Raw genomic sequence first — 72,089 nt, forward strand, 5'->3', positions numbered from 1 at the left:
ACTAATAATTTAGTAATAATCTTATTGATGACTCCTCATATGTAATAAATCGTCCTTTCTTTGGCTTTTTATTATTTCACTATGATGTGGATCTATTTCAATTTAGTTGAAGTTCGTTAAGTGCCTTTGATTTCAAAATATATATATATATATATATATATATATATATATATATATATAGTTTTTAGCCATTATTTTTCATATAATCTTTCTTTCTCTGTTTTTCTTATCTTTGGAACTCCCATTATGTATATGTTGTACACTTGATGGTATCTCACAGATTTCTGAGGGTTTACTCATTTTTGTTTATTTTTTTTCTTCCAATTCCTCAAACTGAAGTCTCAATTGAACTATTTTCAATTTCACTAATTTTCCGCTCTGCAATTTCAAATCTACTATTGTGATTTTCTCATGAATATTTAATTTCAGTTATTTTACTTTTTCAACTCTACATTTTCTATTTAATTATTTTAAGTAATTTTTAACTTTTTATATTTATTCTTTATTTGGTATTTTCAAAAGAAGAAAGTGTAATCGATTCCATTAATCACAGTCATCATTAATTAGGTAGACATTTAGTGCAGGATTTCTCAAAGACTGCAATCAGAGAAGTATACTGGTGCATATACAGACAACTCAATTGTGATCAGTAGACAGGATCAAAAGTCTATGTATCAAAGAAGTCTGGCAGCTAACTTCTTACAAGCCATGTCACAATTGGGGATTTTTTTATTTCTTCCTTGCCCGTATCCTTCTTGTCAGTATGTTATCAATGAACAAGTTTATCTGATAGCTGCTACATTCTGCAAAAATTTGGGTTCATATAGGTAAATATTTCTTCTCAGAGAATGGACAAGTTTATCTGATAGCCACTATATTCTGAGAAAATTTGGTCTTGTATAGGTAAATATCTCTTCTCAGAGAATTCCCTTCCATATATTGGTTTGGGTGAACATGTGTCAATTGAACTTGAATGAGCTTTGGAAGACATAAGTGAAGCAACAATCATATTAGATACGTACTGTCACCAGAACCTGTTGTAGACCATTAACTTTTTGATGAAATGCTAGCTCTCACGCTCTTATTTGCAATAGTATCTGGGCCTATAGCTCCTACAAACTCCCCAATCTTCCTCATTCTCTCCAACTCCTGGACCATGTGCATATTTAGTTCATGATGAAAGCGTCCAGCTTCTCTTGAAGGTCACCTGTATTACCAGTGCTGGTAGCTTAGAAGCAGGGGGAGACCAATGCAGGGTCCAGCTTTTTCTTACAGGTTTCACCCTTTCTTTGTTTTCCTCACTACATGTTCATGTTTCCTTTCCAATTGCCTTACTTTCTGAATTCAGATCTAGCCAGATGAAAAAGGAAATTATATTGTTTAATTGGCACAATCACATAAAGTCAAATTCCTTTCAAATTCCATATTCTATACCTTTCTTAATTTTTGATCTTTATATAGATAGAATTCTTCATTCTAATAGATCTACCTTACTTTTATTTTTTTTTTTTTTTTTTTGGTGCTGCCTTAAGGTTACAGTATGATCCTTAACGTTATACTAAGGTTACACTGGCAGAAATTTGTTAACTTCTTTTCCATATGGTTACTCAATTCCTCTCTATTTTTGTTATTCACCACCACCAATAAACTACCTTAAGAAAACGGAAAGCTATCCTTAAAAAATGTAGCAAGAGAGACCTTTCGAGCAGTAGACCCAATAAACAATAAGAATTTAAAAAATCTATAGTTTAGAGTTTCCGAGTGCATAAATTATAATAAAATTCTGTAACACTATCATGTACAAAATACTTTAGGATAAATTACTATTTATTTTCCTCACAACAGCTCTTTGAGGAAAGAAATGATGTGCTGAAGGCTTGCACCAGCTTCTAAGAGCCTATTGTGTGTTTCTCTGTCCAATTCTCCTTTCAAAAGTGTCATTTATATCACAAAATTGACAGCACTACAAATCAAGGTCTTCCAACCAAGAGCTGGATTTCAGGCATTTACCAACATGTCACATCAGATACTGTTCATTCCTATATTACAAATCTCAAAATTGAAAGATATAGTACTCATTTTTTTTTCTCCTCAGTATAAAACCATGTGTTAAAAGAAATACTACAGTAGTATGTTTTTTTTCACCACAGTTTTGTTTTTTTCCATTAGGATGCATATTTGATAAAAAGAATAAAAAGATAAAGAGCATGGTTTTGTGAATACTACTTTTGAAGTAAGTCTCTCAAAAAAAAAAAACTAGTTTAGGGAGCTAGTGTGGATCATAGAAAAATAAACTGGAGAAGTGAGTGCAAGAGTGTTTTACATAAATTGACCTTCAAGTTTTTCAAACAACAAAATCAATCAGAAGTTTTTCTTGTGAGACTCAAGTTATCACCTTTACTAGTTTGATTAGTTAGCATCTTGTAATTTGCCAACCACTACTTACATGCTTCTTATATACTTATGTTTTTTATTTCATTGAAATAAATCATATTTATGAACACAAATTTGAATTTCTACATTACTGAATAATCAGAAAAATGACATGGAAAGTGATAAAATTCCTCAAAACAATAAATTTCTTCTGACTGAGAGTCCATTAGAATAAGGTGTTATTTCTGTTAAATTTATCAGTGAAATGCTCTCCTCTTTCTCATTAAAAAAATATCATTTTTAAAGTTTTAATCAACATTATTTTTCATTGAATTTACATTTAAATTTATATTTGATGGAAGAGCTCTAAATATATTTTGTAACAAAATTCAAGGAAGAATACTAAAATATTTATTAGCTTATACCTCACATTGGTTAAAAACACTGCATCAAGTAACATAGTTTGAGTTTTAGAATTATTTTACTTTTTAAAAATAGCTCCCTACACCTGTATATAAGATAAAAAGATAAGGCAACATGCAAGAGAAGCACATATAAGAAAGAATATGTGTAATAACTCTAAAAGGAAATAGTCTAAAGAAATAGTAACCATTAATTAGCAAAACAATTATCTTCTGCACTAAGCAAATACAACTTAAGTAACTTGAAACTGATTTTCTGTAAATTACCTTTTGTTTCTTGTGTTTGTTTCTATAAGAAAACAGTGTTAGCTTCACGTAGTTATGCTTTTTAGGACATAAACTTGTTTCAGCCCAAAGTGAGCAAATGAAATAAGTAAAAGATATATTTGAAGCTGGAATATTTGATTTGTGTGTAAATAGTATTCACAAGAAGTCAGATTAGCAATTTTGCTCTTTTTCTCTTGAGGTTACTTCCAAAGAGCATAGATAAAGTCCCAAAAGAAAGGTCAATTAGCCACAAACACTTTAACATTACCCAATTTACAATAGACACAGTTTTTTAGAAAGCTCCTAGAACAAGCAGGAGCAAAATGGACTTTCATGGTAAAATGTATTTTTCCAAGTTTACTTCATAGAGGCATGTCTCAATAAACTAGAGTAGAAGCATGAAGCAGGAATTGTCGGCATTATGTGCACAGCATCTAGAAAAATGAAATTAAGTGAAACTAAATAATTGAGTCAGAAAAAAACTCCCTGAACTTAGCACAAAATCTTCTATAGAAAAGATTTACAGATTATATGTGATTATATGTGATCTTCTAATGTGCAACAATAGGGCTTATGAAATTCTACATTATATATGAATATTCTAAAAGTGACATCACTTTTGAATTAGTTTTCAGATAGAAAACAATGAGTTCAATATCTGGTCACAATCTCTTGGTAGTAGAAAATTTAATACTCTTTTGAAATTAAAAAAAAAAAGAATTCCTCAGTCTGATGTTGATTTACATTAACTCCTAATCATATTTACATACTGATAGGAAGACATTATTAGATATGGGGAAAATACAGTAGAAGAATATTAATAGATTAATACCATTGGAAATGTGATGAACTCACTTGATTCTTTGCAGTGCTTGTTCTTTAGATATTAAGATGACAGAGGAAGCCACTGTTGTTGAATGCCTGATATTCCTCCGAGTCCTGGGCTCTCAGATTTCAGAAGCTAATTGTTTCTTTATGCAATGCAGGATACTTTGAGCAACAAAGAAATGGATTCAGGATGATTTGACCTAGAAGCAGCTCTAGCACTGGTTAATAAATAAATTTCTAGGACCAAGATAATTAATGAAATGACTAAAGTTTTGCTCAATTTGTAAAATAAGGGAAAACTGAAAGATACAATATAGTACCCCCTCATCCATGTGGCATATGTTCCATGAACCCCAGTGGATTCCACAAACTACTATGCCATAAACATACTGTATTTTTCCTATACAGGCACACCTATCATAGAGCTTAATTATAAATTAGGCAGAGTAAGAAATGAACAATAACATAATAAAGTGGAACTATTATAAAAATATACTGTAATTTTTAAAAAGGTAAATACTGTCTAAGTATCTTATTGCACACTCACCCTTCTCTTTCTTGTGATGGTGTGAGGTGGTAAAATGCTTACATGATCACATAAAGTGACATGGATGACATAGGCAGCATTAAACTACTATTGACCTTCTGACTATATGTCAGAAGAAGGATCATTTGCTTCCAGACCATGGTTGACGGCGGGTAACAGAAACCATAAAAAGTGAAACCATAGATAAAGGGGGATTCCTGTATTGAATAGCCACCCCAGTGGAATATTTTGGTCTCTTGAAGTGATCTAAACCCCTTCGTAGATACAAGTCCAGTGACTGGCTGAATTCTGTTGAATAAGGTCCAAAATACATGTAAGTAATTTTAATATATAGTCCTTCAAATCTTCTGGATAGATATCTGTAGCTATTTGATGGGTTATGTTATACAAGGGAAAAGGGAACTTGCGTCTGTTTCAAAGACTTTTAGATATAGGTATGAGCTAATACCAATGCCAAGAACAGGAACTGCTTTGTGGTTTTCTGGTTCAAATTGGAGTTTATGAAAGCAGGGAGATAGATGGACTATTGGTCAAAGTTTCTCTTGTAGAAGTCAGCTCCAGCTTTACATTTGATTTGGTAAGTAGAGTGTATTTTATAGTGCTAGTTTTTAATACATCTCTTTATCTTTGATTTGTATCAGTTCTACTAAGAAATGCTAGTGTGATTTTTCTTTGTATTTAATTTGGTTCATAGTAATTCTTTTTTCCCCTTAACTATGTATTTTTCCATAACCACAACATATGTTTATACTTATATTATTACTAATATTTATTTATTACATATATTTGTATTTGTTACATATATTTATATTTATATTTATATTTATATTTATATTGTGGTTTCACTTTGTCTTTCCGTATCATTAGTAATGTTGAGCATCTTTTCCTGTGCTTATTGGCCATTTGTATATCTTTTTGGAGAAATTCATTCAAGTTATTTTCCTGTTATTAAATGAGGTTGTTTGCTTTTTTTGTTGTTGTTGCTGTTATTGTAGGAGTTAGTATATATTCAGAGTATAAATTCCTTATCTGATGTATAATTTATAAACATTATTCCCATTTTTTTCCTTTCAGTTGATTCTGTACTTTTATGTACTAAATTTTTAAATATTTATGAAGTTTATTTTTCTTTTGTTGCCTGTACTTTTAGTATAATAGGTAAAAAATAACCGCCAGATCAAGTCATGACTTTCTCATATAGAGAAAGAAAGGAAAAACTCCTAAGAATTTGATTTGACTTAGAACTCATGTTTTAGTTTTTTATTAATTTTGAGTCAACGTTTATGTATGGTATAAAAGCCCAACATCATTCTTTCACATGTGGATATCCAGTTTTCCCAGCACCATTTGTTGAAGAAAGTCCTCTCTCCTTTGAATATGCTTGGCACTCTTGTTGAAATCTATTTGCCATAAATGTGAGGCTTTATTTCTGGGCTCTCTATTCTACCCATTGGTCTATTGATTACATTTATGACAGTATCATACTACTTTAAATATTGTAGTTTTATATTAAGTTTTGAAGCCATGAAATATGAGTCCTCCAACTTTTTTGAGATTATTTTTGATATCTAGGGCCTTTTGCAATCCCACATAAACTTGCAATTCCACATAAATTTTACAATATGTATTTTAATTTCTACAAAAATGTTATTGATATTTTGGTGAGATTTCATGAATCGAGATTTTTTGGGGTAGTATTGTCATTTTAACAGTATTAAGTCTTATAATCCCTAAGCATTTCACTACAAAAATTTAATAAAATAGAAAACAAGGTAAGTAATGGTGGAAATGAAAGACCCAAAAAAGTATAAGACATGCAGAAGACTACTGCAAATCAGTAGAAATAAGTTTTTCTTTATTAGTAATTACTGTAATGTAGATTAATTTAACACTACAAACAAAAGACAGAGACTGTCATAATGGATCAAAAATGATCCAAATATATACTATTTATGAGAGACTCATACTAGATCCAACCACACATATAGTTTGAAAGTGACAGATAAAGGATATCCTATGCAAATAGTAAGTAAAGGCAACTGGCATGGCTATCTAAATATCATACAAAATAAATTTAAAGTTAAAATATATTATAAACTGATAAAGGGCTTAATTTGTGAAGAATATTACCAATTATAAATATATATATCCAGGAAAAGAGCCCTAAAATGGATGATGCAAGCTTTGACCAACTTAAAGGGAGAAATGAACACTTGTAATTATTAGTGACTTCAATATCCCCCCTCGATAATAGGCAGGAAATAAAAAGAGTACAAACAGATTAAATATCAATAAGATCAACACTGTAAAACAACTGGACCTTATATACATAATATACTATATATATATCTATATATATATATATATATAGAATGAGCCACCTAATAACAGCTGAATACACATTCTTTTCAACTACACATAGAACTTCTTGTAAAATAAACTATATATAAGCCACAAAACGAGTCTAAACAATAGTTATACAATCAAAATTTCTTCTCCAACAATGAAATAAAACTAGAAATCAATAATAGCATTAAAATGGATAAGTACACACATGGAAATTAAACAGCACTCTCTTAAGAAATCACAGATGTAATAGATGTGATTATATGTAATATGTAATAGATGTTATTATTATATAATATAATATTATATTACATATTATATAATATAGTATGTAATATAATATTATTACATATTATAATATACAATACATCTATTACATCTGTGATTTTATATTTTTATTATTTTATCTTTTTATATGTAATTTTATATTTTATATTATTTTATATATAATTATTATATGTAATAATTATATATAATATATATGTGTACGTATATGTTATTATATGTAATATGTAATAGATGTAATAGAAAATATTTGGTTCAAAATAAAGAAATCAAAGTGTAAAACTTTTTGAAAATAGCATAGGTAATTTTGGGTGTGGCAAAAAATGATCTATGAGAAAAAAAAAAAAGTTGGACTTTCCTGAACTATAACCTTTTGCTCTATCAAAGTCACAAACAGAATGAAAATGCCAGCCTTGGACTGGTGGAAAACATTTGCAAAATACGTATCTGATAAACGACTAGTATCCAAAATATGGAAATACTCTTTTTTGTTGTTTATTCTTAATTTAAATCTAATTAAATGACATAGAATCTATTATTAGCTTCATAAGTAGAGGTCAGTGATTCATCAGTTTTATTAATTAATTAATACCAAGTGCTCATTACATCACATCTCTCCTTCATGTCCATCACCCAGTTATCCTATCCCTCCACTCTTCCATTCCAGCAACTGTTTGCTATGATTAAGAGTCTCTTATGGATTGTCTCCCTTTCTGATTTCATCTTGTTTTATTTTTCCCTCCCTTTTTCTATGATACTCTGTTTTGTTTCTTAAACTACACGTATGTGGGATAATATGAAAACTCATGTGAGATCTCACAATATGAGATTATAATTGCCTTTCTCTGATTGACTTACTACTTCACTTTGTATAATTCTCTCTAGTTCCATCCAGATTGTTGCAAATGACAAGATATCATTTTTTCGATGGCTGAGTATTATTCCATTGTGTATGTAAACCACATCTTTTTTAACCATTCATCTATTGGTGGGCATCTGGGATTTTTCTATAGTTTGGCTATTATGGATATTGCTTCCATAAATATTGGGGTGCAGGTTCCCCTTTGGATCACTACCTTTGTATCTCTGGGGTAAATCCTTAGTTATGCTATTGGTGGGTCATAAGGTAGCTTTATTTTCAACTTTATGAGGAACCTCCCTAACCAAAACATGTAAATCATGTTAAAACTCAACAATAAGAAAACAAACAGCCCAAATAACAAATGGGCAAAAGAACGGAACAGACACTACACCAAAGAAGATGTAAAGATGGTAAATAAACATGAAAAAATATTCAACATCATAAGAAATTAAGGAATTACAAATTAAAGCAACAATGAGTTATCATTATACACCTATTAGATTGTTTAAAACCTAGACAAAGATGCAGAGCAACAGGAGCTCATTCATTTTAGTGGGGATGGAAATAATAGTCACTTTGAAAGACAGTTTACTGGTTTGGTGCAAAACTAAATATAGTCTTAAACATACGACCTTGAAATTAACCTTCTAGCTATTTAGCCAATTTAGTTGAATTAAATTATTCAGTACAGTATTGTAAGGCTGGATAGATGACATTATAAATTTGCCAATACAAACAGAACAGTACTACACAAAGAAGAAAAATTATTTTAATTAATAATGATGTATCAGTAACTGTTCATTAATTGTAAAAATATGTTAATAGTGAAACTCTTTGTGTGTGATGTGTGTGGTGTGCATGTGTGTGTGTGTGTAGGGTACATGATAATCTTTGTATTTCTTGGTTTATTTTTATGTAAATCTAAAATTTTCTAGAATATAAAGTCTACTAATTCTTTACTTTTTAAAAATATTTTATTTATTTATTTGACAGAGAGAGGTCACAAGTAGGCAGAGAGGCAGACAGAGAGAGGGGGGAAGCAGGCTCCCTGCTGAGCAGAGACCCCCGATGTGGGGCTCGATCCCAGGATCCTGGGATCATGACCTGCGCTGAAGGCAGAAGCTTTAACCCACTGAGCCGCCCAGGTCCCCCATCTACTAATTCTTTAAAAAGACTAAAACAAAAAAGAAGTGTTCTGTATATCAACTTCTTTCTATAAACTCTTGATCAAATTTTTTTCAAACTTCACATATTTAGTCAGTATGAATAAAGGAGAATAACATGCCTGATATATATGAATGGTCCAGTTGTACTAATAAATCCTAAAAAATACAACTCTGATCCAGATAATGAAACATAATTTGAAGTGTATTTTTAGCATTTTTCTTTATGACAAAGAATATTTTAAACAAAATGATCATTTGTGAAAATAATCAAGTTTGATAAGAAAATTGGGACATGTAAGAGTCACCAGATCAGAAAGAAAGAAAATGTACACTAATTGAAAAACAAAACTAAACAAAAAATCTGTTAGCTGGAGCAAAGTAAAGGAGGGTGAGTGACATGAGACAGTTGGGAATATAAATAAGGATCAATTAATACAAGGCATAATAAAACATAAAAGCCTGAGATGTGTACCCTTAAAATCTATCTATTTGTGGAAGACCCAAGCCTTGATACCTCAGGATATAACTGTATTTGAAGAAAAGGACTTTAAAAGCTCAGTACATTAAAATGAGGCCATTGTGTCAGGTTCTAATTCAATATGACTGGTGTCCTTATAAGATAAGAAAGAGACATACCACGGGCACCTGCACATTGAGGGGCAATTGTGTCAAGAGGCAACAAGGGAGCAGCTATCTGCAAGTCAAAGAAAGAGGCTTCAGAGGAAACCAAGTCAGCTGGCACCTTGATCTTGGACCAAATAGATTTCTGTTGTTTAAGTCACTGAGTCTATGGAATTTTGTTACGGCAGAACTAGCAAACTAACACAATTTGCTAGGAAGTAGTGTGAGTATTTGTTTGTTTCAAAGTGAGATGGAAAAGTTTTTATGTAGGAGTATGAGATGATATAATTCACTTAAAAGGTTTGTTGGGTGTCCAAGTGTAGAGATTAGAGAACGGTATTATAAGAATATAGAAATCAATAAGAAACTAATGAAATTAGTAGATTAAGCAATGAAGAAGTCTGAATTTATAATTTATCAGGAACATGGATTCAAAATATATTTTAATAATAGATCCTCAGAAGTATCTACATATCACAGATAAAGTGGAAGAAATTCAAGTAGATATAAGTTTATATTGGTAATGGACAGCCTATGCTCCAGGTATTGATTAAAAATATACCAGTTCTAAATGTATTTTTTATTTCCAAAATAGTTCTAAGAAACTTCAAAAGTCAGTTAAATTTATATACCTACCTTTTGAATAGCAAAGGAGTAATATGGGTATTTGATGTTGTTTTTTATTATTTGCTTTATTGTGTTACTGTTTTGTGTTAGGTTTATGAAGGCCACAATTTTTATCTCTATATGAAATTCAGAATCACTAACTCTGTAGGAAAAATAAGAAAGATTCCTCCAAATTTAGAGATATTTTTTCATTCTTCAGAAAGAATGTCTCAACCAGCCACCTACACTTCCATCCTAGGTATTTGATTATTAAAGCTGGGGGAAGTTATTTACCAGTGCTAATGACATATAACAACTAATGACATGTATCACAATTTATGAAATTTATGAAAGATTTATTTAATTGTTTTTGACAGAGGAAGTGTTAGCCATGGTAATTGTACCTAAATTCAAAATCCACAGATGAAAGGAGAGTAGGGTTGTATAAAGAGATCAATAATTAAGAGTTGGAATCATGGTAGGTATTTAGAGTATATCAAAAATACAAAACTATTAGGCTAGAATCAAGATACATGCATATATGTATGTATACACACATACATATTTAAAAACCAAGAATTTCCTCTTCTCTATACCAACTCTACATTTTTGTGTATTATTATTTTATAATATTGAATGTTTATAAATTCATGTAATGAAATACTTCAAAGAATGATGGAATATTTTGAAGTGTACAGAATAACAAAGTCAATAATTACTTTATTTTAGAATAGATATATATGGCCTCAGCAATCAGACAACAACAACAAAAAAGTTTAATGAATAAGTTAAACTCTCACTCTTCATAGATGACATGATATCCTATGTGGCAAACCCAAAAGATTATACCCCAAAATTGCTAGAACTCATATAGGAAGTCAGCAAAGTGACAGGATATAAAATCAATGCACAGCAATCAGTTGCATTTCTATACACGAAAAAGGAGACAGAAGAAAGAGAAATTAAGGAGTCAATCCCATTTACAATTACATCCAAAACCACAGGTTTAGGAATAAACCTAACCAAAGAGGCAAAGAATCTTTACTAATAAAACTGTAGAACACTCATGAAAGAAATTAGGAAGACACAAAGAAATGGAAAAACATTCATTCCATGCTCATGGATTGGAAGAACAAATATTATTAAAATGTCTATGTTACCTAGAGCAATCTATACATTCAATACAATTCTTATCAAAATACCACCAACTTTTTTCACAGAGCTGGAAGAAATAATCCTAAAATTTGTATGGAACCAGAAAAGACCCTGAATAGCCAGAAGAATGTTGAAAAAGAAAACCAAGGCTGGTGGCATCACAATGTAGTTCTTCAAGTTTTATTACAAAGCTATAATTATCAAGAGACAAAATGATACTGTCACAAAAATAGACACATTAAAAAAAAAGGTGGGCGAGTTGGGGGTGACTCAGTCCATTAAACATCTGCCTTTGGCTCAGGTCATGATCTCAGGGTCCTGGGATTGAGCCCCATGTTGGCCTCCCTGCTCAGTGGGGAGTCTGCTTCTCCCTCTCCCTCTGCCACCTCCCCCCTGCTCATGGTCTTTCTTTCTCTCTCTCAAATAAATAAATAAAATCTTAAAAAAAAAAAAAAGCAGACTCATAGGTCAATGGAACAGAATAGAGAACCCAGAAATGCACCCTCAACCCTACTGTCAATTAATCTTTAACAAAGCATGAAAGAAAAAAAGACAGGCTCTTCAGCAAATGGTGTTGAGAAAATTGGACAGTCACATATAGAAAAGATGAAACTTGATTAGTTCCTTACATCATACACAAAAAAAGACTCAAAATGAATGAAATACCTCCCTGTGAGACAGAAATCCATCAAAATCCTATAGGAAAACAACACAGTTAGCAACCTCAGTGACCTCGGCCATAACAACATCTTGCTAGACACATCTCCAAAGGCAAGGGAAACAAAGGCAAACATGAACTATTGAGACTTCATCAAGATAAAAAGCTTTCGTACAGTAAAGGAACAGTCAACAAAACTAAAAGAAGACCGACAGAATATGAGAAAATATATGCAAATGTCTTATCAGATAAAGGGCTAGTATCCAAAATCTATAAAGAACTTATCAAACTCAACACCCAAAGAGCAAATAATCTAATCAAGAAATGGGCAGAGTTCTCCAAAGACACAAAAATGGCCAATAGACCATGAAAAATGCTCAACTTCACTCAGCATCAAGGCAATACAGATCAAAACCATAATGAGATACCACCTCACACCAGTTAGAATGACTAAAATTAATGAGTCAGGAAATGACAGATTTTGCTGAAGATGTGGAGATAGGGGAACCCTCCTATACTGTTGGTGGGAATGCAACCTGGTGTAGCCACTCTGGAAAACAGCATGGAAGTTCCTAAACAAGTTGAAACTAGGGCCACTGTACCACCCAGCAATTAACCTATGAGGGATTTACCACAAAGATACAAATGTAGTGATCCAAAGGAACACCTGCACCCCCATATTTATAATAGCAATGTCCACAATACCCAAACTATGGAAAGAGCCCAGATGCCCATCAACAGATGAATGCATAAAGAAGATATGGTTTATATACACAAAAGAATACTTCTCAGCCACCAAAATAAGTGAAATCTTGCCATTTGCAATGACATGGATGAAACTAGAGGGTATTATGCTAAGGAAAATAAGTCAATCAGAGAAAGATAATTATCATATGATCTCACTCATTTGTGGAATTTAAGAAACAAAACAGTATCATAGAGGAAGGGAGGGAAAAATAAAACAAAATGAAATCAGAAAGGGAGATAAACCATAAGAGACTCTTAATCATAGGAAAAAAAAACAAGGGTTGTGGGGATTCATAGTGCCTGGCTAGTGAAGATTCCATAAGCGCATGCCTCCCTGGATGAAACTAGTTGAAAAGGAAAGAAGGAGTGTCCAGAAAACTGGGCCTCCTTTAGAGTTTCTGGGCTGAAAACAGCCGGATCCTTATTGTGGCTCAATCTACTCATTGAGAGACTAAATGCTTGACTTGGGAGGAACATTTATCTTTGGAGGTCATGGTCTCCATGCACTCTCTGCATGCTTGTCAGGAGCACATCTTGTTCTATTCACAGGGTACTACTCCCTATGACACTGTCTTGATTATTACAGCTTCATGTTCCTTCTTGCTTTTCTTATTCCCTAGTTGTATTGATAACATTTGCAATAAAGATGGAGGCAGAATCTGCCTCTAGAGCCTTTGGTCCCCAGGCCTCTCCTTTCTCTTTCTAATGTGTCTGGAGTAATCATCTCATTCACTGCCTCAGGTTTTGCTGGCCAAAACCGACAGAGGGTTGCTGGAGGGTAGGGGATTGAGGGATGGGATAACTGGGTGATAGACATTAAGGAGGGTACATGATGTAATGAGTACTGGATAATATATAAGACCGATGAATCACTGAACTCCACTTTGAACTCCACACTATATGTTAATTAACTAAATTTTATTTTTTTTTAAAAAGGAAAACAAATAAAGTTAAAAAAAGAATAGATTTATATACACGGCAGTAAAGATGTTCAGAGAATCATGTCAACAAATATAAAATGTAAAATATGTGAGAGCATTAATAATAAGAAAAGAAATAATTACCTAAATAATCATAAGAATGGTAATAGGTAAAACAAAATAAAGATCCATTTTGCTAAAAATAACAGTGGTTTGTCTTTTTGATCCTCAAGCTTTCTCGTCTTTCCTTAGATTTGCTCACAGTAGATGTGGTGGAAACTCGATGTAAGACAAAAGATGAGGGGTGCCTGGGTGGCACATTCATTAAGCCTCTGCCTTCGTCTCAGGTCATGATCCCAGGGTCCTGGTATAGGACCCTGAAATGAGCTCCCTGCTCAGTGGTGAGCCCACTCTCCCTGCCTGTGTTCCCTCTTTTGCTGAGTCTCTCTCTGTCAAGTAAATAAATAAAATCTTAAAAAAAAAAAAAAAGCCAGAAGATGAGTAGAGGGTACAGGACACATTGCTTGGGAGGATCAATTGTAGTAAGATGCTGATATCTTCTGGAGTATGGATACCTAATTTCACTTTTATTCTTGTGGGTACTTTTTGTGTTTTAGCAGTCCTTGATTGTAAATATCTGACGTCACCTTCTCCAACACTGAAAATTGACTCTTCAGTTCATTGCTTATGAAGTCCTCATCAAATTTGGTTTCTTTGGATGCAATTCAAAAGATTCTTTCTTTTAGTGTCATTTGCTATGTTAAAAGCCTTGGCAAGGATGCCCAGACATCAGTTCTGCACCACAGGATACATCTGATACTTCTACGCTCTATAAGCAGAAGAACAGGATGCCCCTGCCTCTTCCTCAGGCCAACTATCTGATACTGAATTTTCCTAAATCAGTGCCAGGCACTTGTCCCTACCTTACAATCTCCAGAAAACATTTGACACATTTTTGTAAAATACCCTGTCACCTTTTTTTTTTCACTTGATATAGGAATGGAACAAAGGAAAAACCAAACACTAACCTATTCTCATTATACTGTCTCTACAAACATGTTCATCTCAGAAAAATTTAATATATGTAGGTGAAAGATCATGATGCCAAAGGATGTAGTTTCTTGATATTTAAGCCAACCTCATGGCATTTCCAAAGCACTCATTTTAAAAATGTAGAGTACATGATATGTACTACTGTCACTATCAACTTTGAGGCATCAAAATTCCCATTTTAATCATATATCAATATTTTCCTGACCTCAAAGACTAAACTGCTCATCATAGAAAGAGAAGATACAGAGAGAGTGAAGGATTTATTTATATGAGCAATATGATGACACTTGGACTTCAAGCATTATTATTTATGACTCTTGATAATTCATGGAAAGAAAAAGAGGAAGAAAGGCCATTAACATCAGTTTGCTACTTCTTAACCTCCAACACAAAGCCAACACAGTAGAATACAGAACCGAAGAATGGAGAGAAAATGGTAGAGCTCTAAATTTAGCCATGCCTGAATGGCACCTTTCACCTCTGGAACTCATAACACATATAAGTGCATAAACTTCCTTTTTTATTTAAGCCATCATAGATATGTGTCTTGTAGACACATGGAATAAAAAGCTCCTATGATCCAGATAATGTACTAAACTTCAGAGCAGTTAGAAGACCTTTCTTAGTGAAAAGAGAAAAAATCTCACATAAGAATGTGAGACTTAAAGGGATGAAATTGACTTCCTTCCAGCCCTGTCACATCCAAAAGCAGTATTTTATTGTTAGTGACATAATACGCTTCTATATGTACAAGGGGTAAGGTTACATTTATATCCTAAATACCTAATGATACCGGTTCTAAAGAGTACTGTCTAATTACTGTAAAGTCATCTCAAATCAGAAATCTAAAAAGTAATTAAAACTGTCTGATGGCAATTATCTGTTCTAGGTTTTGTTTGGGCTTGAGAACTGGTAAAATTGAACCAAAAGGGCAAAAACAAACAAACAAAAAAATAAAAACTATATTTACAATGAACATTTAGAAAGATTTAATATTTTTGTATTTTAATAAAAACCAGAACAATTATTTTAATGGAAATTTTGAAAAGAAAATATTCCTAGACTCTAAAAGAAAATCTATCAAAATTAATATACATATAAGAGGGGATGATGAGAATGATAGTACCACCTGGCTAATAATTCTAATAGTCAAAAAAAGTGAAAAAGGTGCAAAAACTTTCCCCAAAGAGTGCAAAATAGAGAAAGTTTTTGGGTATTAAGATAAAGAAACAATATTTATATTTATTTAATGACAGAGTTTGGTAGTTTAACAATTGAATTATATTTGTCAATTATGTGGGGTCATTAATATAATGTAATTTTAAATATTTGATATTCAAAATTACTTAAACAGCTTTGTCTTTCATCACAATTGTATATTTTCTTGCTCTAGAACTTAATAAATAAAGGAAAAGGAATATAGCAAAACTTTTTATATACTTTTAAGGAAATCTTAGACTCACAAATGTTATGCATTGCTCTTTTAGAAATTTCTACTGACTAAACATCTTCCTCCCAAACACCATTAAGGATAGACACTGTCACTCAGCAGTAACTAAACAATCATTTCGTGCCAATCCTCATAAATTTACATGAAATTTTATTAGAAAATAGCTATGCATAGGAGAGTTCTATGTGGTTTTGTTGTTGTTTTGCAGGTGTTGGGGTATTTTTTTTTTTAAAGATTTCTTACTTATTTACTTATTTGACACATAGAGAGAGAGAGAGAGAGAGACAGATCACAAACAGGGAAAGAGGGAGCAGCAGAGAGAGAGAGGAAGAAGCAGTCTCCCGCTGAACAGGAACCCCAGAATGTAACTCCAACCCAGGACCCCTGGTTCATGACCTGAACTGAAGGCAAGTGCTTAACTGACTGAGCCACCCAGGCACCATGTGTTGGGGTATTATAAGGAAAATTTTATTGCCTTATACGTAAGCTTTGAGAAAATCATTCTATCGGATAATAATAGCTTTTCTTTAGTTTTCTAAATGGGAAACTACTTTTTCTCAGTAAATTCAAGTACAGTTTCTTGAAAATAATCAAAATAGTATAGGGAGGAAGAGAGACAGAGACAGAGAAACAAAGAGAGAGACACAGATAGAGAAGCCAAATGGAGTCAAACACATATTTCTTACACCAAATCTTTCTTTTGTTTCATCCCACACTTATTAGTATTTCTAAACACCTTGTCTCAACATATCATTGGTGTATATTCAAAGGATGAATTATTTGTAGTATTTCTGTTCTATAATTTTTCAGTGTTGGTGAGATAAATCACACACGCATGAATCAATTAAGATTCATGCATATGAATCACTATATGAATAAATTCCAAACTGAAGTCTTCTTTTGAAGGTAATTAGATAATTTATCATTATATTGACACAGGGACTCAGTAATGCCTATTATATAACTGAGTCCATAGACTTAACGAATTTTTTTTAATATGAGGCCTTTAATGTAAAATATTGTATAACTGAAAATTGGGCTGCTTAATGTCATTTTAATTACAAATAGATACAAATTGCTATTATATGCGAAAATGTAGAAAAAATCTAACAAAAATGTCTTGTTTGCTCCATTGCCTGGCATTAAAAGGAAATACCTATATAAAGCAAACAGCATGAGTATTAGACATTCTACTCTATCATCTATGTCATTAAAAGTATTTTTTTTATTTTCTTAACTAAATTACTTTTGTCCCCCTATTGCCGCCACTTTAATACTAATACTGTTCTGCTATTCTCCACAGAAAATTTAATTCATTTGTCATGTATGTATCATTTTAATTTAGCATTTATCATTCTATCATCGTGTTTAAAGGTCTATGCTTTCAATAATAAATATGTTCAGGGTACTTCTGTGCTATAAACCCACCCTAACTGTATCTACTTGTGAAGTAATTTTTTCTGGAAAGTGGTTAGCCAAAGAAAATCAGCTTTTAATAAGTAAAATAAGTATGAAAATAAAACACAGTGACAAGGCTGTTAAATTGATTATTTTTAATGTTTAAGTAAAAATTTTTATTTATTTATTTATTTATTTACTGCTACATGTTCCCAAGTCAGAACTTGATTCATTTTTTAAAGTATTTGCCCACCTCAGCTTTAATAGCTTTCTATGTTATATAGACCTTCCATGTTTGGCCTCCTGCCTATTTCTTCACTTTAGCCAAAATTGTTTTCTTTTTTTCTTTCTACCCTAAAGACTTGTTATACACAGGTCCCATTTACTCAAGTTCTGCTCATTGCATCTCACAGCCTAAGTAAACTTCCTCATGAAAACTCTGCCTGGCAGCCTTTCTGTACCACCACTCCCTGATGCCACAGTTACCATAAAAGCAAGAGCATGATGGCTCTGCTCATGGTTCTGTCACTGTGACCTCAAATGTTCCAGGTACTCACATGTGTGCTGACTTATCTGAGAGGACAGTCATGGTTGGTTGTAGCTCAGGCCATAAGCTGTTTCTAATCTCCCAAGAGGCACCTGATTAGAACACCTCCACTACACCTATCTCTCTAAAATTTCCCCAGTCTCTGCAAATATTGTCAACATCCATCCTGATAATGAAGTCAAAGTTTTGGGAATTACATTTGGCTCCTCACATTTTTTCACTCTTCTTTCCTGTCTAGTTTTTTAGCAAATAATACCAATTTTATTTACAAAGTGTATCTAAAATCCAAAACATCATATCTCTTATAATTTCAAGAGACTTCTAAATGGTCTCTGAACTTCCTATAGATAATTCACCCTAAAACATATGGTTATTTTCTTTTATTCTTTTCAAAATAGTGTTTGATTAGGTAGTTATACCTACTTGGATTAAAATTGAAATGTTTCATAATTAAATTAGGCAAAAATTGTCCCAGGACTAATCTGTTTCCTCACCACCTTGGGAGACTACCAAGAGCAGCAAACATCAGCAGTTTTCTTTGTAATTGAGATATTTTGAACATATACAAGCAAAAAATACGTATATATTGCCATAGTATATGTAATGTTTAGCACCATTTTTTTTTAAATTTAATACTACATAGCAAAGAAAGTTTCATGTCAGAATTAATAAACTGTTTAATATGTTCTATTTCAGCAGAATATCCCATTAAATGGATATAAAACAATTTATTAAATGAGGTCCTGATTAATGAGAATTTAAATTCTTTCAATCTATGATATTACAAGTCACGTTTCAGTCTTGTATATATCAATTTCTACAGGTGATGATATTTAGAGAAGGGACCCTAAAAGTCTGATACAGAACTGGAGGATATATATTTTTTAATTTCAGTAGATGTTGCTAAATCCAGAAAGTTGTGGCAATTTACAATTTCATTAGCGATGTACGTTTGGTTGCATCTTTGACTTCTAAGTACTGGAGGAATAACATAGATGCTTGTAAGTAAAGGACAGTTGTCCATAGGCATGTTTATGCTACCTTCTACGTTTATTTAATACTACAGTGGTCTTTTTCAAGCCAACAATTTCAGAATCAGCCAGGGCTGATGCCTTCCCCAAAGAATAGAAAATTGATGAGTTGCCCATAAATTATATGTCTCTTGGCTCAAAAACATAACGTGCCAAGTCTAGTCATTTCTCACTAGTTTTAACTAAGAAGTTCTGAGACTATGAAGTAGAGAGTGTTGGAAGCAGCACTTAAAAGGTTTTGATATGGAATGAGACAGGAAAGACTGTGATAGGATACATGCAAGCTGAAATTGTGATGGAAGAGAACATTATAAGAAGAAGGAGGTGTAGATAGAAAAGTAAAACTGAGCATATACAGAAGAAAGAAGTTGTGCTATGATGTAGGCCACGCATGCTGGATCACAGACAGTCTCGGATCAGAGCAGCTTTGGAAATCCAGACCCTGTGTGTATATTTGTTTTTGTTTTCGTTTTTGTTGTTGTTGTTTGTTTTTTCTTAATACCTTGTTTTAGAATTAAAATAAAGAATTTCATAATATATCTGTCCATTACCTTATTTCACTGACAAAATAAAAGAAAAAACAAAATCTAGACTTTAGTGGCTTGTCAAGATATGGATATAAGATAAGATAAGATATAGCTATTCTATTTACAGTCAGCTATACAGCAACATGAATTTTTAAATTATTATTATTTAATAAATTGCCATATTGTGATCATGTTTGCTTTTCTGTCTATTCCTTTCTATTTTATTTTTTCTTATAAAATTTTTTGATGTTTTAATTCTGGTCTCTATTTCCTTAGCAGTTTTTTTCCTGAGATCTATAACCATGAACTCTCAACTTTATTTCCTATGCAACTCTGTCCATCAACCTTCTGCTTTTGTTGAATTTGTAGTTTGGAACTTCATTAGTTTTATTTGTAAAGGGTTTGAGTTTTTAGTATTTCCTCCCCTTTGTTTTCACTGATCTCTGGGAAGAAAAGCAGGATGCATTCCTCCATCACTATTTTCAACACCACCTTATTCTCACCTTAGGTCCTATGATTTTGTTTTTTCCTATTCCTAAAGCACACATCTCCCAGCTACTTCTCAAACACGCAGATCTATCAAATGCCACTTTTCTGGGAGATGATTTCCTGTAACACTTTTCCTTGTCTCAGAATGCCTGCTTACTCTCTAAACCATCATGTCTATTCATTTCATTCCTAGTACTTTTCAGTTCAATGTATTTCCTTGTTTCTAGATTTTCTAGTAATAGAAGAATAGAATGGAATCTCCAACAAAAAATTAAAAAACATCAATGTGCATATTAACTTGATAATAATGTTTGATATTGGGATTCAAGGAAGATTCCACTTCATCATCTTTTGGAGAACCCAACTTCAGGCATAGACAAAAGCATCTGGGGGAATAAATGGGAGGTTATGTGTGTGTGTCTGTATGTGTGTATGTATAAAATTTTTACCTTAGGGCTTATTAACATGAATTAATATCAACTATATCTTTGGAAGTGAAGTAGAGAACCTAGTAAATGCAAGATATCAGCAACAGAATAATAGGTTGGGAAGAAAAAGAGTGGAAGAAAATAACATTTATCTGACTACATTAGTGGATACTGTTAAGGGTTGAATTGTGTCCTCTCAAAATGATATGCTGAAATTCTAGTCTCCAGTGCCTTAGAATCTGACCTAAATGGAAATAGAGTCTTCACAGATGTAGTCAAATTAAGATGAGGTCATTAGATTGGCCCTAATTCAGTATGGCTGAAGTCCTTATAAACATGAGAAATTTGGACACAGTCTAGAACATCCACAGAGGGAAGATTATGTGAAGAGACTTCAAGATAATGTCATGCAAAGACTGGATTTATGCTGCCACAAACCAAAGAAGTCTGAGACTACCAGAAACTAAGCACAGGTAAGGAATGATTCCTCTATGGGTTTCCGAGGGAAAAAGGGTCTTACTTCTAGCCAAGCTGTAAGACAATAAATTTCTAAGCCACCTAATTTGTATTGCTTTGTTATGCTGGCTCTAGGAAATGAATACTAGTGCCAAGAAAAATTGAATAAAAAATTAATTCATGTAATTCCAAATACACATCACCAGATCATACCAAATATTAAGTAACTACTTGGAACTTTCAAAAAAAAAAAAAATCACCAGCAATCAGAACTAAAATTGCTTTCTCAGAAACAGATATACTCTAAAACAGAATTGCCTTCATTAATATGTAGTGAAATATTTTTCATAATTCTTTTATGTAATTAGAAGATATATACAACTGTATATATAATTAACTGTATATATAATTGTATATATATAATATATATATATATACAATCGTATATATATATATTAATATATACTACTGTATATATTAATCCCCACCCCCACTTCCATCTAATGCTCAGCATTACCAAAAGACTTAAGACATGCAGTGTTTTTTTTACATTTCACCCTGGTTTTGTTACCATCAAGATTATTTATGTTTCTGAATTCAGAATGACTATGCATCTAGAGCATTACTTTTCATGAAGTAAAACTAAATATTCACATTTGCTATTTTATTTCCAGAATTTTAACAATAACAAGATATCAACCACAAAAAAAAAATAATTTTGGAAGAATAAAATGAGCACTTAATTTTGTCAATTTGATAATCATTAGAAATAAGTGAGGATAGTTTACACTAACTGCCAATCTGGTTGTTAAATATAGCATATCCTAGATAAAACTAATGAAAAAGATTTCTAAATACCATTGTTCTTTAAATTTAATCTAAAAAGTGGAGATTCTCTGATGAAGTACTTGACAATAGAATAGGAGAATAACTCTTTCAACTTTACCTCTTATCAAAACATCCCCAAGGGGCGCCTGGGTGGCTCAGTGGGTTAGGCCTCTGCCTTCGGCTCAGGTAGTGATCTCAGCGTCCTGGGATCGAGCCCTGCATCGGGCTTTCTGCTCGGCAGGGAGCCTGCTTCCTCCTCTCTCTCTCTCTCTGCCTGCCTCTCTGCCTATTTGTGATCTCTGTCAAATAAGCGAAATCTTAAAAAAAAAAAAAAAAAAACTCTGTTTCCCTGACAAATCAACTTTGAAAAAAAAAAAAAAAAATCCCCAAAAGGAAATCAGTATTTTGAAAGTAATATTAGGTATTTATAAGCAATAATGTTGAATCTTTAAATAAAATCTTCTTTGTAAGTTGCTGATAGCATTATTGATTCATAGGAAAGTCAAAATTATACATAGCAATTAAGTAGTTTAAAAACAAAACAAATATTTCTTAAAAAATATAAGCCATACACAAAGACAAAATTAAATGGATAAAAGACCTCAATGTGAGGCAGGAATCTATCAAAATACTAGAGGAGAACATAGGCAGTAACCTCTTTGACATCGGCCACAGCAACTTCTTTCAAGACATGTCTCCAAAGGCAAAGGAAACAAAAGTGAAAATGAACTTTTGGAACTTCATCAAGACCAAAAGCTTCTGCACAGCAAAGGAAACAGTCAACAAAACAAAGAGGCAACCCACAGAATGGGGGGAGATATTTGCAAATGACACTAAAGACAAAGGACTGATATCCAAGATCTATAAAGAACTCAAACTCAACACACATAAAACAGATAATCATGTCAAAAAATGGGCAGAAGACATGAACAAACACTTCTCCAAAGAAGACATACAAATGGCTAATAGACACATGAAAAAATTTTCATCATCATTAGCCATCAGGGAGATTCAAATCAAAACCACACTGAGATACCACCTTACACCAGTTAGAATGGCCAAAATCAACAAGACAGTAAACAAGTGTTAGAGAGGATGTGGAAAAAGGGGAACCCTCTTACACTGTTGGTGGGAATGCAAGTTGGTGCAGCCACTTTGGAAAACAATGTGGAATTCCTTAAGAAATTATTAGAGATACCCTATGACCCTGAAATTGCACTACTGGTATTTACCCCAAGATACTGATGTAGTGGAAAGAAGAGCCATCTGTACCCCATTTTCATAGCAGCAATGGCCACATTTGCCATACTGTGGAAAGAACTAAGATGCCCTTCAACGGATGAATGGATAAAGAAGATATGGTCCATATATGCAATGGAGTACTATGTCTCCATCAGAAAGGATGAATACCCAACTTTGCATCAACATGGATGGGACTCGAGGAGATAATGTTGAGTGAAATAAATCTTGCAGAGAGAGTCAATTATCATATGGTTTCACTTACTTTTGGAGCATAAGGAATAACACGGAAGACATTGGAAGATGGGGAGGAGAAGTGAGTTGGGAGAAATTGGAGGGGAAGACAAACCATGAGAGACTGTGGAGTCTGAGAAACAAACTGAAAGTTTTGGAGGGGAGGGAGGTGGGGGGGTTGGGTGAGTCCAGTGGTGGGTATTAAGGAGGGCATGTATTGCATGGAGCACTGAGTGTGGGGCATACACAATAAATTTTGGATCACTGAAAAAAATTAAATTAAATTAAATTAAATTAAAAAATTATAAGCTTCTTATTTAGATTTATTAGCTTTATAAAATAATCATATTCCAAGTTTTCCTTTTTAAAAGTTTCCATGAGGGGCACCTGGGTGGCTCAGTGTGTTAAGCCTCTGCCTTTGGCTCAGATCATGTTCTCAGGGTCCTGGGATCAAGTCCCGCATCAGGCTCTCTGCTCAGCGGGGAGCCTTCCTCCCCTCTCTCTCTCTCTGCCTGCCTCTTTGCCTACTTGTGATCTCTGTCTGTCAAATAAATAAATAAAATCTTTAAAAAATAAATTAATTCTAAAAAAACAAAAGTTTCCATGAAAATGTTCATCACAGTGATTTAACCTATCAGTCCAAACATTCCTAGAACAATAGGAATAAGTTTATGCTCTAAGAAAAAACATAATTTGTATATTTCATCTAAGTCTTAATACTGGGTGGCAATTGAAGATCCAATGCCAATGCATTTTGACACCAAACCCAATTAGATTGAATTTTACTTTAATTTAAAATATACTTCCTTTCTTTTCCATTATTCATTCTTCCTATATTTACCACCTTATATACCTATGGCACAAATTTCAGTCCTTAAATATTACTGTGACAACTTTGGTTTTTAGAGAGCAAACATGGAGATTGACCAAAGAAAGCCTGAATTACATGACATACAGTTGTTCTTTATTTACTAAACGTCTTGGAACATGGTTGTGAAAAAATAAACAGGAGTTTGTTTGTTTGTTTGTTTGTTTTCAAGAAGTATATGTATAAACAAAACAGATGAACATAGGGTGGAAAAACAGAGGCAAACTAGTAAACAGACTCTTAACTACAGAGAACAAACTGAGGGTTACTGGAGGGGAGGTGAGCAGGGGAATGGGTTAAATGGGTGATGGATATTAAGGAGGACGGTTGTTGCCACGAGCACTGGGTGCTATATGTAAGTGTTGAATCACTAAATTCTACACCTGAAATGAATGATACACCTATGTTAATGAACTGGGATTTAAATAAAAAGTTGAGAAAGATAAAAAACAATGAAACAAAAAAATCTTATGTTTTATTGCAATAAAGACAAAATACAGAAGTAGGAAAAAAACAAATCTATTCAACTTCATTGATAATAGCAAAAATACAAGACTCTGCTTTGGTAATTGATGTCATTACAATAATCTTTTGTTATTTATCAAATGTGTTTGCCAATCTATTTGTCTATCCATCCATCAACCCATCTATCAACTCATGTCTATATTCATATAGAATACTATTATGATTTTGAAAGAGTATTAGTTTAGCATAGATGGTCTTTGTTTAACACGGACTTTCTCTTTCAATCAAAAGTCAATTAGTTTCTCTTGTTGGGTCCAATGGCATAATCTCACTCTTAAAATTCAAATACATGGATATGGCAAATTTAGTTTAAAATCAACTGTATACAGATCTTAATATGTGAGATCATTTTATTTCTTACTAATTTTGTTCAAAATTTCACAAACAAAATGATCTGAATTTGAAGAGACATTTTCATAATAAATTTCTGTTAATTCTTTTGCATTTTCCTTATTACTCAGTGACTTTTCCTCATAAATGTTTATATTTTCTTAAAATGTGGGTTTCCTCCCATCCAGACTCCTAATAGTGACTATTTATTCAAGAATTGGAAATGGTTATCATGATCTATATTAATAAGTATATGCCATATAGATGGATAAGAAAATTTTGCTGATATTATTACAAGATTATTAGTCAACAAATGTGAGTTGATAAAGAAATTAATGCTGTGATAAAAAAGCTTTTCGGAAAAAAATATGAAAAATTGCAATTAAAGAGCAGTGGAAAAATTCAGACACAAGCAACAGAAAGAGACAAATACACAAATTAAAGTGTATCTGTAACTTAATTTTTTGAAATATGTATTTTATATCTTATTCATATATTAATGTATCAGTTTCTAAATAAATTCTATACATTTAGAAAAATGACATGGTCAGACATGAATATACTTTATAACTCATGATAAATAGACCTAATTTTTATTTCTATGTCAAATAAAGCAACAAAGTTAAGTGCAATTTTGAATTCCTTAAAGTGTAAATAATTGCACGAGGGATATATCAAAATTGAGTGGTATAAATACATTTACAAATATTATATTCACTACTTGATGAACAGTGGTAAGTCAATAAAATGTAATGAACATCAACAAAATAATGAAATGCAATGATTGGAGTAAAGCAAGTAAAGCAAATGCCATCGCATTCTGTTACATTAATAGAAAAACATGGCTAGTACTCCAGTAACAATTCAAATATTTAAATAAAAAAATTAACACTAATTAGTGTCCTTTCATTTCAGCTTGAAAAACTCTTAACCACTTTTTGTAAAGCAGGTCTACAGGTGAAGTCCTTCAGCTTTTTTTTAATCTGGGAATATCTTCATCTCACTTTCTGAAAAACAACCCGGCTGAATAAATATTCTTAGACGTTTTTGTGTTTTTGTTTTTGCTTTTTTTCTTTCTGTACTTTGAATATATTGTCCCATTCTCTCCAGGCCTGTAAGATTTCTGCTGAGAAATATGCTGATAGCTTTGGGCAGGGGCTGTAGGGAGGGGGTCTCTTGTGAGTGATAAGCTTCTTTTTTTCTTGCTGCTTTTCAGATTCTCTCTCTCTGCATTTGATTTTTGACAGTTTTATTATAACGTGCTTGGAGGAAATCTTTTTACGTAGAATTTGTTTGGAGGCCAATGAGCTTTATAAATTTGGATGGGCAAATCTCTCCTAAGATTTGGGGAGTTCTCAGCCATTATTCTTTAAATAAGCTTTCTTCCCCACCTCATTCTGTTTTCCTTCTGGGACGCCAATAATATGTAGATTGTTTCTCTTGATAGTAGTCCATAGTTCATGTAGGCTTTCTGCATTATTTTCATTCTTTTTCCCTTGCTATTCTCTGGATAATTTCAAAGCTGTCTTTTCTCATGGATCCTTGTTCCTGCTTGACCAATCTGATCCTGATGCTTTCTACTGCATTTTATTTTCTCCCCACTCATCAAATTCTTTAGCTTCAGAATTTCTTTTGGGTTCTTTTTATACGATTTCTATCTCTTTGTTAAACACCTCATTTTGTGTATGTATTGTTTTCTTGATTTTGCTGCACCATCTTTCTGTGTTTTCTTATAGCTCATTGAGCTTCCTCAAAACAGCTATTTTGAATTCTTTATCAGATAAAGTGAAAATCAGCATGTCTTTAGGAGTCAGTTAATAGAGGATATTGTAATCTTTTGGTGGCATCATTTTTCCTTGATTTTCATGTTCCCTGAAGTCTTGTGTAGTTGTCTTCCCCGTTGAAGTAGGAGTCACCGCCTCCAGTCTACTCACTGACTTTGGGAGAGAATTACCTTCCATCAGTTTTGCTAGAGATTCTGTGGTTTTCTCAGACCTTCTATGGCTATACCTGTTCCATTCTTCTTGCTAGTTCTCTCCTGTGGCAGAATTCTTAAGATTGTGTTTTTCCTCTTGTTCCTTCAAAGTTATCAGTCCTAGGGCTGTCTCTCTCTTTACCTTTTCTAAGGATAGTGCTAAATGATCAAGTTTGCAGTCTCTCCTTGGTCAGCAGATTTGGGCTAGTTTCCTGTGTGTTCTGATTAGCCATCTGGCAAAGCTCTCTCTCACTGCCACTGGAATGCACACAGTGCACAGGGTAATGGCGGATACATACGTGTGACAAGCAGAATGCTGCTGGTACCTATGGGCCAATCAAGGGGATCCACAGGTGAGAAATTCTGGCAGTGGGCTGGCCTACTGATGAGCTTGATTCAGTTAGAATTGGTTAGAATTAGCATTCTTTTGATAACTTCCTAGCCCTGGCTTCTCTTCTCCCAGCTGCTAACTGCCTCCCAATCCTATAGCTCTTGACTCAGTACTCTGGAAGGGGTGAGAGAAATAGGCCTCTGGCTACATCTCACACAGCTTGAGAATCTGGGCACTCACTCGTGTGCTTTCATTTTTCTCCATGCAAGAAATCAAGACCAAAAAGGGCTTTCCTGGCACTGAGCTGTGCCATTGTGAAACATGGGTAATGGAATGGGAGTTTTCCTATTACATTCTCCAATGTGTCCAATGTTAGATTTTTTGCTCTGAAGATGTGGCTGGACCTTTTCTGACAAAATCCTGAACTTCCACAAAAGCTTTTTCATCTCTGGGTGATTTCCTAAATCAGTGTTTTCCAGTGGCTCCTAGGCAATGGTTGAGAGGGGCGGAAGCCAGTTTACAGTCCATGTCATGGTCCACAGCTGGGACCACAATCTATATGCTTATTATCTGATGCACAAGTGGATGGCACTCCTCCTGGATCCCTTGCAGTTTGTTGCAGGATCCGACAGCTTCCATATAGGCAATTTTTTCCATGATAAGATGCTAAACTGTGTTCAATACTGAGGTAGGGATGCCTTATTTGGGTAACTTGCTACTGTCACTGCCAATGACAACTTTTTTGAAAGTTATATTGCTATTTTTTGTATGTGTATTTTAGTTGAAAATGCCTAATAAGTATAGAAAAGCAAATATGAATATATTAATGTCTAAGGCTCTTCCCAGAAAAATAAGCATACTGATCTGTTTTTATTTCATAACTTGTATAAAGACAATAAAAATTTTCTGATAAATTTTAGAAGATTATTCACTTTCTCTCCCTTTAATATCAATTATTTGACTTAGACTACTTTAAATGCTTTATTTCCTCTTTCTTACCCAATAGAAGCCATTAGTCTATAAAAATTTATTTTGAAATGATTTTCTAAAGTCTATATAACAAACAATTTTATATGAGGATACAAAATGACAATATCTGATTTTCCTTTTTTAATCAAGTGCTTAGGAAGAAAATAAGGAATATTTTAAGTAAACTAAAATGGAATTTGTTTTTTACCATGTCTCATAAATGCCAAACAATGAAATGATTTAGTTTTAAAAGTTATTATGTCCCAATTGATCTTCCAGACAATGGACTTATTATCTAATTATGAAGATAAGCACATTTATCAAAAGTTAGAACCATCTGTCTCAATTCTGTTTAATTTCATTAAATATTCATCATTTAGACAGTTAGCTTATGACATAAGCCTCTACCAACGAGTAATTCTATACTGATTATCACTTGAGAATGTGCACAGGCAGACATCAGTCAAATCTTGTTAGTCTACTTTGAAATTAAAATTCTACTAGTAATAGGCTGCTGACTAGCCAGTCATCACTAATAAATGTGTGGAAATCTCTGGCATTCCCCTAAAGAAACCTAAATCTATCAGTGTGTTTCTGTCAGCAAGTCATATAAACTTAGAATTCATAAATTCTTCTTGAATTGAGACTCATGTACATAATATATTCAAATATATTTAGGCCTATGTATATATATTCAAAATTCTTATTTTTAGATAGGGAGAAATGAAGAAAGAATAATTATAATTTAAAGAATCTTTGACTAAAATATTTGTAACATTCATAAGATTTCATATTTATGGGGAATTTAACAATAATTTTCATTAGTGACTTGGATCAGAATATCAGGTTAGATACTGAATACAATTTCCTTTCCTTATATGTGTAATGTTTATTAAGATAAATGAGTAAGAATATGGGAAATTATTTACTTAAAATATTTTTAAAGTATTTAAGGGCCTCTTGTGTATCTGGAGAGAAGATGAAAAATACCTGATGTTCTATTACAGGAATACTAAAAGTCATTAGAAAAATATCTTAAGTTATCTCATAAATAGGATGTCACCAAGATGACAAATAGGTTGTTCCTGACATGGCTCCCCCTCACAGGAAAAACAATTAACAATTATTTAAGAATGACACTTCCCTTTCTCACACACACCTCAGAAACCAAGACAGATGCACTGCAAAGGTGCTACTACAGCACTGCAAAGCTGCCAGTCCACATTGGACACGTTGCCCTCTCCCAGGCCAGGGCAGCACCATGTGGAGAAGTCTACCTTAAGCCTCAAGATCTTCTGGTGGGAAAAGAAAACCTTGGGGGATATTCAGTCTTCCCTAGCATTGGAGCCACACTGTGGGCAGCCCTTATTCTAATCTTACACTATGGGGATTGCAGGGGAATCTATAGGGCTCAACCACTAGAAATTAAACTGTGATGGAAAAGCAGTGAGGGGCTTGCAACAACAAGAACACAGGTCTTGTCGGACCAAGTTCATACCTGTGGAACCAACTAGTAATTCCAACCAAAGATTTTGCTCAATCTGTAGGACCAAGTCAGGGACACACTCTGGCCAGGGCACCCAGTGGAGTACAGATCTGCATGATGCAGATTATCAAATAAGGAGTTGTTCCGACTGTGAAACCCAGTTTGCCTGTGCTAAGGCAACAAGCTGAATCACAACACCACCCACTGTGGAATGATTTTCACACCCATCTGATCTGAAGAACTGAAGACAACTTCTGGAAACTGCCATACAGCCTCACATGACCTGAAACACAGGTGAACACAGCTGATCACTCACAGAGCAAAGTCCTTATAGAGAGTGGATCATTCCCACACTACACACAGGCAGGGCGATTAATTCATAGACCAGACAGAAGAAAGCTCCCCACCAGTGCCTCCAGGAGATCCTATTTAGGAAAATGATAGTAGCCTGGAATGGCTGCGCCCCTTCCACAAAGCTAAAAAGCTACAACATACCTCTCTACTATAGAGAGTGCTTCTAACCTTAGGCCAGAAGGGCTGGCAAAAACTCCTGGAAGCTATAGGCTCAGGAGCACTGAAGCCAAGAGACAGGCAAGCAGAAGTGATGGTTGGTGGGGAGCTGTCTTCTCCCTTTGCTTCTGCCTCTCTTCCCACTTTTGCTCTCTCCTTCTCTCTCTCTCAAGTAAATACATGAAAATTTTTTAAAAAAACTGAATTGTATCAATCTCGTGATAAAATTTAAACAGATAAGGAGTTGCTTCTTATAGATGAGCAGAGAAAGTGTTTTCTTGAGATAGAATCTATTCTTGGTGAAGATGCTGTGAAGAATGTTGAAATGACAACAAGGAATTTAGAATATTATGTAAACTTAGTAGATAAAGCAGCAGCAGAGTTCATGAGAATTGACTTTAATTTTGAAAGAAGTTCTACTATGAGTAAAATGTTACCAAACAGCAGCATTGCATGTTACAGAGAAGTTGTTTGTGAAGGCAAGAATTGATGTAACAAATTTTATTGTCTGATTTTAAGTAATTGCTACAGCATACAAACCTTCAGCAAACACTACCCTGATCAGTCAGTAGCTATCAACACTGACACAAGACCCTCCACCAGCAAAACGATTATAACTTGATAAAAGTTCAGAGGTTGTTAATATATTTTTTAGCAATAAAGTATTTTTATTTTTTAAAGATTTATTTATTTATTTTTGAGCGAGCAAATGTGAGTGGAAGTAGAGACGGGTATGGGGGGAGAGAATCCTCAAGTAGATTCCCCACAGAACATGGAGCCCAACATGGAGCTTGATCCCAGGACCCCAAGAACATGACATGACCAAAATCAAGAGCTGCTGGCTTAACCAACTTTATTGTTTCAGCAATAAAGTACTTTTTAAGAGATTTTATTTATTTATTTGAGAGAATGAGAGAGAACATGAGCAGAAGCAGGGGCAGAGTGAAAGGGAGAAGCAAATTGTCTACCAACCAGAGAGCCTGATGTGGGGCTCTATCCCAAGACTCCAGGATCATGACCTGGGCTAAAAGCAGACATTTAACTTACTAAGCCATCCATGTGCTCCAGCAATAAAGTGTTTTTGATTAAGGTATGTACACTGTTTTTTCAGGCATAATGCTGTGTTACACTTAATCGACCACAATACTATATAAACATAACTTTTATATCCCCTAAGAAACCAAAAAACCCATTTGACTTACTTTATTGTGATACTTGATTTCAGTCTGGAACTGAATCTGCTGTATATCCAAGATATGCCTATAGTCAAAGGGAACAGAAACACTAACTTGGAAAGATATCTGTACACTGTGTTTATAGCAGCATTATTTATAATAGCCAAAACATGGAAACAAAACAACTTAAGGGTCCATCAGTAGGTTGATGAATAAAGATGATGCGGGGTGTGTGTGTGTGTGTGTCTGTGTGTATAATGGAATATTATTCAGCCATAAAAGTGAGGAAATTCTGTCATTTGTGACAACAATGAAGGCCTTATGCTAAATGAAATAAGTAAGAAAGAGAAGGACAAATATTGTATGATTTCACTTATATGTGAAATCTTAAAACACATACACATACACAAACTTATAGCAAAAGAAATCAGACTTGTGGTTACCAGAGGCAGAGGGTGGGGGGAAGGTAAATTGAAGGAAGGTGGTCAAAAGATACAAACTCCTAGTTACAAGATAAATAAGTACTAGAATGTAATAATCAATATAATGGCTATAGCTAACACTCCCGTGTGATATACAAGAAAGTTGTTAAGTGAGTAAACCCTAAGATCTTTCATCACAAGGAAAATTTCTTTCCTTTTTTTTTCTTTTTATTGTATCTATATTGAAAAATGGATGTTTGTTGAAACTACTGTGGTAATCATTTCACAATATATGTAAATCAAACCAAACTGCTGTATGCTTTGAACTTATATAATAATACATGTCAATTATTTCTCAGTAAAATTGGAAAAAAGGAAAGATACCTAAACAACTAACATAAATCTAAGAAAAAAAAATGTATCTTATGTCTGGCACAAATTTTTGCATATCATTATGACCACAAGTAACAGAAATAATAGGATCAAAAATTGTCAGAAGGAAAAAATTATTCCCTCCAATCAAATCAAATGTAATGGTTATATTTAATTATATTCATATATTATACAATATTTATAAATGAGAAGTAAAACGTGATAAAATATTTTTACATACAACCTATTTTAATTCAACAACAACCTATATTAAATGACTAAGAGAAATTGTGTCTCTAGTCAAAGGTAAGTTTTACATACTATATGGGAATCCAATTTTCTCAACTTACATCTCTCTGAGAAGTTTACTGTCAAAATAATTGCAATCTCATCCGAGAGGTTTGGTAGGAAGCCAAAGCCAGTGACAGTGGGGGAAATTTGGACCAGGCAGCCAGGCACCTAAAATAACTAGAGTTAACCCATTGAATATGTAACAAGCAGTGTGTTATTTGGAACCCAAAGGGGTGTGATATACTTAGAATTGATATTAGCCAATTTCAGTATTAAAAAAGAAACAGTATATTAGCTGGGACAGCATTATAAGCAAAAATGAACTGTGAGTAAAGTCAGATAGAACAGTCACTCCTCTCAATCCTTCTTTTTAGAATAGGTTTTCAGCCAGCAGCTGATTTATTATTATATACAAGGTTAAATTTCTCCAATAGAAAAATATAGGTGAAAATACTCTTATTGGAATTCTGACTATATAGACGGTAGTTTCAAACCCATAATGATACTATAAGCCTTATTAAGATAACAAAAAAAATACAAATTGTACTTTGAAAATTGTTAATCATTTCACATGGTATATACATAGCAAGGCTAACTTCAAACACCATTAAATCACCGTTTAAGTATAAGAGCAATTAGAAACTACGTTCACATCACATGGCGGCTCAAGACTGTGATTCTCAAGACTGATAAGAAGAAAGATCTGGGCTGCTGTTTCATGTTAAAGTCTTTGGAATAGAATGAGGAAATGTGTTATCTGAGACCAAAGGTCCTACATTTTTAGTATGTGTCAGAATATTTGGAAAGTTGTAATAAATGCATACTTCTGCATCTTTCCCAAAAGAATTTAAGCAAACATTCTGAAATAGGCGGTAAGTGGTTCACACTCTGAGATTTACTGTTGTAGGTAAAGTTCAAAATGACTGTTTTAAGGTACTTCCTCACAGAATTTTGACTTCCTAGTCAGATTACATGCAAAATTACAAAGGCGGCAACATGATTTAGAGAGTACTAAAGGCAGCAATGAGCATGCTTGGTCTTAAGGTTTTACATCCTGAATTAAACAGACACAGGGAAAAAGTTTTCTACTTTTTCTGTTGTTTGAACCACCTGAGTCATTAAATCAGAAGAACTATTTATCCTAACTCATAGATATATTAGGCTATCCAAAGAATCAAAATAACTTCAAGAAGAAAGGAAAATACAATTAAATCAAAGTTCAGAAAAACATACACAGACATACAAACCAGTAAGTAATCTACCCTCAGAAATGCTTAATTATTTGAAAATTGTGCATTCTTTATTTATCCTTAACTGTAGAAGGCAAGAAAATGTACATACATTCCAGGATAATATTACCCACAGTACAGCCCTAATGTGATTAATTAAGAAGTTGAAACTTCAGAAATTGTTGAATGAATGATCTTATCCCAATTCTTGGGTATGTGAGATCTCTCCCACATCAAACTGAATCTATAAATCTCCTTAACAGAGAGGCTATAACACCACTGATTGTAGAAAATTTGAATTGCCATTTCAAAGCAAAAAAAAAAAAAAATCTTATTTTTGAGACATTATAGTTATATGAAAGATTATGTATTGTCTTTAAAGGTGCTTTAAACAATCTAAATTATAAGGTCGTAGATGCCGGAACAACTTCCTAGCTTCTCCTACGTGATCAGATCAGTCTGTTTGGAGCCTCCCTCAGCACTACATCTCCATTAGCAATTCGGTAAGCTACAAAGAGCTTTTACTAATTTAATATCTGTGCACATAAAGATATTTTATATTTAATTATTTCACAATTTATCTTAAACTTATATACATTTAATGTATAATTTTACTCCATTTTAAGGAGAAATTACACTCCTTTAATACTGATCCAAATTATTCAGTGTTACTTTAGATACTCTCCTACCATCTCAAATGAAATTTAAAGTGGGCAATAGCAAACATTCTAAGGATAACCTCAAATTCTCACTTAAAAAATAAAAATGACAATTTTCAGCATACTTACTTTTTTTATTTGAACCCATAATAAAGATTTTAATTCTTTTTCTGCTATTGCACACAAGAGAACTACAACATATGAGAAGAAAAAGATTTTCAGTTGTTAAACTGGAAGTGTTATCTCTAGGAATTGAATACATCAACCCATTCATTGTCTTTGGCTTATATTGGTTTTGCAGAAGTTGCAGTCAGTTTTACTGTTTCTCTTTTGAAAAATAATGCCTCTCTTTTCTCCTCAAACTGTTGCAAGATGTTTTATTTTAGTCTTTGGTTTTCCGTAGTTTTTCTATTATCAGCACATGGTATACACTGCTCTGGGAATTGCAAGTCTTCTTAAAGATGTAGATTAACTTATTTTTCAATAATGAAAAATTCTCAGCCATTATTTATTCAAATAATACTTCTGTCTTATTAAAGCTCATCTTCTGAGACTTAAAATGCACGTATGTAAACCTTTGCCATAGACGTACTTCACCACCATGCTTCCCTCTGTTTTTTATAATTTCTTTTTTCTGTGTTTTATTCTTAATTCTTTTTCTGATTTTTTTCTCCAGTTGATTCTTCTCTCTTTAGGTGTTTGAAACTAATGCTAAACATAGCCATTGAGGTTTTTTTTTTTTTTTTTTCAGCATTCCTAACATTTTTCATGAGTCCTTTATCCTTTATTTCATGAGTCCTTTGTTTCCTGTTTTCCATTAAAGCTCTCATTAGCTTCTCTAATAAAATTATCAATCTTTTATTTCAATTCCTTATCATAATACACATAGCCATTTGAAAGTATATGACTGATGAATCTAGTTAGTTGGTTCACTATATTTTTTTCTATTTTCTGTACTTTCTTCTTAATATTGGTTATATTATTCTGTCTTTTTTTATATCTAGCTGATTTTGACAGGTTCCTATGAACTCCAAGTTAAAAATTATAGGTAGACTTCCAGTTTCTGCTCTAATATGTAAAGAACTTGGAACTCATTACTTTCATCATTACCAAAAGAATATGTGAGCAAAATAAAAATTAACAATTTTTCTTGCTCCTAATCTCAGAGAACTGAGATTGCAGGACAAGCCACCAGTATGAAATCTGGATAGGTAGGCAAACTGAAATACTCACTGCCAAGGTCCTATCTAGAACAGAAAGTCTACCAGCTAAAGTAATAAATTAGTGGGGATACTTAACTGGTAATTCTGACTAACTGCTAAGGCTGATTGTGGACTACATTGAGAGTGAGAAACTACTGAGACCTGCCATCTTAGAGGGACTCACATTTTCATGGATTTAATCTTCAAAAACTCCACAAATTTCTCACTGTAAATAGCCAGAAATGATTTCTCAGTGACTCTGGCAAAGGATGGGTAAAAGTGCCCAGTTTTCATTAAAATAGCTTATATTCCAAGGTGAAATACTTAGCTAGAGCCTTGTCACTTGTAAGCTAAGAACATTTCACTGAGTCCAGCATTCTCTAGCCTTACTTTCTCATCTAAGTGGGTGGAAAAATATGTGTGAAGATAATAGCCCAGAGGCAAGCCTGAAATACTGAGATTAAATTATAAGATATAGAACATTTCCCTTCCCACACATCTTACACCTGTTGGTGTGGTTATCAACAAGGCACCACTGTAAATAACAGTGGGTTATTACTGAAAAAGCAGGAAGAAACAATATTTGATAAAAAAGGTTCTTATGGAATCCCAAAGACAACAGAGGGGATGAAAATCAGGGACACTAGAGAGTTTGAAGTTTCTGACACACACAGTTACAATAATCAATAAATATCACCAACTCCTAGAAAGATTTACATAAAATACTATTTTAAGACCTATTAACCTCAGTTCTTATTACCTGATACATTATCTATGGCCTTCAAAGTTATAAAACAAAATTACGAAAAAAAAATTACAGAGGACGTTACATCAGAAAAAGAATTCTGAAAAGACAAAGCAAGCATCAGAATCATACTCCTAATAAGACACAGATCATCAGACAGGAAATATAAAGTATTTATGATTAATATGTTGAAAGTTCTAAGTTAAAAAAGAATAGCATGTAAGAACAGACGAAATTGCAAGTAGAGGGATAGAAACTCTGAAGTAGAAGGATGGAAACTCTAAGATAAAAATCAAAAGAAAAAAATTCAAAAATGTCTTTAATGGGGACATCTGGGTAGCTCAGTTGGGTAAGAGTCTGCCTTCAGCACAGATCATGATCCTGGGTCCTGGGATCAAGCCCCACATCAGGCATCCTGCTCAGTGGGGAGCCTGCATTTCCCTCTGCCTGCTGCTCCTCCTGCTTGTGCTCTCTTTCTGTCAAATGAATAAATAAAATATTTTCTAAAAAATGTCTTTGATGGGCTAACCAGAAGACTACTTACAGCTAAAGAAATTATAAATGAGTTTAAATATGTGTCAACAAGAGATGTAGCATACAAATAATTACAATAACAGAAGGAGATAAAAAAGAAAAACAGAGAAAGACAAATATTTGACATAAGAGTTGCTGAAAAATTTTCCAAAATTAATGATAGACACTGAACAACAGATCTAGGAACGTCCAAAATCACCAAGCAGGAAAAATATCAAAATGCCTACATGTAGACATATTATATTCAAACTAAATACCAAACATAGAAAATCTTGAAATAACACTAACAGTTGTAATGGGAAAGGAAAACATCTTAACTTGAATGAGAATTACAGTAGATTTTTCATCTGAAACTGTACAATCGAGAAGAGAGTCAATGAAATATTTAAAGTGTTGAAGGGGGGGATACCAATCTAGAATTCTATGCTCAGCAATATTATCCTCCAAATGTAAAGGAGAAATAAATATATTTTTCAGGAAAAAAAAAAAAAGAAAAAAGAAAAACCTGAGGGAAATCATTGTCAGAAATCCCTCCCTATAAGAAATGATAAAAGGAGTTCTTCAGCAAGGAGGAAATGAGAGAGGTCAGAAACTTAGCTCTACATAAAAAAAAGGAAGAGCATCAGAGAAGAAAAATATCAAATAAAGATAGATAAAATAAATCTTACATTTTTCTTATTCTTGGTATAAAGTTAAGTCTTTAAAGTAATAGTATTGAAAAGCTGTTGATGGATCATAAAATATGAATAAATGAAATGAATAACAATAATAATATAGTAACATAAAAATTATAAAATACTCAGTTAAAATGTACCTAACACTAAAAATGCTAAGGTATATTTGACAGAGTATGAAAGGATATAAAGTAAATTATAGACAATTCTCAATTAAAATCAAAGAAGTAAAAAAAATGTAATGAAGATATAAAATTAAGAACAATGCAATGAATTAAGTATAGTTACAAACATGGTGGATGTTAATGTAACTATTTTGATAATCAATTTGATATGAATGCTCCATATATACCATTTGTAAGATACACATTGTCAGAATGGATAAAATAATACCTAAGTATAAATTATCTATTAAAAAAACTTAAAATATTGGGGCACCTGGATGGCTCAGTGGGTTAAGCCTCTGCCTTCAGCTCAGGTCATGATCTCAGGGTTCTGGAACAGAGGCCCACATTGGGCTCTCTGCTCAGCAGGGAGCCTGCTTCCCCCTCTCTGTCTGCCTGCTGCTCTGCCTATTGTGATCCCTCTCATTCTGTCAAATAAATAAATAAAATCTTTTAAAAAAAACTTAAAATATAAAGACTAAATGGTTCAAAAGTAAAGATATGGATAGAGATACACAATACTAATCATAACAATAATAAACAAAACAACTAGAGTAGTCTATTAAATTCATAAAAAATGGGATTCAGAACAAGCAAAATTATCTTGGATATAGAGGGATACTGCATGATAATGAATGGATCAATTCTCCAAGGAGACATAAAAATCCTACATGCACATAACAAGGGAGTTCTGAGGCAGAACTAGGTAGAAATGAAATGGTGGTTAAGTATTCTAGTATAGCTACAGAAATTAACATTCCTCTTTCAGTGACTGATAAATCAAACAAAAAGAAAATTAAGAACGATAGAGTTGTTTTAAGGAACATCATCAATAAACTTGATCTAATTGACACTTACAGAAAATGGAATATCCTATCCAGCAACAGGAAAATACATACACATACTTTCCAAGTCCCTATAAAAATTCTCTAAGATAGGCCACCTTTTGGGCTATAAGACACTCCCTAACATACGTTAAACAATAGAAATTGTACAAAACATCCTTCCAGACCATAATGGAATTAGACTAGATTACATACAACAAATAGTTAAAAAAAAAAAGAAAGAAAGAAGAAAAAAAAATAAAAGGAAAAAGAAGAAAAAACAAAACAAACAACAAACAAAAAAAAGCCACCTAAAAATAGAAAGCAACACATTTCTAAATAACCTATAGTTCAAAAAAGAAAGATCAAGAGAAATTTTTTTTTAAAAAAATCTGAATTAATTGAACAAAAAAAGCAGAGACCCCTGGGGGGCTCAGTCAGTTAAGCATATGTCTCCTTTCGGCTCAGGTCATGATCCCAGGGTCCTGGGATCAAGTCTGTAACAGGATCCTTGCTCACCAGGAAGCCTCCTTCTCCCTCTGTCTACTCTGCCTGACACTCTCCCTGCTTGTGCCCTCTCTCTGACAAATAAATAGATAAATTTAAAAAAAAAAAAAAAGAAAGAAAGAAAATGAAATGTAATGAATCCAAAAGTGTGGGATGCAGCCAAATCAGTGCTTAGAGGGAAATTTATAGAGTAAAATGAATGTATTAGAAACTAAGAATGAGCGGGGCACCTGGGTGGCTCAGTGGGTTAAAGCCTCTGCCTTCGGCTCAGGTCATGATCCCAGGGTCCTGGGATCAAACCCCTGCATCATGTGCTCTCTGCTCAGCGGGGAGCCTGCTTCCCCCTCTGTCTCTCTGCCTGCCTCTCTGCCTAGTTGTGATCTCTCTCTGTCAAATAAATAAATAAAATCTTAAAAAAAAAAAAAGAAACTAAGAATGATCTAAAAAGGATCACCTGAAGAAAACAGAGAAAAAAGAATATTATAAGTATAAAGCAAACAGAAGAAAATAAAGAAAATTTAGAATAGAAATCAAAGAAATTGAATACAGGAAAACAATAAAGTCAAAAAACCAAAATTGGATTATTCAGAAAGGTCAAAAAAATGATAAACCTCTTGCCAGGTTAACCAATTAAAAGAAGAGAAGACACAAATCACTAACATCAGCAATGAAAGAGGAGTCATCATTCCTAAGCCCATGAACATTAAAAGGATAATAAAGGAATACTGTGAAAAGCTCTATGACCATAAATTTGATAATAGATGAAACAGTCTCATATCTTCAAAGGCATAAACTACAAAATTGAATCCAAGGAGAAATAAATTATCTGAAAAAGCCTGTATCTGTTAAAGAATTTGAATTTATAATTAACCACCCTTCAAAAAAGAGTTTAAAAGGTCCAAATGGTCTCACTACTGAATTCTACCAAAAATATTGAATGAAGAAATTTTATTGTTTTCCACAATCTCTTTCAGAAAATAAAGGATAAGGAAACAGTTTTAAACTCATTCTTTAAGGCAAGCATTACCCTAATACCAATAATATACAAAGATAATATAAGTAAGGAAACCTATAGATGAATATTTCTCATAATCAGAGGTGGAAAAATGTCAACAAAATATTAACAAATTGAACAATGTATAAAAATAGCTATTCACAATAAAAAAGTGGAGTTTATTGCAGGTAAACAAGACTGATATAACATTCTAAAATCAATCACACTGCATAAGCAAGGAAAGGTAGAAAATAATATGATCATATCAATTGATGTAGAAAATAATTTGGTAAAATACAACATGCATTCATGACAAAAATTATCAGAAACTAAAAATAGTTTGGAATATCCTCAACTTGTTAAAGAACATCTATTAAAAAAAATGATGAAAAAACTAGATGATTTCTCTCCAAGACTAGGTAAAATGTTGACTCAGAACTCCAAACCAACATTAAGAAAAGTAAATATAAATTATTCAGATTGGAAAGGAGGAATAAATTTGTCACTGAAGATGATATTATTATATTTGTAGAAAGCCTTAAAGGGCCAACAATAGAACTCCCTGAATTATTAGATGAGTATAGCTAGGTCTCAGGATATAAAATGTATATGTGTAAATTGTTATATATATAATTATATGTAATAGTTATATACACTATATACATATAAATTATACATATGTAAATTGTTTGCCTATACACCATCAATAAACAATAGTAATTTAAAAATAAAAGATAAAAAAATATCACGTACAGGGGCACCTGGGTGGCTCAGTGGGTTAAAGCCTCTGCCTTCAGCTCAAGTCATGATCCCAGGATCCTGGGATCTAGCCCCGCATCGGGCTTTTTGTTCAGCAGGTAGCCCACTTCCTCCTCTCTCTCTCTCTCTGCCTGCCTCTCTGCCTAATTGTGATCTCTGTCTATCAAATAAATAAATAAAATCTTTTAAAAAAGACGTGTACTTAACACCAAAAATAAAATTTGTAAATAATATTCTAGCAAAATATGTATAGGATCTATATGAGGAAAACTACAAAATCCTGAGGAAATAAATTACAGAAAATATAAGTGAATGGAGAGCTATTTTGTGGTCATGGACAAAAAAGACTCAGTATTTCGAAGATGTCAATTCTTCCCAATTTGTTCAATAGATCCAATGCATGTAAAATAACAGACATGAAGATCAATGGAAAACAATAGAGAGCGTAGAAAGAGACCTAAACAAATATACTCAACTGATCTTTGAAAAATGAGGGAAGATAACTCAATTAAGGAGGAATAGACTTTTTAAAAAACAGTGGTGGAAAATGTGGGTGTCAGTATGCATACACAAAAGAGAAACAAAATAAAACCCTAGAGACAGGCCTTACACCATACAAAAAAAAAAATAATAATAATTCAAAATGGACCATGGACCACATGTAAAACCCTAAATTATAAATTTTCTAGAGGAAAACTTACAAAAATCTAGTTCACCTCTGGTGTTGCCTTGAGTTATTATATACAACATCAAAAGCATCATTGAAACTTGTTTTAACCATATACAAACCTCAATTAAAGCATCAGAATGAAAATTAAAAAAAAAAAGCATCATTGATAAAAGAAAGAAAAAATGAAATGGGCTTGATTTAAATTAAATACTTTTGTTACACAAAAATACTGCTGGAAAATGGAAACCCAATTCACAGACTGGGAGGAAATATTTACAAAACACTTATCGAATAAAGGACTTAAATTCAAAATATACAGAAGACCCTTAAAGCTTAACAACAGGAAAACACACAGCCTAATTTAAAAAATTGGCAAAAGATCTGAACAGATGTCTCACAAAAGAGGATATAGAAATGGAAATAAACATGAAATAATGTTCCACATAATCTATCATTAAAGGATTGCAAATTAAAATAACAATGAATATCACTATACATGTAGTAGAATAGCTAGAACTAACAAAAAAATATCTGACAGTAACAACTTCTGGTAAAGATACACAGCATCAGAAACAATCATTCATTTTTGATTAGAATGTAAAATGGTATAGCCACTTTGGAACAGTACTAGCTCCTAGTAAAGGTAAACATAGTTATAGCTTATCATCAAGCAATCATGATCTAAAATGTCGATTTCACTGATTTGAAAACCTACGTCCACACAGAAACCTGCATGTGAATTTTTATAACATATATATTCATATGGCCCCAAAATAGATGCGGCCAAAAATGTCCTCCAACGGCTGAATGAATGAATAAACTGTGATATATACAGACAATGTAATAGTATTTGGCAATACAACAAAATGAGTCATCAAGCACCAAAATGTCGTGAAAGACACAAATGTATATGCTTAGTGAAAGAACGCAGTCTGAAAAGGCAGCATTCTCTATGAATCAGCTATATGACATTCAAGGAAAGTTGAAACTATAGTGATGATAAAAAGATTAGTTGCTTGAAGTTTGGAGGAGTTGGGGGAGGGTTTACTGGATGAAGCACAGGGAATTTGGGGGAGAAGCAAAACAATTCTGTATGATAAATACTTATGGATACATGATAATATTTCTTTTGTCAAAACCCATGGAACAAAGAAAAACATGCATATGTATTAAACTGTTGTGTACACACATCCATAAGTACTTCTGTATATAGCTGCACATGCACACACACACATTAAGCTAAACATGAGATCACATATTTTGAGACGTCTCAAACTCTATTACCAGATAGATCATTCTAGAATCCTCCCCTTGCTTATCTGTAATTCCACATTCCAACATTGAGAAACCGAACTCTAATCATCTGCCACTCATTAGCTTCATTGTTCATGTGTGTGTGTGTGTGTGTGTGTGTGTGTGTGTGTGTATATATATATATATATATATATATGCAGCAGTATCAGAGTCCTGGCATTATTACCCCCATGGGAAACAACTTTATAAACTAAGGAATGTGCTCATCCAGTTTCTTTTGCCTTACTCTTACATTACTAACATAGTAATATCAATGTTACAACTTTCCCTCTCAACTTCTTCATGGAGATTGTTTCATACACATATAATATAATTCAATTGTTTTGTCATAAACTATGTTTGTACACATGAAGATTCTTTCTAAAATAAATAAGTCTTTATGAAAATGAAGATATTGGTTGAATAAGGGAATTCTTACCTTCTGTTGTCACCTTTGAATAGAAGTTTTAATCATTTAAAATATATAAGTGTAATGAAAGTTTCTGGAAAGATACTCTAGTAGAATTCCTTTGTAGGTCATTGGTTTTATAATAAATGCATAATTTGAGCCTGACGTAAAAATGCAAATTAATTTATTTTTATTAAAAACAGTGATGGAAATATCTTAGGTTCACTTGACCACACAATTTTTAAACAAATTTAGTGATCTAATGTTATAAATAAAAACAAATCAAATTTTATTCTGTAATTAAAACTTACTCCAGTGAAGATGCAATTCTTCATAAAAATGAGAAAACTATCTCATTTCCCCATTTTTTCTGAGAGCAACATTTAAAACATTTTAAAACAGGATCATCTTCAGAATAAGCTTTCACAGTTTCATAAATTATAAGCTTAAAGAATATACTTCTGTACAAAATTCAGTAATTTCATGTAAATTAATTAAATTTAAATTTTCATTTAAAGTATCAATTCCAATGCATTTGATTTAAACACATTGTTCACAGTTTTTTTCCTACAAATTAAAGATTCTAAAGTGAATGCATTAAAGGACTAAAACTCATATTACTTAAACATTTTTACATCAGAATCTAATGATTTGAAGAGATGATAATATAATAATGCTCAATTATTTTTCCTTCATGGTGAGCCTCATGATATATAATCAACTTTTTTTGTGTACCCTAAAAAAAAAATAATATCCTCTAGTTCCCTCAATAATTCTATTAATCTCTAAGATGAAAACACAGAATCAGAGATTTAATATATATATTAAAATACATATTTAATGTATATAATAAATATTATATATTTATACATATGTGCAGTTACTAAAATTTCTGACACACTAAGATCCTTATTCAGATTTTCCTTGTCATAGCTTTTCATGGATGCTAAAAATACATTATTTCTGGAATTTATTAATTAAGTTTATGATTTAATTTTTCTAAAGAAAAACTCTACCTTTCTTAAGGAAAGGAAGGAAGGGGTGAGGAGGAAGGAAGGAAGGAAAGGATGAAGGCAGGAGGGAAGAAAGGAAGGAGAGAAGGAAGGAAGGAAGAAAAGAAAGAAGGAGAAAGGGAAGGAGGGAGGGAGGCAAGAAGGGAAGAAGGAAAGGAGAAGGAAATCCTATCACCATGGCTTGTCCTTTGGGATGTTCTCATTTACCATTTACTCCTTAGATATAATTGAAGCAGAACTGTATGGTATAAATTACTGGAGACATATATAACTTTTGCATACTGTTTCCTGTTAATAAAAATTTGGTAATCTAACAGTTATTTTTGGCTTTTTCTACAGAAACTCGTGTTTTCTTTGGAAACAGATTTTTCTCAGCAACTCTGTAGGCTTATAGAAACTTTGCTTCCAGTCTGTTCCATGTATCAGTGACTACTCTCCATGTTCTTTTATATGAATCATTTTTGCATTTACCTTATGCCTTTTCCTACTACTTCTGACACCTTTGTGTGGTCCTCCCACACTGACCCTGATCCTGACCACATGACATTCTTTGGCCAATGAGGCATTAGCAAGTGTATTAAGGAGGCTTGGCAAATGCATATATACCCACTGGATTTGATTTTTTGGCATGTATGTTTTTAGAATACAGTTTTGATGAAGAAAGGAGACTCGGACTAGACTTTTCAATGATGAGAGGCCATATGGATAAAGATCCTGGGTGGGGGGAAGGGAGGAAGAGGCCTTTTTGGATATTCTAGTTTCAGCCAGCTTTATGCAGCAATATGAGTGATTTCTCTTTCCCTTGAAGAAAAGAATAGCTCAGATAATCCCAGACAACCCAGAGAATCATAAGTAATAATAAATCATTGTTATTTTAAGCTTCTAAGTTTTGGAGTGGCTTGTAACACAGGAAATAAATGCTGTACTTCTCTTCCTTTGTCATATTAAAGACCTTAGCTTGAGGACCTCTGAAATAATGTGGTTGGAAAAAGGTGAGTGAAAGACGTCATCCTAATCTCCCATTTTTTGGATCCTGGTGAGTTGGACTTTCCAAATCTTTGAGTCCTTTGATCTCTAGATTCTATCCTCTTTCATCTCTCTTTGCAAATTGCTGCATTATGGTTTTTGCTTGTGTGTAAAAGTTTGCTAAATACCATCCTTGTGTGTCTTGCGTCTCCCTTGGAGTTGGAGTGGTTGAATTACCTTTCTAGTTCCTGTAAGTAAGTTTTTCCACTTGCAATTTCTGCTTCTTTTTTTTTTCCTGCTCTTAAATAACTATGCCAGTAGAACATATTTTATATTATTGATGGACAGTTTCCATTCCAACATGTTCATCTGCTCTAACTAAAAGACCCAAAATACACTAACTCAATAAAATGGAATTTTACTTTTCTGATATAGAATGTGTCTGTTCTGTGTTAGCATTCAGAAAGATAGTATCCCCTTGTTTTCTCCTTTTTCATGGTTTGTTTTATTTGTTTATTGTTTTATGGTCAGCTCATAAAGCAATATCATTATCTGCATTATTGAAGCTAGGTCACATTCACAACTGTACCACAACTTAAGGACAGAAGAAGGAGGCCTCGCAGAAGTCATTGCTTATCCCTAAGTATCTGCTCCTGGAAGTTCTACATACCATTTTTGTTTGTCTTCCACTGGAGATAACATGGCCACTTGGATTTATTAAAAACTCTCTCCTTAATCAAACTTTAGTCAGGTTCCTCGAATCTCTTTCTCAGTCTAAGCCTTGCTCTTGGCCTCTGTCTAGTCTTCAAGACAGTCTTAGCAAAAATCTTGCTAAGTCAGTTTAGTGAGGAAACACGGCCCCCATATCTAATCAACTTTGAGATCCAATCAGGTTTTTCATCCCCTCTTTTTTTTTTTTTTTAAATCCCCCACTTTTGATATCAAAGTTCTTGGCCTGTCTTTACCAAGAATCCTGTTAGGTCAGTTTAGAAATAATCTTCCTTCCTTTGATGTCTTCTCAGTAACTTTCCCTCTACTGACCCTCTCATCCTGTCTCTTGGTTATAAATCCCCACTTGTCCTCATATTTGGAGTGGAGTTTGATCTTTCTTCCCTACTGTAATGTTCTTACTGCAGTAGACTTGAATAATGTCTTCCTTAACTATTTCAATAAATTTCGGAATAATTTTTCTTTAACAGTTTCACATAACTGAAGGGGAGATTCTAAAATATAATAACCATGTGACTGGTACTTCTAGTTATATGAGTGAAGGGAAGAAATAATTTTGGTGGAGAAACGGATGTCTCTGCTACATGACGAATAGATGCAATAAAAATTCATACTGGCCCAAATGTCACAATATTAGCATAAGTGTCAAAATGAAATAGGAATATTTCTACCCTACTGCAAGTATTTACTTCTCATTTTGGAGAAATTATAAGCAAATCACTTTGTTTAAAAGCAGTTTACTAGATTCCATGGAATCTATTTACAAGTTTTGCTTTATAAAATAATTATTATATAAAACTTATACTAAGTTATATACAATGTAAAAAAGACATGGGGAAAATAAAGTGATACCCTTTTGAAGTACAAATATGTATTAAATAAGTAATTAAGTTGGTCACAGACCTACTGGTTTTCCACAATTATATATAATATATATATATATATATAGAGAGAGAGAGAGTTTATATATATATACATAGCGAGAGACAAAGAGTTTATATATAGAGTTTATATATATATATAAAGAGAACTTATATATATTTATAGAGAGAGAGTTTATAGATATATATAGAGAGAGTGTATATATATATATATATACACACACACATAAAGAGAGAGATTATATATAGAGAGAGGGAGAGAGAAGGAAAGAGAGAGAGGTAAACATTTTAGAATTGGTAAATATTTAAGTAACTTTAAAGGATAAATGGAGATGAGAACTTTAATATGAAGAAAACTGCATATTGCTGTTAAAGCAATATTACAAGTTTAATTCATATTCAAATATTTTATCTTTAATAACTTCAAAACTAAGAGAAACTGACTTGAACAGATGTTATCTTAGTATGATTCCATTTTTTAAAGAACACCATGTTGAGCTACCACCAGCTTAAAACTGAAGGAGAAGAATAAAGAGTGAGGTTTATTAAGTCCCAGAAGATGCTCAAAGCTGATTTATCATGTGGCTTGCCTTGGCACCTCAAATAAGATGGTTAAAATAAATGTTTCATGCTAGTGAAAAACACCAAAAAGCAAACAATATAGTATTCCTTTGCCTGAATACAAAGGAGTCTCTTTCTGAATTCAGTTCTACAGCAAAATAGGGGAAAACCATATACATTATAAAATAAAACCAAAAACTTTTATTTACAATTTCTGTGACAATTATGACTTTGTGTGTTATATTAATTAAAAATGTATTTTATACTTTAAAGGATTTTTTTTTTTAATCTGAAGTCATTCAGAGTCCTTGTTTTGCTATGGACTCCCCACCTGACATCCCTGTAATGGTAATGCAACCACTGAAAATATATGCATTTTACATTGGCTGAAAGCACAGACCTTGAAGTCGGATCACCTTGTTTGCATTTCAGCTCTCTCATTTATTAGGTGTGTGACCTTGGACAAGTTACTTAATATTGCTCTTCCTTAGTTTCTTCATCTGTAAGTGGGGATCATAGTAGCATTTACCTCATAGATTTTTGTCATAAAGATATACCTTTGAAATCTATTATCTATCTATCTATCTATCATCTATCTATCATTTATGTAGAACAGTGTCTGGTATGTAGTAATACCTGTTAGCTAGTTTTATTTATTTAGCACATATATTTTGGAATTCTCTTCTTTGTCAGGGCATTAGGATGGGTAGTGAGTGTACCACAGTGTACAAACATAAAGCCACTTCACTCATGGAGCTTTGGGGCTAGTGGAGAAGCTTAACACCACACAAATAATTGAAAGGATGATGCTGTGGAATGCTATGGTCCTATATTGTTGGGGGTGGAGGTGGACATAGGGTGGAGAGGGTGAATAAGATCGTCTTGTGTTAAGTCCAGAGAAAGCCTCTTTGATAACGGACTTCATAATTTGAAAGCTAATCCATTTCACTTATTCTCTTAGGAGTAAAATATAAGTAAAGAGAGATCACATTTTATAAAGAGCAAAAGAATATGCCCCTTAACAGCTGAAATAAAAAAGTAGGGATGTATGAGCTCAGAATGACGCTGGGTGAGAGGCATGCCAGACCGTTTAGCCTACAAAAAAGATCGTGTTTTATTTCATGTTGTCATTCCCATTGCATCATTTTGTAGAAGGAGGGCAGATCAAATTCGTAGATCTGTGGCACCATGGGGGAGCATGTTTTAACAGTGTCCCAATGTGTAACAAATTTGTGATGTGACCTTGGGTAAACCATCAACTTCTTTAAATATTTGCATTTAGAGCACACAAATGAGAAAGTTAGTTAAAAAACTCCTTTTAGGTTAACTCCAAAGAAACAGATAACAGTAGTTACCTCTGACTGGGTAGGAAAAGAGAAGTTTGATATTTTCTCCCCTATCTGCCTTTCAGAAACTTTTGCTATTTGTAACATGTACATGTATTACCTACTCAAGATAAATAGGCATGTAATTTTAAAATATTCACAAACTAATTTCTACTATGTGTAAAATTTGAACCACTTTTACCTATCCCTAAGAAACAGCCATTTTTTTAACAAGCAAATTTTATTGCTTTTGGGAAAATACTCAATTTCCCTTCAAGCAGGCTTTCTCATTTCTCTTTGTCCCTTTCTCCCTTTTTCTAATCTCAACATTCTTCCAGGCCTAGATAACATCCGAGTTGTAGAAATACTACTATATTGATAAACAAACAATTTTATAACTTTATATGTTTTTATTTTCATGGTTTATAAGTATTTCCTTGTCAAGATTTGTGAATATTTTTGTGTATGCTTGTGTGTTTTTTTAACTAGAAGCATCGTTAACATTTCTAAAGGAACTAGCAAAACAGATTTAAGATTTACTATTTTATCAGATAATGTCATAGGTAGTATTTTAGAATTCAGAGTAAATATATTACTGTCTCCTATCTGTTCTCAAATTTCTTAAACATTACAGGTGTTATATTTACCTCTTAACTCACTGTCATGTAGAAAAAAATTATATACCTTTAATTTTTTCTTGGGAATATCTCACTAAAAAGATTTTTTACATATTAATCTGAAAGTTAATAATTATCTTCATGAAACTTCCCATTATCATTAAAATTTACATTAATAAAAAAGAGTATTACAAAATTTGATTTAATCTCTTTAATAATATGAAATAATATATTCATTGTAAAAGGTAAGCATTAATCTTAAACATTTATCACACATTGTTAATATCAAAATAGATTTATGAATACTAAGTGACATTTACTACTGAAAGTGAGATTAAAATCACCTATTCAAAATCAAAACCCTATTTTTAATGAATCCGGTTGCCAGACCATATTGTTAAGTTTGAAGTATGTTATTAATTCATCTCTTTAATATATCGGCAGATATAGAAACTTTCTGAAATTTAATTTCCAATTATAAATTATGAATATACCTACTGAAAAACAAGAACCCAAATAAGAAATGGCTTGTATTTGAATAGACCTCCTGTGTTGGACCTCTCTTCATCACTGATGTGATTCAGGACACCAGCAATAGTGCTGGTCAAATGGAATCAGCTTCATCCCAAGGTGAGAAGAAGGAACAAGAAACTCTACTGCTATTGGCTTTCAGAGTCGGAACCATTACTATTGCTGCTTTCTCTACAGCATTACTGTATAGAGACTAAAGAAATTTAGTTGAGGGGTGCCTGGGTGCTCAGGTCATGATCCTAGGGTCTTGAGATAGAGCCCCACATTGAGCTCCCTGCTCAGTGAAGAGGCTGCTTCTCCCTCTCCCTCTGCCTGCAGCTCTTCCTGCTTCCTCTCTCTCTATCTCTCTGTGTCAAATAAATAAATAAAATCTTTAAAAAAAAGAAATTTAGTTGAAATAGTTTTATCAATATCCTAATAAATTGATATATATGATACAAAATTATGCACATTGAGCTTTCTGTCTTCAATTTGGAGTTGTGACTTGAGACAAATTCAACTTATCCCTTTTAGTCTGTTCCCTCCTCTGCAAAATGAATGCAGTAACCACAAACCCAAGGAGTTATTCGATGAAGTGAAGGTGAAAGAGCTTTGTATACTCCATAGTAATTACAAAAATGCATGTTACCATCCCAAACCAAAATGCTCTCTGAGATAGTCCGAGCTTGGTGTTAGATCTCTTTTGTATTTATCCTTCTCTAAACAAAATCTATTTTTTAAAAAATGGTCCTTCCGTGTAGCTGAACTTAATCTTGGATTTTCACTTCTGTTCTTCCCTACTCAGTACTGCCAATCATTAACACTTTCCCTCGGCCTGTATACATCTGGGCCTGTATGTACAGTGGTATCAGGGCAGGAGGGCCTACAAGGCAGGAGGAGGGGCAACAAAGGGAATCCCAAGAGCGTGTTGGTTCAAAAGGGACAAAGGGAGTTTACCTTGCCACAGTTGTGTTAAAAACAAAACAAAACAAACAAAACAAAACAAAACAAAATAGAGATACAGACAGAGATAGATAAAGACAGAAAGGGAGACAGACAGAGAGAGAGAATAAAATCATGCCCTGAGGCTTCTTCAGGAAAAAGTCTCAAGGAATGCTGGGCACTGATAGTCTCCTGAGATGAATTTGAGACACCTCATAGCTGCCTGGAGGAACTGCCCTGAAGACAATGGAACTGTGGCTTCTGGCTGCTGCAGCCTTGGACTTTGGCAGAAATTAGTCTTGGGGTACTGCTCCAGAATCTCCTCCCTGTCCCCAGCCTTTGGTTGCCTGAATGGCTAGAGATTTGCAGCATATACATGCACAATTCACTTTTTAGGCTAGCCTTTGGCATTCCTGCCCTGCACAGACTTTGGGTCAGAACCTGTTTCCCACACCTGGCTGGAATCTGGGGTGTGGCACTACTGTAATGGTAACCCTGAGTGTGAGATAGGGCATTGATCAGGATGGGGATTTGTTTGCTAAGTAATGTGAGGCAGACTGCTTACAGTGGAGTGGGAACAAGGGCTTGTAGGTGTTTCTTCTCCCAGAACATCCTGCTGGTGGTAGAACACCTGAGATCCTGAGATATCAGACTTCCTCCCTGGGGGAGGGGGAAAGGGGGTGGAATCCAGATTAAGTCTTATCATGGATTGAATTGTGTCCCTCACAAAAATTTATGTTGAAGTTGCACCCTAAATCCTAGTACCTTTGGAAACAAGGTCATTGCAGATGTAATCAGCTAAGATGCAATCACGCTAGAGTAGGGTAGTCTACAAATCCACTATGACTTGTGTTCTTTGAAGAGAGCATAATGTGAAGAGACAGAGATACAGGGAGAAGACAGTCACTTTTGTGAAGATGGATTCAGAGATTGGAGACATGCTGCCACAAGACAAGGAAATCTTGCAAGGAAGCATCCAGAGGCTTCTGAGGAAGCATGGCTGTGCCAACAACTGATTTCATAGTCCTAGCCTGCAGAACTGTAACAGAAAAAATGTCTGTTGTTTTGAGTGACCCAGTTTGTGATACTTTATACAGGTACTCCTTTCTATTTCACATTACAGTGTTTTTCCCCCTCTTAGCACTGATCATACATTCTTTTCATCTTTTTGCCAGTCTTTCACATTAATCTGTGACATTTCTCAGGGGAAGTTCCATGCTTATTCTGTGAGTATTTTAACTCCTTTCTACCATAGTACCTCACATTTTATTAAGTAAATTTTTTAAATTTATTTTTTGTGTAATTTTTTTCAACTAAATGAATAAATTTGAAATTTAAGTAACTTACATATCAAGTTTGTATCTCATGAAAGGTAATTTTTGAAATATAATTAGGAAAAATTAATACATGATGCCCTGCTTTATATTACTATTTTTTAAAATAAGCATTTACAAAAATCTATTTAATTATTATTTAACTGAAAAAAGTTTCTTATATTTTATAAAAGATTAGACTATTCGAATCACAAATCCATTTTTCCTCTTATCCTATTGAAATACAATATACATACCATAAAATTAGCTCTTTTTGCATGTACGACTTAGTGTTTGGGTTTTTTTTTTTTTTTTAGTATAATCTCAGAGCTTTGCAACTATCCTCACTGTCTAATTTTAGAACATTTACACCACTTCCAAAAGAAATCTTACACCCATTAGCAGCCATTCTTCTTTTCCTATCTCTCAGTTCCTGGCTACCACTTCTGTACTTTAAAAAAATTTATCTATTCTGTATATTTCATACAAATAAAATTTTGTGTGTCCTTTTGTGTCTGGTTTCTTTCACTTAGCATAAGGTTTTCAATTACTATTTTCAATTACATATTGTAGCATATATTGGTACTTTATTCCTTTTTATTGATAATATTACATTGAATGCATATCCACTGTCTGTTGACCTATGCACTTGTTAATAGCTCTTTGAATTATAGCTACTTTTAGCTTTATTAATAATGCTACTCTGGACATCCGTGCATAAGGAGATATATATATATATTTTTTTTCCAATTTTCTTGAGTACATTCCTAGAAAAGAATTTGATGGTTATTAGGTAACTTATGTTTAGGTAACCTATGTTTAACCTTTTGAGGAGCTGTCAAACTATTTTCCAAAGCAGTTATATCATTTTACTTTTCTGCCAGTAATGTATGAGAGTTCAAAATTCTCTACATCCTAGTGAGCACTTGTTATTGTACACTTGCCTATATCTAACTCATAAAGTGTTATATCATTGTGGTTTTAATTTGAATTTCCCTAATGACTAATGATGTTGAACATTTTTCTTCTGCTTATTGACCACTTTTACATCTCTTTTAGAAACAATATTCAAATTCTTTTTCATTGTTTTAATTGAATCATACATTTACATTGTTTAGTTGCAAGAGTTCTTTATATACTTTGAATATATTCTGATGGCCCCTTATCAGATACGAATTTTGCAAATTTTTTTCTCATATTGTGGTTGCATCTTCATTTGATTGATGAACTGAATATTTGTGTTCTCCTAAAATTCATATGTTGAATTCAATCCCAACATGATGGTGTTTGGTAGTGGGGCCTTTAGGAAGTAATTAGGTCAAGAGAGTAGAGCCTTCATGAATAAGATCAATGCCTTTCTAAGAAAAATTCAAAGCAATATCTCATTCTCTTTCTATCATGTGAGTCATAAGAAGTTCCTCTGTAACTAAGAGGAGAGCATTCACCAAGAATTGATCCATGCCAGCACCCTGATTTCAGAATTCTAACCTTCAGAACTAGGAGAAATGTTTGTTGTTTAAACCACCCAGTCTATGGAAATTTGTTATAGTAGATCAAATTGACTAAAATAGTGTCAATTGATTCATATTTAATTTTTATGAAGACTAGTTTATCTTTTTTTTTCTTTTGATGCTGCTGCTTTTGCATTCATATCCAAGAAACCATTGCCTCATTCAAGTTCAGAAAGATTTATAACTATGTTTTCTTCAAACAGTTTTAAGCCTTTAGCTTCTACATTTAGATTTTTCTGAGTTGATTTTTGAATATGGTGTGAGGAAGGAGTCAAAAATTTTTTTCCATATCAATATTCATTTTTTCCAATAGTCAGTTTTGCAATCCAATTTACACAGTTTTTGAGAACTGAATATCTAATGGAAAAAAAAAACTGTATTTGCATTTATGCTTCTTTCACTGGAAACTTAGTCTTAAATATGCATAAACATGTTATATATATACAAATCATAAATTTATTTTATATTATTTTCCTATAATTGAATTTAGAGGAGCATCCATAGTAAAATTCTAAGCAAAACAAAAAAGATTCTGGAAACAAAACTCCATGGAGATCAATCTCATACAATTTAAAATCTGAATGCAAATTTTTCTGAGGTTCTTTCTAATAAAATATGTACCAATTGTTTTTAAGAAACAGAGGAGAGGCAAAACAAGGATGTAATGTTAATGTTGTGATTAAAAATTACTTTGTAAAAATTATCTAAAACACTGATATACTAAGAACAGCATCAGTTAAAGGCTTTTAAGAATTAGAAGTACATAATACAATTATTTTTCTGACTTATTTTGTTTTCATAATTTCAATGCCTTTGAAACATAAGTGTATTATTATTTTCATTAAATTCACATGTGTAGAAGGCATACAACTAAAAAAAAAAGTGTTTCAACAGCACTTCTCAAATGATTACACTGGGGGAACACCTGGGTGTCTCAGTGGGTTAAGCTGTAGTCTTCAGCTCAGGTCATGATCCTAGGGTCCTGGGGCAGAGTCCCACATCAGGCTTCTTGCTCAGCGGGGGAGCCTGCTTCTCCCTCTGACTGCTGCTCCTCCTCGTTGTGCATTCTCTCTCTGGCAAATAAATAAAATCCAAAAATATATATATATATTACACTGGGAGAGAAACAATATCTGGTTTGCAAATTTGGAACTGAAGTTGAAACAAATAAATCAAGGCATATCAACAACACATTCCAGAGTGGAGAGATAAAAGAGAGTGTAGTAAGTATAGATTTTAGGGTGGATAAGCACAACTTGGTTGCTGAACTACTTAATGATTTGATTGTTTATCAAACCTTAAGTATTCCATAGACTATATCTGGGCTTTTCCAGGCATCTTAAAGAAAAAAAGAAAAAAAAAGATTCCAAATATACATAGTGCTGTATGTGATGCTTTCTAGATTTTCCCTTAATCAACTTGGCATTTAACATCTATGTGCTTTAAAAGAGAAACTGAGAACTAAATTTTTATAAGAATTAACCTAATATAATTTAATGAATACTAGCTAGTTCTTAGATAATTTTAATCTTCAAAACTGCTGTGCTTTAGAAAATAATGTATTATAAATAATAGTAATATGAAACAACACCTTTAGGAATGTTTATGTGAATGAAATGCATTCAAATTGCTGCTCACTTTCCTCCTCTTAACTTCTTATTGTCCTCCAGATATACCAAATATATGATAAACATTATCTCCAGAATATCAATTATACTAAAAAAAAAAAGTCTCTAGGTTGAATGGTTATTTAGTTAATCTTTCAGTTCATTTTCAACTTTGGTAATATCTAGGTTATGTTATTTCAATCTCTTGTTCAATGAAAAATGTTAGAGTCTGGCTAACAGTAATTATTTTGAAAGGGATTGGAGATGTATCTGTCGAAGTAAAATACATACTCACAAAAGCTCATTTTTGATAAGGGGCTGTGATATAAGCTGTATTCAACAAAAGCCCCAATTCTACTATGTGAGGAATTCCCTAGTGGAAGAGCAGATTAATCCTGTTAAATCTTTTAGGAAACTAAAATGATTTTAAGCTGTTTCATAGAGTAATTTGTCCTTACTTAAGATACATGCTTTTTATACACTTAAAATTCTTATTCTCTAGTATTATTAGAAAATATATCATTCTTTACTTGTGCTTCTGTTGCAAAATTTCTTTTCTTCAAAGCCTGCAGTTCTTGGTAACTCTGCTTTGAAGAGTAAAGAGGTAGACCAGAGGAAGATTGGTAGGCAGCAAAGCAAAGTTTATTAAGCAATAGTAAAGTTTATTGAGATATAGTACACAGCTAACAAAAAGGGAAGGGATCTGAAAGAGTTGACATGGGTATTTCTAAGTCTAGGGATTTTTATGGGCTTGTTGGCAGGCTGTTTTAATCTGATTGAAATCTACCTATCAGGTAGTTGTTCACATGGGAAAGGGTGAAAGGCTCCTTCCATCGTGGTATAGAATCTTTTTCCTTTTAAGGGTAGTTTCCTCTTAGAATGAGGGCCCCTTGCCCCTGCCTGCCTTTCTTCCAACCATCTTCCATTACTGTGTTATCCTCTCCTCATACAATTGTGAATTAAAATTATATAACATAAATGGAAAGTAATAGTAATATTAACAGTATCTATCTCTGTGTTACATAATTTACATTTACTGATGCAAAATTCAGAATTTTGAAATCTAAATTTAAAGAAAATTATACCTTAAAAGCATTTCAAGAAAATATAGGAAAGTATTTGGTGAATCATCATTTAGTCTTAATAAAATAAGAATATATACTAATTATATAAATTATAAACAATAAAATCACAATAAACTGAAATATTTGTGTGTTTTTTTTAAGATTTTATTTATTTGAGAGGGAGAGAGAAAAAGAGTGAGTATGAGCACGGGGAGAGGCAGAGGGAGAAGGAGAAACAGACTCCCTGCTGAGCAAGGAACCTTATGAGGGACTCAATTCCAGGACCCTGAGATCCTGATCTGAGCATAAGGCAGACACTTAACTGACTGAGCCACCCAAGCTCCCCTATAGGCTGAAATATTTGTATCAAATGGAATATGTAGAACAGGTTCTATTGTAATCAATTCCAAATTCCTACTAAAATCTTTGTACAAATATAACACAGAAAATAAAAAATTTTAATACAATTGACAGTCTAAGACTGATAAAGACAATGAATCTGTGAATAATTTTCACAAGCCATAAAATTCAAAGACAAGGACTAAAACAGAGACTCTGGCTACCAATGTTAACGTTCACTGAACAAGCATGGCGTGCTATGGCACAGTAACAGAATAAAATATTCGGTCAGTCATAAGACTGACATAAAAGTGTACACCAAACAGAATAAAGAAGCCAACTTTCTCCAACATGCATTCTATATTTTTATTTGAAAAGTGTAGTTCTTTTTAAGTTAATATGATTATTGTTATAGTTGGCTTTAGGTTTACCATTTTGTTTGTTTTCCATTTTTCCTGTTATTTTGTTCCTAGGTTTTTCTTTCCTTTTTTCTTCTAGTTTAATTTTTTAAGTAGTACTGAACTTTTATTCTATTGAATTTTAAGCTATACCTATTTGCTTATTTTTAGTGCTTGATCTAAGTATTATAATATTCATTAATCTATCAAGTTTGTTTTGAGTTAATATTTTATTACCTCACATAAAATGTAAGAACCAGTTAATGGTACGATTCAGTTTACTGCCCCATCTTTTGTGTAGTTGTCACATATATTATATTCACATATATGTAATAAATATAATACCATAATGATATTTTACATTTCCCATGTCCATTATCGCTCTTCATTTCACCCAGAAGAGCTAAGTTTCCCATGGTATTATCTTCCTTCAGCCTGAAACTCTCCCTTTGGCTTATATTACAATATACAGATGATTTTTACAGTTAAGAGTTATATGAAAATGTTTTATTTTGTCCTTATTTTTAGAATACGCTTTCTCAGGATATAGAACACAGGGTTGCTCTGTCATTCTTTCAGTTTAGCACTTTGAATTATTTCGGTTTTTTGACTTCTAGTTCCCATTATTCTGATTAAAAGTCAGTATCATTAATACAGTTATTTCCCTGTAGGTAAATTACTTTTTTTTTTTATTTTTCATCCTCTGCTTTCTGGAACTATGCGGGATTTTAATTCTTTCCATTCATTCATTTTACTTTGTTTTGTCTTCAACAGTTTGGCGATGATAAGCTTAGGTATGCTTTTTGCATGTTTAACTCCAGCTTGAAATGGGCTAAATTTCTTAAACCTGTAAACTAACATGTTTTAAATAGACTTTTGGAAATATGTGTCCATTTTTTTATGATATTTTTTGTCCCATTCTCTTGCTCTTATCCTTCTGGGACTCTTATTATTATATAAATGTTAGATAGCTTTATATAGTCTCATATGTCACTGTAATTATTTTCATAGTTTTCAATTATCTTTCTTAAGAAAGTCATATATGTGTGTGTGTGTGTGTGTGTGTGTAATTTCATTTATTTTGAGAGATAAAAAGAGAGAGACCAGGTTGATGTCCAGAGGGAGAGAGATAATTGCAGTAAGACTGTGCTAAGCACAGGGTCTGACACAGTGTTCAATCTCACAACCCTGAGTTGATGACCTGAGACGAAACCAAGAGTCAGACACTTAACTGACTGAGCCACCCAGGCATCTCAGTGAAGAAAGTCTTTATATTCAAATTCACCAATCCTGTTATCTGCCACCTCTACTCTGGTGGTCAACCCATCTAATACATTTATCTCTTTAGTTACTTTATGTTTTAGGTTTAGAATTGTATCTGTCCAACTATCCAACTATCTATCTTTCTATCTATAATTTTAGTTTTTCTTCTCATGATATCTGCTCATTATGATTATACTTACCTTTAAGCAGCAGAAAACACATTTGGTAATTACTCTAACATCCTTGCCTTGTAATTCCAACATCTCAGTCATCTCTAGGTTGTTTTGTATTGTTATCCTGCCCTTTCTGTTGTTTTTTTTAAAAAGCTTGGTTTTTTGTTTTTTTGTTTTTTGTTTTTTTGGCTTTTGTTTTAATCTTAGCCAGGACATTGTGAATAGCAATATATTTGTTTATCTGTCCCTGAAGTGCATGGATTTTTTCCTAGGAAGATAGCTTGTCTAGACCAAAACTGTAAATTTGGTTTCCCCAGCAATAGATAGCAGCTGGAATCTTCATTCAGTTTACTAACTCCTTGGATTATCCCCTATAAATGCAGTTTATAATATCAACCAAGAATGTAAGTTTATATAAATATTTAAAATTCTCCATCTACAGTTCCTTTCTTAAGTTTTCAACTTCACCTTTCAGCTGCTTTGGCAACCCCAAATTTCAATATCTTGTTACCATTGCAAGAAACCCAGGGCATTTTGTTTGAGTTTCCACCTTACTTCTCGGACATCTGTGGTAAAGAGAGTGCTCTCAAGTAAGAATTATTAAATATTCAACCTCAGTTCTCTTCTTTCATGGTACACTTCTCTAGTTTATGGGTTTTTCTGTTGTTGTTTTTGTTTTTTCTTTTCTTGTAAATGCCAACAAATGGTTGCTTTCTAAAATGTCTCCTATTGTTTACAAGTGTTTTATAGAGCTTGGTCTGATACAATCTACCTATATATTATCAGAGACAGAGATAATGATATATTTTGAAATGGCCAGATAATATTCCTTCCCTTTATATATATTTTTAAATCAAACTAAATTATAAATTATTAAGAAGTAATCTCACAAGATAAAGTACATGGACTTAAAGTATCTTTTTTTTTTCAAGTATGTCAGTCACTTAGGAGCAATTTATTTTGGAACGGCAGCTCTTTGGCTTTTTGTTGTTATTGTTGTTGTTGTTTGTTTGTTTAATTAGATCAGCATATCAAATACCCAATAATACAGTGTTGTAGACTGCTTATTAATCTATGTAAATTGAAGTGTAAACTATGAATGGCCGCTCACCAACTAATGAAAAATCTGAGGAAAGAATTCACCCAGTATAAGAGAGTAACACTCTTTTTGAGAGTGACCTCACCCATGACCAGTGACTAAAGTCAAGCACTAGAGACTTAAAATCAGGCTCATATTTTTTTTTCTTTGGAATTTATACCAGTTTAGCACAATTTATTTTTAGCTTAGTAAATACAAATCTAGGCATTTGAAAACCATCATATCTAAAACTTAATTCATCATCTTTTCCCCAAAATTTCTTACTCATATATATATATATATATTTTTTTTTTTTTTCTGTGTACTGCAATACACTCATATAATACACTGTCATCTTTTATGTCTTCCCTGGCTTCTTCAAATAGCTTTCTTCTTGGTTTCTCTGCTTCCAGATTTGATTCTTTCTAAACTTTGATCTAAATAATGCTCAGAACTTATTTTTAAATCATAATTTTTAATATATTATCTTACTTAAACAAACAACAATAACAAAAACAACAAAAATACACCAGGCAGAGATATGCTTTACTTTGTAAAAAGGAAAAAAAAAAAAGTTTCTCTATAGTATTTTTAATTATTACTATAATTTCTTATTATTTACCCTTATACTTAAATTCAATATGAAAATATGTGAATTTTATATGAAAATTGATAAAAATTGAACAAATCAGCTTCACTGACAAGGAGTTAGAAAAATAAAGAATAAGAACAACAACAAATATGTTCAAAACCAAGTATTTTGCTGAAATAACACAAAGGCACTTAGCTAAAATTGAATAGTTAAGTTCTATTTGAATGAGTGTTCATTTTGAATACAATATTCCATAGACCATTTTATCATGTGCCATATGTTGTGTAATTACATAAATGTTGGTATATGCTGTGAATATGCTGCAAATTAGCAACATTTCTTGTTTCTGGAGAGAAAATGAGAAATTAATTTGACAAATGTCAAGTTCAGTTCATGTCAAGATGCTTTTTGTGTCATGATCCATCATGAGAGATTAAACAGATATATCCTACTAAATAGATCAATTTTGGGGCAGCAGCTGTGGCTCACTTTCGTTCATTTGGCAGATTCATTCCACCTGACTTCAGAGAAATTTCTGAGATAATGTATTCACTGTCTGAATATGTTTTTATTTCCTTTGTCTGATTCAGTTAGAGGTGATAAAGGAAAAGGAAATTACATTGTTTTATGTATCATCAGTTGAAAACAGCTACTATAGTAGCTTTGTTCACACACCAATAATTAGAAAATAAATATAAATTAAAATGGCATACATCTGAAGTTTATGTTAACATAAAGTGTAATATCCATAAGTGTCATGAATTGTTCTGAATTAAGGATAACTTTACAAGATTTTAAAAACTCACAGTATGGATATCGACAGTGTGCATTGTTTTCCATAGTATTCTAAACTACATTTATTAACATTGATTTCAAGGGGGGAGGTGCAGGAAACAGATTGTCATACTTCATAGTCCAGAGGCATTTTAAGTGTCTTTTTTTTTTATTATGTTATGTTAGTCACCATATAGAATGTCATTAGCTCTTGATGTAGTGTTCCAAGATTCATTGTTTCCGTATAACACCCAGTACTCCGTGCGATACGTGCCCTCCTTAATACCCATCACCAAGCCAACCCATCCACCCACCTCCCTCCCCTCTAAAACCCTCAACTTATTTCTCAGAGTCCACAGTCTCTCATGGTTTGTCTCCCCCTCTGATTTACACCCCACTTCATTTCCCCCTTCCTTCTCCTAATGTCCTCCATGCTATGAGTCATTAAGTGTCTTGTTTCTCCTTGTTGAAAAAAAAAATGTGTAACCAAATGTTCATAATTTTACACTTTCTCTCCATAGCTGTGTGTTTGTCACAGTTCTCTGTTATAAAATTATTTCTTATGGAAAACATATTTTAATACATTTTGGCCAAAAGTATACTTTTGAATAATAAGTTTAACTTATGTCTTGGAAAAATACAGATATGGACTTAAATAAGTGCTTTTCCTTTCTTACTTAAACATTTGCATAATTTTGTTAGCATAATGTTCATCAAAGCTTTCAAGAACTTAGTTGTCTGGCCTGTGAGATAATGTGCAACAGCCTGAGAAACAAATCATAAACTGGCTTCAATATCTGCATGTGTGGCAAGCATTGTATTAGTCATTTTACATAGATTATCATCCTTAATATTCATAATAGACTCTTTAATCTCTCATATGCACATCAAAAATATATATCATAAGACATTAAATGATCAAATGATCCAGTTACATAATCAGCAAGCAGCCGTTGGAGCTCAGTGCAAGGCCTTTATTCAATAATTATTGTTCTTAATCTCTGTGAGGAAATTGAGCTAATAGGAATCACCTCAGCTTTTCTACTTATGACCAGAGTGAGGGTTATATGCAATGATCTTCTAATATCCAGAACAACAGAAGTTGCTCTTTGTTCCAAATGGAGACAATTATTCATCCTTTTGTTATATACCATTGAAACATTTAACTGACATATGAACTTCAGGCATATCTAAAATCACATGTATAATTGTCTCTAATTATTTATTTGAAGGCTATAATGTGGAAGTTTTACCCAAAGTTAATTTTTATATAAAAGTTAAGGTACTATTATTATTACTGTGAATCAGCATAAATTCAGATAATATTTATACTAAATCCTTTATTCCAAATAATTTCAAAAACTCTAAAGACAAAATAATCCTCGCAGGGGATTAGCCTGCATTTTAAAGCTCCAGTGATCCAGATAATCTCTTTGGAGAATTCATCCCACTGTTTGGTGCTCCAAAGACAACATAACATTTTCCTTAAAGAATAACATTATTATAGAAAAAATTAAAAAAAATACAGAAACATCATATCTATTTATAAAAATATATTTTAAGGTGGCACTTTAACAATTTCAGGAATAGAGGAGGGGCAATATGGCAGAGAAGTCAGAGACCCTGTTTCAACCAGTCCCTTAAAGTGAGGTAATTATCTACCAGAACACTCTGAACACCCATGAAACCATCCTGAATTGTAGGATTATACACTTCTGGATCTCTAGAGGACCAGAAGATGCCAGTGGACACGTAAAATGTACTGGGAACAACTGGACTGATATCAGAGGATAAACAGAAGAAGGAGGGAGCCACCAGAAACAAACCATTGGAAAGTAATACCTCAATATGAAAGTGTTCTGTGATTGGGGACCAGCATTGTCTTGGAGTCCAGTTAAAAGCACTGAAAAAGAGCAAAAGATCTTAGAAGGCAACTGGTGGAATCAGGCAGTCATGGGCATGGGCCTAAGCCTACAGATCCAGGACGGCCACCCTCGGTGAATATCCATGCCAGAGAGAGTGCAGCAGTAGAGCCTCTAGTTCCTTGTCCTGGAGCCACAGGGTTATGTGGCTTACATCACTGCGGGTACCAGGGCACATTGCTGCTGGCACACGTGAGGGAGTCTCATGGGTGCTCTCTAGAACCACAGCCATTTGCACTTTGTGCTCACTGGGCAACCGGGGCCTGAACCATTCTCCTCACCCATGCCTGAGAGTGCTCCTTGCAGGTGCTAGCCAGTGGTCTCTAGGAACCGCAGAGAGTCTGAACACTCCCAGACTGGACTTGAAGGAACTACCCCAGACAGCAGTCCAGGCAAAGGCAGCCACTGGAAGTGGGCTCCCTGGACCAAGATCGCTCATGGTTTTGGCATGGGGTGGGGGTGGGGGTGGAGGGGAGTGTGCAGGGACAGACAGGCACTTTGGGCAACCCCTGAGATGGTGGCTGGGGATGTGCACTGACTGTGGGAGCTTGCATAACTCAGAGTTGTTTGCAGAGGGGGAGTCTTTGTGTTCTGGACCACCCAAAGGGCAGCAGACTGAGGCTTCTCTTTGAGACGGAAGTCTGAGTACAGTTTGCTTTCCTCTAAACCTCCAAAAAGCTGCAAAAAGCTGCCAAACAACAAAAATCTCCAGAGAAGAAAAGCCTGAAAAACCAGTTTCCACAGACCCCAGCCCCTTGAAAGGCGGCAGGAGGATTCAACCCAAGCAAGACTGTCTGAAAAACAACATGGCAGGCCCCTCCCCAAGAAAGCCAGCCAGAAGAATGAGAGGACAACCACCACAGGGTCCCCATAAAACTCTAAAACCTCAGTATCAGGGAAAACAATATATTAAGTTCCTGGTATTGCCCTAAAACCTGTATATTTCATAAATACAACTTAATTTTTAATTTTTTTTCTCACTATTCTTATTCTTTCTAATTTCTTAACCTACTTACCATTACAACTAGAGGTTTAATATAACATATTCCATAATAACCTTTTAACTTGAACTTTTTTCATACATACCTGTGTTTTTCTTCTGCTTTTATATTTTTTTAATATATATATATAGATAGATATAAGCTTCAAGGTAATCCTCTCCCTAATCAATACTACCCCTATATATAAATCAGTTTTAATCTCCTTTTTTCTCTGGAAAGCTAAGTCCTTTAATAAAGATATCAAGAAACGCCCAGGAAGAATCAAAATAGGCTTCATCACCCACATGAATGATTTATAACCACCATCCCATCTTTTTCTTCTGTCAGTGTTTCTGTGTATTTGTTTTTGTTCTGGTATTATATAAATCTTATACTTGGGGTTCATTTTGTCTGAGTTCTTTTTTTTTTTTTCCTTGTCATTTACTTTTTTTAGTTTTTTGTTTGTTCATTTTTGTTTGTATACCCTATAAATTTTAACTTTGGGGCCCATTCTGGCTGGGGCTTCTCCCCCCCCCCCTTTTTTTCCTGTCTTTCTCTTTCTCTCTCTCTTTTTTTTCTTTTTTCTTTTTTTTTTTGGTGGTGACTTCCAATTGCTCAGAAGCATTCCAGGGTGCATTTGCCTGGATCACAGTTGACATATTCAGCTACATATCCCCTCAGCTACCTCTCACCAAAATGACTAGGAGGAGGATCATCCAACAGAGGAAAAATTCAGAGACTGTCCTTTCCATCAGAGCTATTGGATATGGACATAAACAGTATGTCAGAAAGGGAATTCAGAGTAATGATTATACAGGCAAATGGTTAGGATGGAGAAAACCATTAGTGATAACATGGAATCAATTAGAGCAGGAAGTGAAAGCCATCCAGGAGGAAATTTAAAATGCTATCAATGAGATCCAATCTAATCTAAATACTTTAACAGGTAGGGTAACCAAGGCAGAAGATAGAATTAGTGATCTAGAGGACAAACTGATAGAGAAAGAGTATGAGGAGGACGCCTGGAACAAACAGTTCAGAAGCCATAAAAATATAATTAGGGAAATAAATGACATCATGAAACATTCTAATGTCAGAATTTTGGGGATCCCTGAGGGGCAGGAGAAAGAAAGAAGACTAGAAGATATAGTTGAACAAATTCTCCATTAAAATTTTCCCAGTCTAGGGGCACCTGGGTGGCTCAGTGGGTTAAGCCTCTGCCTTTGGCTCAGGTCATGATCTCAGGGTCCTGGGATCAAGCCCCACATCAGGCTCTCTGCTCAACAGTGAGTCTGCTTCCTCCTCTCTCTGCCTGCCTCTCTGCCTACTTGTGATCTCTCTCTCTCTCTCTCTGTCAAATAAATAAACAAAATCTTTAAAAAAGAAAAATTCCCAATCTGAGGACTGGAACCAGCGTTTGTGTTCTAGAGGCAGAAAGATCACCCCCCAAGATCAACAAATCTAGAAAGACCTCAAGAAACTTGGTTGTGAGACCAATGAATCATAATTTTAGACAAGAGTTTTTGAGAGCAGCTAGGGGGAATAGATTCCTTAGGTACAGAGGAAGGTCTTTCAGATTAATGTCAGACCTGACCACAAAAACCTGGCAAGCCAGAAAGGGTTGGCAAGACATATTCAGGGCACTAAATAAGAAGAACATGCAGCCAAGAATACTTTATCCAGCAAAGCTGACATTCAAAATGGATGGAGAGATAAAGAGCTTCCAAGACCTGCAAGGTTTAAAAGAGCATGTGACCACCAAGCCGGCACTACAAGAAATATTAAGGGGGGGGGGTGGTTCCTCTAAAAGAAGAAAGAACCCAAGAGTGCCATAGAACAGAAATTTACAGAGACAATCTATAGAAACTAAGACTTCACAGGCAAGATGGTGTCAGTAAAAACAAATGTATCTTTCAATAATCACTCTAAACATGAATGGCCTAAACACTCCCATGAAATGGCAAAAGGTTGCAGATTAGATAAAACGACAGGACTTGTCCATATGTTGTCTACAGAAGACCAATTTGGAACCTAAGAATACATCCAGACTGAAAGTGAAGAAGAGAAGCATCTTTCATGACAACGGACTTCAAAAGAAAGGTGGGGTAGTAATTCTCATACCAGATAAATTAGATTTTAAACTAAAGACTGTAGTCAGAGATAAAGAAGGACACTGCATCATTCTTAAAGGGTCTATCCACCAAAAAGATCTTACAATTATAAATATTTATGCCCCCAATACAGGAGAAGCCAACTATATAAGACAACTATTAATCAAAATAAAGAGTCATATTGATATGAATACATTAATAGTAGGGGATCTTAACAAGCTACTTTCAGAATTTGACAGATCATCCAAGAAGAAAATCATTAAAGATCTAAGAGCATTGAATGACACATAGGACCAGATGGACCTCTTAGATAAATACAGAACATTCCACTCTAAAAAACCAGAATACTCATTCTTCTGAACTTTCTCCAGAATAGACCACATACTGGGTCACAAATCAGGGCTCAACTGATACCAAAAGATTGAGATTATTCCTGCATATTCTCAGACCACAATGTTTTGAAACTGGAACTCAACTACCAAAAAAAAAAAAAGTTTTGGAAGGAATTCAAACACTTGGAAGTTAAAGACCACCCTACCTTAAGAATGTTTGGATCAACCAGTAAATCAAAGAAGAACTTAAACAATTCATGAAAACCAATGAGAATGAAGACACTTTCATCCAAAACCTATGGGATATAGCAAAGGTGGTCCTACGGGGGAAATACATAGCCATCTACACCTCCCTCAAGAAAATGGAAAAATCTAGAATACACCAGCTCTCTTTACACCTTAAAGAGCTGGAGAATCAACAACAAATTAAGCCAACCACACACACAAAAAGGGAAATAATCAAGATTGGAACAGAGATCAGTGAGATAGAAACTAGAGATACAGTAGAACACATCAATGAAACTAGAAGCTAGTTTTTTGAAAGAATCAATAAGATTGACAAACCATTGGCCAAACTAACCCAAAAGAAAGGAGAGAGGACCCAAATTAATAAAATCATGAATGAAAAGGGAGAGATCACGACTAACACCAAGGAAATAGAAACAGTCATCAGAAATTATTACCAACAGCTATATGCTGATAAGTTAAACAACCTGGATGAAATAGATGCATTCCTGGAAACCTATAAACTTCCAAAACTGAATCAGGAAGAAATTGACAACCTCAATAGACCAATATCTAGTAACCAGATTGAAACAGTGATCAAAAACCTCCCAAAGACAAGAGCCCAGGACCTGCCAGATTCCCTGGAGAATTATACCAAACATTCACAAAGGAAATAATACCTATTCTCCTGAAGCTGTTTCAAAAGATAGAAACAGAATGAAAACTCCCAGATGCTTTTTATGAAGCCAGCATTACCCTATCCCCAAACCAGGCAAAGACCCCACCAAAAAAGGGAATTTCAGACCAATATCCCTGATAAATATGGATGCTAAGATTCTCAAATAAACAGAGAGCACATGCTGCATGCTTCCAATTATACAAAATTCTAAAAAATGTGAATATATATAGCAACAGAAGGCAGAGTAATGGTGGCTTGAAAATGCAGAAGGGAGTTGGGAAAAATTAAAGGAGGGAGGGAATTTTGGGGAGATGATAGATATACTTCTTGTTTTGATCGTATGGATGATTTCAGAGACATATCCACATCTACATCTATATTTGCATATTACTATTCAATATGTGCAGTTTATTCTTCACAATTTACCTCATTACTGATGTTTAAAAACACACCAAAAAAGCAGAGGTTTTTTGCAAAAAAAAAAAAAAAATTACAGACTTTTTTTGCAAAAAAAAAAAAAAAAAAAATGCAGCCTAAAAGTTCTTTTCCACCTAAAGACCATTTCTTTTCTTTCCCTCCATAAATCAAGTTATGACAAGAATGTCAAAGATAAATGATTTCTTAACATTGAAGTTGAAGAAGTACCAATCACTGTGCAGGTAAGTCCAGCTTCATTTCAGATGCCTACAGAAGAATTAATGGTACTATAACTCAGGACAGTGTACAGATAAAGAACAGTGGAAACACTGACAAATACAACTAAAAAAAATTAGCAATGTAAAACCTGAAGTTCAATAAAAAACAATTAATTAATCAGTCATATTAATCTGATCCATCTAAAGTAAGTTTTGAATAAGGTTTTACATGTAAGCTAGATTTGCAAAATGATAAAGAAAGTACGTATACAGAAAAGGTTGATTTTTTTTTCCCTCAAAATGTATTGTTCATTGCATGTCAGGCAATCTTTTAGGCATTTGAGATAGCAAGGAAAAAATCAAAAACAAAAACAAAACTTAATGACTTTATAGAATTTAAATAATAATACCATTTTGGTTATAGTTCACCTAACAAAAGAGATATATTTCATTAATAAGTGCACTTGATAGCTCTTAAATATTTTCCTTTTTGCCTCTGTATGTAATTTTTTAAAATTAGAAATGAATATGAATACATAAGGTATAATTCATCACTATTAGGTCATTCTTAATATCACTTTGGTTATGGAATGACTCAGTTCATAAAGGAAATACTTTGTGATATCACTGTGTGTTATTTGAGGGAGATCTCAGAGTCCTACAGTTCTCTAGATCACCAAAAGTACTAATTTTGAAATTATTTGTATGCTCACATGTGCCTAACCTTTCATACCAGTGTAGTGTTTTTTATATTACAATGAAAAGTAATTTTGGATTATCTGATTGTTTTATCCTCCATAATGCTTGCATTCTAAAATGTTAATTATGTCTTAACAATATAATTAAACAATATGATTAAAGCATAGTCAGAGGACCTGAATAGACACCTTTACAAAGAAGACATACAGATGGTCAATAGACACAGGAAAAATGCTCAACATCACTCATCATCAGGGAAATACAAATCAAAACTACATTGAGATATCATCTCATGCCAGTTGGAATGGCTAATATCAAAAAGACAAAAAATAGCAAGTGTTAGGGAGGCTGTGGAGAAAAGGGAAAATTCATGCACTGTGGGTGAAATGTAAATTTCTACAGCTAGTAGTATAGAGGTTTCTAAAAAAATTTAAAAATTATATAAATACCATACAGTCCAGGAGGCACTTGGATACTGGAGTCAGTTAAGCAACCAACTGCTGGTTTCCGCTCAGGTCATAATCTCGGGGTTTTGAGTTCAAGCCCCATACTGGGCTCTGTCCTCAGTGTGGAGTCTGCTTAAGATTTTCTTCCCCTGGGGTGCCTGGGTGGCTCAGTTGGTTACGTGTCTGCCTTAGGTCAGGTCATGATCCTGGTGTCCCAGGATTGAGCCCTACATTAGGGCTCCCTGCTCAGCAGGGAGTCTGCTTCTCCCTCTGCCTTTCACCTTGATCTTGCTGTCTCACCCAGCTCATGCCCACTAGCTCTTGCTCTCTCAAATAAATAGATGGAATCTTAAAAAAATAATAATAATAATTCTCTTTCCCTCTCCCTCTGCCTCTCCCTCTTTCTCACTTTCTCCAATAAATAAATCTAAAAAAAAAAAAAAAGACAGAAAGAAAAAGAAAGAAAGGAAAGGAAAGGAAAGGAAAAGAAAAAGAAAAAGAAAAAAAAAGAAACAAACAAAAAAAAAAAGAAAGAAAGAAAAGAAAAAAGAAAAGAAAAGAAAAGAAAAGAAAAGAAAAGAAAAGAAAAGAAAAGAAATACCATACAATCCAGTAACTTCTTTTCTGGGTATTTACACAAAGAAAACAAAAAGACTAGTTTGAAGACATATATGCACCCTGATGTTTAATGCAGCATTATTTCTGATTGTCAAGTATGGAGGCAATTAAGTGTTTATCCATAGATGAATGGATAAAAGAGATGTGGTGTTATATCTATATCTATATCTATCTTGCCATTCATGACAACATGGATGGGGCTAAAGAGTATTATCTAAAGTGAAATTAGTCAGACAAAAAAGGGAAAATATCATATAATTCCATTTACATGATGAAATAAATATATATCTTAATCATTGGATGATCTTTCCTTAGATTTATATTTTATATAATCTTTAGCAAAAAGTTTAAAACAAAAAGATAAAGTAAAAAATAACAACATCCTAACATGAACATATTGACTTTTATAGATATATTACTTCTATACCTGTATGATATACTGTATTTATTTTTTTTAAAGATTTTATTTATTTATTTGACAGGCAGAGATCACAAGTAGGCAGAGAGGCAGGCAGAGAAAGAAAGGAGAAAGCAGGCTCCCCACGGATCAGAGACCCTGATGCGGGGCTCAATCCCAGGACCCCGGGACCATGACCTGAGCCGAAGGCAGAGGCTTTAACCCACTGAGCCACCCAGGTGCCCCTGTATTTTCTACAACTAAGTGACAAGTGTGTATATCATTTTGATTTCTATTTCCACAGATACATGTCTACCTAATAGTTTCCTTTCCTCACCATTTTCATATATATTTCCCAAGAAACACTGTAACTAGAGCACACAATATTTTATTTCTATATACCATTTTAACAAATACTTTAAAAAAATAAAGTAGCACTTATAACTAAGGAGGAAACTTTTACCTACTATCCTATAACTTACTAGCATTTCATATCTCACTTTTCTCTTGTGTTATGCTTGAAACAGAGTAAAGGAATGCCTCTTGCAGTCGTATACTCCATCTATATTGAAAAGGTAAAGAGATACTGTTTCTGTGATCAATTTTCAGATTTTCTGAATAAACATTTCCTTATGATTTTATTCTACAAAAATGAATTTAATTTTCACTGCAATACACTTTGTGAATTAAATATGAAGTTTGCCTAAAAATTTTTCTTATAGGGATGGTGGTTCTAAATATTAGTTTATGGTCTTTTATCCTAGATTAGCCACTTATAATTGACTGTGGGCTATAATTGTGAATACTATTAATATCCCCACATTATACAGAGTTCTATATGAAAAATCTTAACAGGTTTGGCTTGGCTACCAGCAAATAAGTGCAAGAAAATTTTACTTCTCTTCTTAAGACTAGTCAATAACAATGTCTGTTTTCTTATAAAATACCCAGTTGTTTTAAATGGAAAAATAACCACCAAATTTTTGTATTCTACTTTTGCAATATGACTTTGCAACATCTTACACAAAGTAGTGAAGTCTACTGTTCTACCCTGTGAATTTAGTTTTGATCATGTGATTTGCTTTAGTCAATGGGACAGTAAAGAAATATGATGGGACAGTAAAATGTATGCACATAGTAAGTGTTGGCTTATTCAATGGAGTTTATACACTCGCTGCTCCTTAAACTCTCCCACCATTATGTAAAATAGCCCTGATACCTTGCTGGAAGATGTGAAATTAGGTGTCTCCAGTTGAGGTACCAAACAATAGTTGAGTTAAGCTCAAACCAGAAGAATGCAGTCAACCAGAAACAAAATTAAACACCTACAAATTCATAGGCAAAAAAGTGATTATTCTAAGATACTATATTTTGGAATGTTTTCTTAGGCAGTAAATGCTAACTGAATCAATCATTTAAGTAAGTTAATTTTAAAACTGCACCCAGGAGCATCTGGGTGGCTCAGTTCATTACGTGTCTGCCTTGGACTCAGGTCCTGATCCCAGGGTCTTGGGATCAAGACCTGCAAGGGTCTCCCTGCTCAGTAGGAAGTCTGCTTGTCCCACTGCTCCTCCCCTGCTCCCTACTCATCCTTATTCTCTTTGTCTGAAATGAATTTTAAAAATATTTTTTAAAAATAATAAATAAATAAACAAGCAAATACATCTGCACTCAAATTCTGCAATCACCTTTTAGATAGTGAATTTACCTTCCTTACTATTGGTTATAACAAGATGTGACTATAATCAGACAAAAATCCAGGATATACAGATATATTACAAGATTGGGAAATCAAGGAAAACCAAAAATTTTAAGTTAGAAAGACAGCACTGACTTCCGTTCAAAGTGGGGAACTGAACCTCTCTTCAGTATGTTTGCTTTTTCATTTACCTAAATTCACTTAAAAATGAATAGAGAAATAAAAGGCATACCCTAATTGACAAATAGAAAAGAAAGTTTATAAGACTCTTGACTTATAGTCTATAGAGA

This window comes from Lontra canadensis, unplaced genomic scaffold (assembly GCF_010015895.1).
Source record: "Lontra canadensis isolate GAN:19392208 unplaced genomic scaffold, GSC_riverotter_1.0 scaffold1, whole genome shotgun sequence".
NCBI classification, from domain to species: Eukaryota; Metazoa; Chordata; class Mammalia; order Carnivora; family Mustelidae; genus Lontra; species Lontra canadensis.